General features: G+C 35.7%; 2 long non-coding RNA genes across 2 annotated transcripts; one reads left to right on the top strand and one right to left on the bottom strand.

Moving 5' to 3' along the window:
* Nucleotides 1-31,832: 31,832 nt before the first annotated feature.
* On the bottom strand, nucleotides 31,833-43,832 carry LOC101927358 (uncharacterized). The gene is made up of 3 exons (NR_121182.1): nucleotides 43,609-43,832; nucleotides 42,876-43,191; nucleotides 31,833-31,940 (listed from the first exon to the last, which is right to left on the bottom strand). It is a non-coding gene; the product is annotated as an uncharacterized LOC101927358 (long non-coding RNA).
* A 113-nt stretch (nucleotides 43,833-43,945) lies between these two features.
* LOC105376087 (uncharacterized) lies at nucleotides 43,946-71,698 on the top strand. The gene is made up of 4 exons (XR_929947.2): nucleotides 43,946-44,029; nucleotides 55,622-55,718; nucleotides 69,668-69,836; nucleotides 71,679-71,698. It is a non-coding gene; the product is annotated as an uncharacterized LOC105376087 (long non-coding RNA).
* Nucleotides 71,699-72,089: the final 391 nt, after the last annotated feature.

The raw sequence follows: 72,089 nt of genomic DNA, 5'->3' as shown, positions 1-72,089 counted from the left end.
GAATGGCTTCAGTCAGAAGCCAGAGTTTATTCTTTTTTGTTTTTGTTGTTGTTTCCTTCCACTCTTGTTATAATTCTTCATGATTTTTATACTGACATAAGGAACTGGCCTCTCTATCCTTCACCTTTTCTCCACATGCTTTGGTTCTTTGCCATCACCATCTGCATCCACTACATTAATCTCATGCTCAATGAATTCTTGTGTTCTGAACAGGGAAAGGAGCTGTTCTATTATTATTCGTACATATTATCAGAATGGCTATAACTTAGAGCCATTAGATTCTCCAGAAAAGAAAGCCAACCGAATGTTTTGTTTTAAGATGCTGTAACTCTCACTCCTGTTCTCTGATCACAACCACTTATCTTTCTATGCAGTTAGTCACCCAATTTAAGTCCCACCTCCCCAATTCTGCCACTCCACAATTTTCTATTCCACCACCTTTTCACTGTCTCTCACCCCCATTTGTATTCTCATTTCCTTGTGTATCAAGTTTATGCCCAATGGATTATCATCATGTTTCTTTTTTTGCTTATCTTCTCACCCACCTGGCCCCTCTTTTTCTTCATCACTCTCCTAGCAAAATTGCAACCCTACATAAACCCTACTGAGATTTCCCAGATACTCTGCTTGGATTTTGTGCAGCCAGACATAGCTGGAAGAAGCACACACCTGTGCAGGCTGGTCCCACTTGAAATTCATTACTTCAAAACAAAATTGGGTCTTATGCAGCTTGGTAAGCCTACCCTACTTCCCTCCTCAACTCATTTTTTCCATTGACCATTCCATTTCCTTTCTGTTCTCAAACTACCTTCATGGCTTTACTATTCTCACACTTAGTCAGTGGCCTTGTTTTCTTTTTGAGTCAGAAAATAAGTTTCAACCAGGCAGGCTGGCATTCTTCTGTGGTGCCAGCTACTGGAGAGGCTAAGGTTAGGGGAATGGCTTGAGCCCTGGAGGTCAAGGGCAGGGAGCCGTGTTTGCACCACTGCACTCCAGCCTGGTTGACAGAATGAGACTCTGTTATAATGATAAAAAAAAAAGAAAGAAAAAGAAAAGAAAAGAACTTTCACAGGCCACCTCACTTAGAATTTTGTAAGGGAACTAAAACTCTTTTCTTAGAGCATTCCAAAATCATTAAGTCCAGTCAAAGCTAGCTTATTTCTTTATTTGATGTTTTCAAAGTTCAAAAGTCCTACATGCTTGTCACTACAAGCAATTAAGTTCCTGGGACTTTCCAGGCTTTTGCATTCAAAATCCTGTATCCCAAGAAAGCTCTCAATCCTAGGCAAACTGGATTGGTTTATCACCTTGCCAGGAAACAACACACCGTACAGGCAGACACAGCAAAGATGAAAAAAAAATAGTGATCTCACCTGGCTACCTTCCTGTTATTTTATAGCCTTATGCTTATACCAACACATAGAAGCATACATACAACAAATTTACAGGGTGTGTTTTCTATTGTTTTTACTAAAATAGAATCCTGCTATACACATTTTTCTGCAAGTTGTTTTCTTTTTTCTTGATTAAAGAAATCCCTTTACAGGGCACTTGAAATGAGAAACTGAATGTTGTATTTCTGCAAAACTGGATGTAACCAGCTGAAGTTGATAAATAACCATGAACTTTGAGTGATCCCAGGACACTAGACCCTTGGTTGACCTAAGTGAAGACTCTTCCCTGAATAAGGAACAATAGGAATTGTTTAATCAACTGTGTACAATTCTATGGATTCACTCCATTTTATTCAGAATTTAGTTTTCAATCTTGATTGGCATAACCACCCTGAACTATACATTTCTAACACTTAGAAAGTTTTGAATTTTCAGTGAACCACTCAGTAAATTTTATTCACTGGTGAGTGTTCTGTTGGCTGACAAGATAACTTCAGCTTTTTTTTAAGATAGTCTGTTTTAAAAATTTATACCTAATAGTATATAGTGGATACACACACACACACACACACACACACACACACACACACAAACACATATGATTTTATATACATAAATCATTATACATGTGTTTTTGTTGTTGTTGTTTTAGAGACATCTTTATTTTTTTAAATTTCTTATTTTTTCCTAACAGGTTGTTATTCAGATTCCCTCTGTTCACCTGTTTAACATCTTTCCGTAATTTTCTGCAAGTTCATAAGATGTGTATGAGACTTGTATAATCATGCATAATAAAAGGTGGATTTTGGTCTTGTTTGCTTAATACAAATTATATCGCATTAAACACACGTGAGGAAACTTTCAAAAATGGCTCCCAATAACCGCACTTTCTGGTATGCACATCCTTGGCTAGTCCTTAGGCCTTGAATGTGAATGGGATCTAGTCACTTGTTTCTAATGAATACGGCAAATGTGATGGCTTGTAATTCCAAGCTTAGGTCATACTGTTGGTGGTGGGCTGGTTCAAGTTCTTGACTTCACTGCACAAAAGAATTTGAGAGTGAGTCCAAAGTAAGGGTAGGCAAAGAAGTTAATTGCAAAGCAAAGTACACTCTAAGAGGCAGAGTGGACTCTAAGAGGGAGAGACAGCAGCTAGCACCTTAAGAGGAATTCCTTTTATGGGAGCTGTATATACATAGTCGTAAAATACTGGTGAGGTCAAGTATGCAAAAGATGAGCTGGTGCATGTGCTCAGTATCTACATGCTCCAACATGCATTGCATGTATCATTAGCATATAAAATCTCCACGTAGGGTTTTTTTTTTACTATTAAAATGAGGAAAAGGTTACTATAAGATAAAATTTGAGCCTAGCTGCACATGCAGGACCCTGGTGAAGTCCCTGCCCCCTCCCTCAACACAGGAATTTGTAGTTAATAGCTTCTTGGGCTTTCAGTGCTGATTGGTTGGGAACTGGGGAAGTTATGTCAGGAATAAGAGGCTCTTATTTTTTTTCTCTTTCCTGGACTGTACTAGGTATCAGGAACGTGTAACCATCTGGCAGTCTGCTGGTGTCCTGCAGGAGTGCTTACCTTTCAAAAGAGTTAGGTGCTGACTCATTAGGGTGCTAGCAAAAGAAACCCACTGTAAAAGAAGCCCACAGGGCTTCACACAAGGGGACAAGTCAGTATGGCTTCCTAACCTTACCTAATCTGCCTCAATACAAGACTGATTTCTATCTTTTTGCCACTTTCTTTGCTTGCTTGTTTTGAATAAGCCAGGTGCCATGTTGTGAGCTGCCTTTCGAAGAGGTTCAAGTGGTAAGGAACTGAGAGTGGCCTTGGTAACAGTGAAGAATTGAGGCCTTCAGTCCAACATCCTTGAGACACTGAATCTTGCATAAAACTATTGAGTGAGTTTAGAAGCAGATCCTGTCCTCCTTGACCCTGCAGATGACTCAGCCTTAGCCAATATCTCCCTTGCTGAGACCCTGAACAGAGGACCCTGTTAAGCCATGTCTAGATTCTGGGCCCATGGAAACGCTGAGATAATAACTGCTATTGTTAAATCACTAAGTTATGAATTTAACATAATTTGTTATGCAGCAATAGAAAATATAACACATTTCACTAAATTTCACTTTCCTCATTTAACAATACAATATGGAAATCTGTCCAAATTAGTTGATGTACGTTTGATTGATTCTTTGTTACAGCACCATATTACCTCGTGGGGATTTGCCTTAATTTGTTCAAATATTTCTTTACGGATTGATATGATTTGGCTGTGTCCCCACCCAAATCTCATCTTAAACTGTAGTTCCCATAATCCTCATGTGTAGTGGGAGGTAATTGAATCATGGGGGCCGTTACCCCCATGCTGCTGTTCTCATAATAGTGAGTGAGTTCTCACGAGATCTATGATTTATAAGGGGCATTTCCCCCCTTTTGCTTGGCACTTCATGTGAAGAAGGCTGCCATGTAAAGAAGGCTGTGTTTGCTTCCCCTTCTGCCATGATTGTAAGTTTCCTGATGCCTCCCCAAGCCTATGGCACTGTGAGTCAATTAAGCTTCTTTTCTTTATATATTGCCCAGTCTCTGATTTGTCTTTATTAGCAGCATGAGAACTGACTACTACATGGATTGTCATTAATTTGCCACTATATTTCTCGTGGCAAAAAACTCTAAACCAAGTACATATTTTAAAATTACAATTAGAAACTGATTTTCAGTCTTACTTTCTATATTTGAGATGTTGATTTAGAAATCGGGAAAAATACACACATACAAAAAATACTAAGGAAGCCACATTTTCATGTTCTATAAAAAACTTTAGATGAAAATTATGACAATAATTTTAGAGTAAGATACCATTAAGACAGAGGTATATTTTGTTTGTTCTGGAGAAAACAGCTTTAAAAATGATTAAAATAAATATTTTGTTGACTTTTTAAACTATATGAATTCTCTTTAAATTCCCTTCAGAAGTATAAAAATTAATAAAATCATTTAACATTAAGTTAGAACAGATGTTAAAAATTACCTAGTATAATCACTCATTTTGTGTGTTAACTCCCTTTAAAACTTTGGCATTGAAAGATATTGTAAACAATAATTTCCAATTTTATAAATAGTACAAATACATATTCTTTGTAAAGATGTAAACATTGAAGATAACATTGAAGTTCCCTACCCTGGTTCCTTTTCTCTCTCCCAGAGGGAACCACAACTATTGTTTTGGGTATTGGTATGTGGTATTGTAAATCTTTTGTATATTTTCAAGGCCTTTAATCCCTATAAATATGTGTATATAACTGTAGACACTGTAAATTATATTATGTTTTATATATCATTCTACAAGTTGCTTTATCAATTGGCATTTGAGAATATAATTTTAACATCTTCTTCTGCAGTGCTTTATGACTGATGATTAAGTTTTAGGAATGAGGAATAAGTTTCTTTGATTTTTTGTTATTTTTATCTTTATATTGATTTTTTTTGTTCTGTTGTCATGTGTAATCAATATCATTTTTACTTTCCAACAATGCGCTGGCTTCCATGTTAATGAAATGATGTTAGTAGCTAAGCTGGCAAACAAAATTCCTTCAATTTGAAGTGTCTCTAAGAACATTTCACCCAAGGAAACATTTTGAAACCATGCGAAGCTGAAACCTTGCCTGCAAGCATTTCTACTGACAATCACTTTTCTAGTTTAAGTAAGGGCTAGATATGTTTTTAACATTCGATGTCCTAATACCTTTAAAATAAATTTTTTCAGCCTCAACAGCAAAAACACATTTTAGAAATGCCTGTTAGTAGAGCAAACATTTCAACCAAAAACACATTTGAACTGTTAAATTCCCTTGCTGAACCAAATGTTTTGCTTCACAAATAGTTTTTAGATTTGCTTTGGTTCAACTCTATTCCTTCTTAAACATTACTGTGAGGATTTTATAAATTAAGAGCTCTTACTTCTTAGAATATTTGCGCAATTTAGATTCAGTTTGGCAGATATTTGTGGAGCATCCTCTTTGGGCTGACTGTAATGCCAGGTACTGACTGATTCAGTGATAAATACTATACAGCCCCTGCTTTTAAGGAACATGTTATCAAATTAGAGAGAGAAAAAAAATCAAGCAATAAATCTGATATAATGTAACAAATGATAGTCAATTAATTAATCAACCAGTGAATTCTTAAGTTTTAGAAATTCTCCTCTGGGCCAGGCATTATCCTAGGACTACAACCTATCTTTAAGAAGGGACATGCAAAAGGGCATAGGAGTAGTTACCCAATCTCTCCTTAGTAAAAGGAGATCAGGACACGCGTTCTGAGAGATAATGCAAGATCCAGGATGTGAAGGAAAAAAAGTTGACATTGTGCAGGCAAAGAAAACCATTATCAGCAAATATGTGAACATTCCAGACACAGAAACAGAGAAGCATTGTGTGTTGGAGAAATACTGAAGCACATTTTGGCTATGGGCATGGTGGAGACAGAGGGTCAGCTGGGAGAAACAGACCAAGACCAGGTCGTGGTAGACCTTGTAGCCTGTTTTAGGAAGCTAGTAAGTCAAGAGCTTATACTATATCTTTATATTCATGCTGAAACTCAGCTGCTGACTAATTCAGTGATAATAAATTTAAGCTTTTTACTACCTTAATAATCGTTGAAAAAGAAAATCTGATAAATTTTCAATGGACTGGAAAAAGAATGTTCAGCAAATTATACTTTGTAATATATTGATGCTTAGGGGCAGTTTGACTCTGACATAAAAAAGTTCAGACTAAAGTGGATTAAACTCACACCCATACCACATTCTGGCTTCCCCTATAACATGGTGGGTGTTTGGCAAAGGCCTTACTTTATTCGTGTGAGTTTTCCAGAATGCCTTTGATTTTGATTGACCAGCAAGGAGTTCTGGCAATTGCATATAGGATAGGCTGACGATTCTCAAATGCCTTACATAATGGTTAAAGTGATACTGACTTTTGAAAACTTCTATAGAGTTGTCAAGATTTAAAAACATTGTTAAGGTGAGTCAAAATAATACACTACAGCTTAAGGGTCATCAGTGTGATGTAAATACTCCATATTTTGGTCAAATTTTCACTATTGAAGAACAAATAGTATAAATTTGGAAAAATTATTTAAGCTTCTGGGCCTTACTTTCTATAAAACTGAAGAAATTAGATAAAAACCTCTTTTAGTTGTAAAATTATGCAAATCAAAGTCATCTACTTTGCAGTAAAATTATCCCTATTTTAAGTGACAAAAATGTGTAGCAGCTTGGCTACTGGTAGAGCTGTCCAGTACCAGAATATCTTAAGTAATTTGCTATTTAGTAAGCACCTACTGTGTTGAAATGCTATTACAGGAGATGAGAATATGATGGCTGTGGTCATTTGAACTACTAATCAAATCTTTCTGCCTCTCTGCACAATATTAGAATATAGAAGGATTGCACTTCCTGGCCGCTTTGTAGCTGGATAGGGCTATGTAACTTCCTCTGGTCAATGTGGTTGTCAATGAAACTGGCATAGGTCAGTTTCTGGGTCACAGCAATTAAATGTCTGGTTTGAGACCCTCAAGTGTTCTTTTATCAGTGTTCCAGATAGTAGCTGTTCCATCAGCTTGAGTCCTGAAGTGAAACTCCAGCTGACTGCAGTGAATATAAAGCATAAGTGAGAAGTAAACTTTAATTGTTAAAGCTAGTGAGGTTGTAGGCTTGTATGTCACTAACGCTGAACTTAGCCTATCCTGGACTAACAGAATGGGGAGCAAGACAGACAAAGCTACTGTTCTCATGGTGCTTACAGTCCATTGGGAGATAAAAGAAATATAAGTAGGAACCAATTAACAGGGTCATTTCAGTTAGAGATTTAGGATGGGTGGTCATTGAAGGGCATACTATAGATATTTAAATTGAGGCAAATTGACAAAAATACGTCAATCATCAGAAGGTCTTTGGAAAGAGTATTTCAGACAGAGAAACAGCAAGCACAAAGGTCTTCAAATGGAACAAGTTTAGTATGTTTAAATAGAGAGAGGCAATGTGACTGGAGCCCAGATATTGCATGTGAGTTGTAGAGTGTAAGGTTGAAAAGATGGGCAATAAACTTTCTCAACCTTGGGGGCACATTAGATTCTCCTACAGTACTTAACAAAATACCATTACTAGCCCTAGTCCCAGATATTCTAGAGTTGTAAGAGGCCTCAGTATTTTTTTAAATTCCCTAGATGATTCTAATATGTAACTTGGGTAAAAATACCTGATGTAGAGTCTTTTTAGATTATGGTTACTTCTTGATGACTAGAATTTTATTCTGAGTTGTTGAAAATTTTTAGGAGAGGGGTGACATGACCTAACTTGTTTTATTAAATCACTCTGACTGCAATGTGGAAAATGTATTATGGGTGAATCAGAAAGAATACTAAAAAGGCTATATCAGAAATGATGTAGATGGGACAAGGTATTAACAGTGATGATGAGAAACATTGTTGGATTCAGAATATATTAAGAAACTAGTGCTAAATTAACATGCTGATGGATTGGATACACTTATGGTGGTGGTTGGCATGATGAACGAAGTGAGAAAAAATTGCTGACACATAGATTTTTGGGTGAAAAACAGTTAAAAGGAAAGCCACTAGCTTAAATGGGTAAGACTAGAACGATAATTGGTTTGCAAAGTGGAGAGGACCAAGAGTTGTTTTTAGGATTTGTTATATTAACGTTGCAACTAGTAAACATTCAGAGGAGGCATAAAGTAGACAGATATTAGAATTTGGAGAACAGATGATAAAGGAAGATATAAATTTGGTGGTTATTAGCAAATAGTTTTAAAAGCCAGGAGATTCATGTAGTAATAGAAGAGAGCAAAGAATTGCATCTTTGTACACTCTGATGTTTAGAGGCTGAAAATATGTGGACAAATGAGAAAATACTGAGAAGAAACAGTCTCCAAGGTAGAAAGAACATCAGAAGCATAAGCACTCATACTATTGCCAAGAAGAGTGTTTTAATGTAGCAGTAATCAACTAGTTAACTGCTGCTGCAAGGTGCAGTAAAAGGAGGACATTAATAGCACCCAACTCTAATTCTCTTTTGTATTTATACCTGATAATTCAGTTGATATACATTTAAGGAAATGGCATAGAATAGAGCAGTGCTCTTCAAATATTGGCACAAATACTTCTTAAATGAGTTTTGACAAAGTAAGCACCCTTTGCAAATTTGTAAGTTGACCTCCAAAATATTTTTATTATAAATTAAAGTAATAGTTGCAAATAATGTAATTTTCAAAACATTGTAAATACTTATGTTTAAGATAAAATTATTACTTCTCTTTTTAAATGTACCCAGTAGCATATAAATACCATAGTCTAATTATTCTTCAAATTTATGTTTTAATTATACTTCTTCCATTCAGTTGTATCTTAATATATTTTTATATGTGAAAGTCTTTTACTGACCACTCTATCATATATAATGCAATAACAATATATAAAAAAATTAAGTCTAAATTTAAAAATCCCAGTGCTTCCAGCTTGGGCGTTAGGGCCATTATGGACAAGTTACAGTGCTGCAGAGATTTTATTTTTGGCCAGTTTTGGGGCCAGTTTATGGCCAGATTTTGGGGGGCTTACTCCCAACACTGAGGAGTTAAGATTATTGTTCTTCTTCTGGAGTGATGTCAGCAAAAGAGAAGGGAAGGTCCAAGGTCTCCTTCCCCATCCTCTATCTTTAAGAAAAATGAAAAGCAGGCACTGTTATTACCAACTTTGTAAGAACTCTGAAAAATGCTCAAGTTTTTCAGCAACCAAGCAAATGCTGAATTTCAAAGCAGTAGGAAAACTTTGCGGTGTTTTTACTTGCACTTGTTTCACCCTTCCTTGTGTGGCTGCAGTCTTGAAGAAGAAAGCCTATGTTCTCAGTGTAGGACTCTGGTCCCTGGGGGGAGCAGAGCTGACCTGATTTGCACATTGTTCTGTATGTTGGTTCTGACTTATTTAGGGGCTGCCTGAAGGACTGGCTTATGGTACTTGTCTCTTTTACCTAACTCACACCTTGCACCAGAAAGGTGGTAGGTATTACTCAAAAGTCCTGCAAGGTGAAGTGACAACTGCAGACACTTCACATAAAAGATTATGGTTAAAAGGCACAATAGACCACATAATATCTGTGAGCAAAAGCTGGGGAGAATTTCTTTTGAAAATTGGGTTATTCAGTGCACTATGAATATGGGGAAATTTAGAAACTCATGTACATGACCAGGGCAAGGTGCATGCTCAGAAAAGGACAGAGAAGACCCTAAGCTTACACCTCAGGCTGAGCCTTAGGCTCAGTGCAAGCCTGGCTAAGCTTTGAAAGATTGCTCTTGCACACCACCAATATACAAAGACTAGAAGAGAGTTTTATTCTTTTATTTGTTTGTTTGTTTGATTTTAGTTTCTGGTCTTCAGGGAAATTTCTGTCAAAACTCTAGCTGAACACAAGCTGAAGAACAGCAATTTCAGTGACTACACATGATAAATAACTGTGTCTTTGCATAAATAGTTTGAGAAAGCCACTAAGCCAATGGACTGCTATAGCCTTTAATACCAGAAAGAAAAAAAATAAAGGAAAGAAAAAAGAAAGAACAAAGAAAGAGAGAAAGAATGAAAAAAGAAAGAGAAAGAAAGAAAAAGAAAGGAAGGAAGGAAAGAAGGAAGGAAGGAGGGAGGGAAGGGAGGAAAGGAAAACACTGGGGAAGGGGAAAAATCTGATTTCCAGAGTTACCACATTATAGTGTTTAAATGTCCGTTACTAAAAGAAAAAGGCATATAAAGAAATAAGAAAAAATGGTCCATTCAGAAGAACAAAATAAATAGGAAGAAATAATCTCTGAAGAAGCCTAGAAATCAGACTTAGTAGCAAAGACTCTAAAACAACTGTCTTAAATATGTTCAACAAGCTAAAGAAAATCATGGACAAAGAAGTAAAAAAAATCAGGAAAATGATGAATGAACACAATAAGAATATCAATAAAGAGACAGAAATTATTAAAAGGAGCCAAATAGAAATTCTGGAGCTGAAAAGTAGAGTAACTGAAATAAAAAGTTCACTAGAGGGTTGTAAAAGCATATTCAAACGGGGGAAGAATCAGTGAACTTGACAATAGTACCTTAAAATCATTGTCAGAGTTTCAGACTGAAAAACAAATAAGGAAAAGTTCATCAGAGTCTAAGGAACCTGTGTGATATCACCAAACAATCCAACATATGCGTTATGGGAGTCCCAGAAGAAGAATGGAAATAAATGACCAAAAAGAATGTTTGAAGAAATAATGACTGACACCTTCCCAAATTTGATGACATACATGAATCTATATATCCAAGAAATTCAATGAACTGTAATAAGATAAAGCCAAAGAAACCCACACCAAGACACATTATAATCAAATTGTCAAAAGATTAAAAAACAAAAATGTATATACATACAATGGAATAGTGTTCAGCTATAAAAAGAAAGTTCTGATACACAAAAAACATGGATGAAACTTAAAGCATTATGCTAAGTAAAATAAACCAGGCACAAAAAAACAAATATTATGATTCCACTTACATAACTTATCTAGACTATGCAAATTCATAGAGCGAGGTTATCAGGCACTGGGGTAGGGGAAATGTGGAATTATTGCTCAGTGGTTATACGATTTCTGCTTGGGTGATGAAAAAGTTTTGGAAACAGAGGTAATCGTTGCACAACATTGTGAATGTAATTAATGTCACTGTATTGTACACTTAACAATGGTTAAAATGGCAAATTTATACGTATTTTACAACAATAAAATAAATTTACAAAACAGATTATTCTGCATTGAGTTATCATTACAGCTATTATTAGTATACAGTTGATTATATATATACATACACACACATATCTGCATATATTATACATTTTGATAATAATGATTAAATATAAAAAGTATACTTAATTGGGAGTGTATCTTTTAATGAAATGTATGGAAATTTATTCTTCTGAAAAAAAATCATGCATCCATGGATAAAGCTTATTTATTGCTAGAATGAGATAAAACTCAGAATCAATTTTTGCTCTACATCATGAGCTGTGTTCTAAGAAAATTTGTTGGCATAAATAAAAAATGAGAATGGAGGAAGTTTTGCAACAGCAATGTTGCACAATCCCTTGATTGATGTTGCTGTTGAAAAAAGTGAATGGAAGTCATTTGGGCCATCTTTTCTCAACCTAAAGTCAATGTTTTGAATGGCCTCTGTGATATTTTCCCCCAATAACAACATACCAAAGTAAAACTAGCTATGATTGAGCATGATTCTTTCATTTGTATAGGCAGAAATAGGTAATTTTGAAAAAGGAGGTGTGAAAGGAGAAATCAACACAATACCTTCAACTGAGTCCCTTGGAAAGACTTTGTGTACCTCCATGGTCATAGGCATATTCAGACTTCTGGTTTATTGGAAAGAACATTAGACAAAGATCCAGGAGATTTGCCTTCCAGGCTAAACTTGGTGACTGAGAAGCAGAGAAGATAAAGAATTGAATGTGTTTCAATATAATTAACTGCTTAGAAGCTATCTTTATTGGTATCTATAAGTTAAATTTTATTGATGTTCTAATACAAAGTTTTAAGAGAAAGAACATTTAGCAAAGAAAATAAAGAACAGGGAAACCATAGTTAGAGGTTATCCAGGAAACCTTCTGTGTAATTTCACGTTCTTTCCCATCATATCTTCTATGCAATTTAATGCTCTTTCCTGTACTGTTTAGTTTAGTTTAGTGAGTTGGTCCCCACAAGTCAATTACAAGAAGACATTTATTGAGTTAGTTCACCTTAAATTCAAGCTTTAATAATGAAAAGTATATCAAATAAGAAATGCTGAGGTCAATGTGGAAAGGAAAGGCAGTTTTAAAAAAGAAATTGATAAAATCTCCAAAATAAGCTCTTTCAAAACCTCACAGAAGAAATGCCACTTTGTTTATAGTAGAAAAAGAACAGAGATGCCTCTATGCTAGAAACTCTTTTTTGAACAGCAGAAACCCACAAACTTACTAAATGATTTTCACTGGTCAATGAGGATGCCTTGTAAATTTTTAAAAAAATTAATTGAATGTGCTTGTATTATAGAGTTTAGCCAGTACTAGAGCCATTTGGGCTTTGTCTACATTAGACAATGACCTGAAGAAAGTTATCCATAAGATTTTAATACACTGTGGAAGTCTCATGCTTATGGTCTTTTGGTTTCCAGTATAGTCTTTTATAATTTATGGTCCCTGGAAGTCAGAAAGACCTTGGGAAAAATATTAAGACCTCTGATTTACTTTATTTTGAAAAATCTTCCAATTGCTTTCCTTTGTGCTAGAATAGATTACAAACTCCTCACAATGAACTAGAGGGCCTCTGGCTACCATGTTAACGTCTTCTCAGAGCTCTGCATTATGATCTGTACTCCAGCTGCTTCCCATCTTTCTGTGTCTGTTCTTGACACATACTGAGTTTATGCCTGCTTAGGGCCTTTGCACATACTGTTCCCACTTCCTGAAATTTTCTTTTCCAGATCTTTGCTTGGCTTGTGCCTTTTCATGCTTCAGGTCTCAGTTCAAAGGTAGCCTCTTCAGAAAGGCCTTTCCAAATCACTCCTTGCTATTCTCTCACTACTGTCTACCTTATTGCATGTTAGAAAGGAATGGTCTTCATAACACTCATCATTCTTAAAAATTTTCTTGTGTAATTATTTCCTTATTTATTATTTGTATCTTTCCTTGTGTTGCAACTTCATCAAATGAAATCAATCCTGTTAGCTATTGTATTCTTGTCTTCTAAAACAGTATAGAGTAGGTGCTTAATAAATCTTTGTTGATGATTGACTAACTAGATGAGTTTTCTGACCTTCTTTTTTTCGAGACTATTTCCTGCCAAAGTCACACATGGGCTTTTTTCTTATGCACAGTTCAGTTTATTTTAATTCTTAAAAATTGATTGACTTGCACACAACAAAATTGACTCAATTGAAATATTTGGCTAATTGATCTGTCACTGTAGGAAATATAATCTGGCTAATAGATAGCTGCAGAAAACCTGAGATATGTAAGTTCATTTCCATTTTTGGAACTAGAGTAGGAAATTAAGCTGAATTGCAAAACTCAGGTCTTTTATGATTTGGACTTCCATTCTTTGTATCTGAATCTCTCAGTTGATCTGAAAGTTCTAGTAAATCATTAAGTTACCCTTTTTCCCAGCAGAACATCCTTCTTATATTATGCCGGGTTCCCACTGTCCCAGAATTTCCACTGGGGAATGGGTCAGATTGGAAGCAATGACCTGAACTGAGGGGCAGATAGTAGCATTTTCTTCCCTTTCTACGCTGACAATTACATTAAATAAGTCGAGATTTCAGCTCTTGGTTAGGTTTGCTTATGCAGTCCTCTTTTGGCTGCAATTAATTTGTAGACTTTTCCTACTAAAAATGTTGATCTCTCAAGAAGCAAGTCATGGTGGACTGATGTTTATCATTTGTGCCTGTTAGCAAACATTTCTCAGTTATTGGCTATAATCAGGCTGTAGCTAAATTTTGGTTGATACCAAGAGTTATGAAGCCTAAAGTATTAGGGAAACTGTTGAACAAAATCAATTAAATAGTTGTCTATTTTAAAACTGCTATTATTTAAGTTGTAAATCTCTGCCTCATGCTTCAGCCAGTTTGTAGATATTACTATTTCAGTCATCAGCAGCCCAGCTTATTAAAATAATTAAATGTCAGTATTTCCTTTTTTCTCTGTTATATTACTTTCAGTTCTAAGTTTCAAATGAGTGTTTACTTTTTAAAATGATGAACATAAAAGCAAACAACATTAGTACCCAAGGATGATGTTTTTATTTGCCATTATTTTATTTCAACTGTAATTAAATGAAAGTAATATTTTAAAATTTTACTCATAGATATTATTGGTTATGCTGGGAGCACAACAGAGTAAGTATTTAAAATTTTCATTCAAATGTTAAGTCTAGGCCTTGGAAAAGAGATATTAAAATATTACTATAATTTTATTTTCTTTTTCTTAAATGTTAATCTCTCTGATTTCAAGGAATATTCTCCTACACCATTTCATAGGATAGATGATGAATGAATAGATTTTAGTAAATTAAAAACAAACTGATTTAACAATCAACTTATCTTAAAAACCACAATGTATGTGAAAACTTTCAATATTATTCACATTTAAGAGAATGCAAATACATGAAAGAAAAGACTTGGAGGGAGTATTGAGCAAGGTAAAATCTGATAGATGTAGGTAAGGGTTGTGTTGGGTTTTCACAGAGATTTTATTTTGGAAAGAAAAGAGAACAGAAGAAAAATAATTATCTGTTGATAAGATATTATTTTTAAAATCCACCTTCATGATTTTTGGTTTTTATATTCCCTATTGCTGGTTGCCTTAGAAATATTTTGCTCTCCGATGTCAATAGTGAAGGTTTAGAAATTATTAAAGGTTTTCTTTTCATACTCCAAAAAAAAAAAAAAAAAATTTTTCCTCCTTTGATCCAAAGTAACTGACCCCAAATCCTCTACCAACAAGACCTGTTTCATTAACCTTTACATTTCAGCTGAGAACAACAGTACACTTATATGTTAGAGTGCTAGCTCCTTAATAATCTCTAAACTAAAACAGCCACTATTTAATATTTTGTGTAGTTGGCCGGGCGTGGTGGCTCATGCCTGTAATCCCAGCATTTTGGGAGGCGGGCAGATCACCTGAGGTCGGGAGTTTGAGACCAGCCTGACAAACATGGAGAAACCCCATCTCTACTAAAAACACAAAAAATTAGCCGGGTGCGGTGGCGCATGTCTATAATCCCAGCTACTTGGGAAGCTGAGGCAGGAGAATTGCTTGAACCCAGGAGGCGGAAGTTTCGGTGAGCCGAGATAGTGCCATCGCACTCCAGCCTGGGCAACAAGAGCAAAACTCTGTCTCAAAAAAAAAAAAAAATTTAGTTTAGTTACAATTACAATTTTTAGTTGCTTTTGTTAGATTTAAAGAAAACTTTAGCCATAACTAATAGGTCTATAGTTCAATTTTGGGTGCACAGGTGGAAATATTCATATGAAACTTAGCGTTCTCATAGTTTCTTTTTCCTTTGGTTTCAGTGTTTTCAAAGTACACTTGATTCTGCAGTTTTGAGCTACAGCTATTGAGCCAACTATCTCCAAAGCTGTCCTAATCTCTTCCTCCTTTAATACTAAAATATGTGCTTGTTGAGCGATAAGATCATGTCTATGCCATTTTTGTTTGCCTGATGCTGGAGTAGCAAATAAGTTTCATCTCTGTGTCAACTGCAACTAGATTGTTAGTAAATGCCTGCAGTGATGTATTGAAAAGCAATCTGAGACTGTCTGACACAAGTGGAAAAGATAACCGTGTTTGATTAGCAATGTCTGCCATGGGCATAGGAAGAAAGAATAGCTCTAAGACTAAGTATTTGCTATCCCTGTGCTTGTGCTTAAGGAGGTGCCTGGAAGAGATTGGAACTTTATAAATGTTTGGTATATAGATGAATGAACTTCCGTTTTATTTGGACAACCATTTTATGCAGCAAGAAAACTCAGAAGTTCCTTTTAATCCTAACCTGGAAAGTTTCCCTGTCACTTAGTCCAGAAACTACTCCCTGGTTTTGCCAGATAAAATCAATGGTTCCTGGACCTCACCCAAACTAAACTTCCAAAATGTCGATCTATATAATTTACTTCTCACCCAAGTTACGTATTTGTCTTTGAGTGCTATTTGCATTTCCTATATATTTGAGTTAATAATATATGTGATCTAGCCACTTTAATTTTGTTGTTTCTGTGCTCATGGTTGACCCTGGACAAATTATGAAGTAGGCTAAGCATGTTCTCTGTGATCTGAAGCTTACCTCTACAATTTATTTTCTTCCTCTACATGGCCCTTTCCATAATACCGAAACCTGCTTTCAGGAAAAGGTCTGCTATAATATGACGCAATGCTTTTAAGCTAATATGTTAACCTTCATAGGAACATTTAAAAAATGCTTTTTCTATTTTTTTTTTTTTTATTTTTTTGATACAGTGTCTCACTCTGTTGCCCGACTGGAGTGCAATGGCCCAATCATGGCTCACTGAAGCCTTGACCTCCTGGGCTCATGGCGGTACTCATTCCTCAGCCTCCTGAGTAAATGAGACCACAGGTGTGCACCACCATACCCCACTAATTTCTTATTATTATCATTGTTATTTGTATAGACGAAGCTCCCGATGTCTCTCAGGCTAGTTTCCAACTCCTGGGCTCAAGGGATCTTCCCACCTCAGTCTCCTGAAACACTTAGATTACAGGTGTGAGCCATTGCACCTGGCTCTAATTCTTGAGCAAAAGTCTTTGTCTTCCTCCTTTGCATATGTTCTTTACAATTTTCTTAGATTCCATAATCTTTCATAATTAAGACAGTACTCATACATTCCTTTCCGTACAGTACCAATAAAACATTTATAAAACAAGCAAACAAATAGGACATCAAAAAATCTTGATCTAAATGCCTGATGATAATCTAAAAGGGATATTCTTTTCTTCAATTAATAACACATAAACACTTAGTTGAAAATACAATTAGTCATGTTATTTCTTCTTTCTAATGCTTGCCCAAAATGCAAATAATAAAATCTACTTTATAAGCTGCATTAGAATGAAACACATATACATATGGTTTAGCACAAATACAGCGCCTTGACTCTAATGGATACACAATCAATGATAGGTGCTATTATGACTTGTGCTAACTCTTGTCTGTATCTCAAACATGTTTTCCCTTCACTGCTATGCCTATGAAAGTGTCTCCTATTACTCCATCAAACCTTGAATATTTGTTGTGGTAAGGGCAGCGCGAACATGACTATTTGAGAGGTTCCAATAAATCAACATCTGTTTTTCTCAACCAAGTGTTTTATGAGGACTGAGGACAAATAACAAGTGATTGATTTGAATTTTACAGTTTTCCTGACTGCATGATTTTTTGTGTGTGTCTGTGTGTGTGTGAACATCGTATACTTTTCAAGCAGAAGAGAATGTTTTTAAAAATGTGGTTGAAAGGAAAAGAGACAAAACAACAAATCTATAAATCCAAAATGGTCCTCTAAGTTAACCTGGCTGTATAAATCCACAATGATCCTCTGAGTAACGAGAACTGGCTCTATAAATGCTTATAAGCATATGCCATTAATCTCTTTTGTTTCCCCGTTTATTTTATAAGCTACTTGAGGGGAAAATATATTTATAACTTCATAGTGCCTACTGTAATGGAATACACATCATGAAATTTAGTAACTATTTTCTGAAGAAATATAGCAAACTCTCTACCAAATTTTGTGTTGCTTTTTCATAATACAGTTTTATCACTGGCATGTGGCTACCTGCTGGGGACTACATTTCTCATCTTCCTTTGCAACTTGGTAAGGACACGTGACTATTTCTCATGATAGAATGTGAGTGGAAATGATGATGCCGCTTCAGGGTAAGAGTGGTAAAGAAGGGAGTGTGTTTGCTTCATGCTCTTTTTCTGAGGACTCCACTGAGGGATGTAGAGACAGTAGCACAAGTCCCTTACCACTACAATCACTTACACTGAACTGTAATGGAGAAACAAACTCTTACCGAGTTAAGATACTAAAAATTTGGGGCTTGTTACCATGGCAAGCAATTGCCTAGTAGTAAGCTCATTTTTCATGTGTATGCCCTAGCATTCCCTAAGCTCGCAGCAAATTTGAGTTGCTTTCAACATCAAGCCTAATTCATAACTACACCGCTAACTTTGATTTTTTACTTTTATCTCAAATTTCATCCAAACTATCTAAATTCTGACATCTTAATTACCTAAAGTTTTGACATGCCACATGTGAACAAATTTGTGGAATATTAGTTATGCTGACGGTTTAAGATCTTCCTTTTGGCAGATCAAGACGGGCTGAAGCAAGACCATCACAATATTGCTATACTTATTCTTGTTAAGCCTTTCTTCAGATTGTTGCTTGGAGTCATTGTATTTGTGATATTTTGGTATACAACTACTTTGTGGCCGATCATGACAGACAATAGCCTGCTGTTTGAATTAGAAAAATTACTGTCTTCTGTTTTTCTACAGATACTCTCTGTAATAATAAAGCCACGATATTTATCAAACATGCCTGAATGAAAAACAAAACAAAATCAAACACCCAAAACAAGTTTTTGTTTGGATGGTGAAAAGAACTAAAAGAAATTAAAGAGTAAATGACTTCAAATTGATATCTTTCAACTATAATTTCACTAAGTTGCTGTTTGGAGCATTTGTATGTCATATTTTTCAGACATATTTTTTCTTTATAATGATAAAATAACAGTTATTTAGTCTTTCTCAAATCTAAGTTGTTCTGTGCACAAATACAATTGTCCATCACTGGACATGTTATGGGAAAGGCCCAGAACAACAAGTTTACTTTATTTTTAAACACGCTGCACCTTTGTGATATCACAAATAAAAATCATCTTCCAAACCTGTTCTGACAACTTTCATAATATCTTGAAATTTTAAATTTAAAAATGTCTAATATGCTATGTGCATAATTAAAATGTTTTAAATCTTTTCATCCTTTTATATTAAGGTAGTTTTAACCATTTGCTATCCATCAAATATCAATCATAAGCAGAAACTATCTGAAAACAACATTAATTCTAGGGACTGAAATAATTATTATGATGACTGTCACTTTAATTTAGAGCATAATGATAATATACAGTGTGAGAGGGAAGAAGATCCAACATTCTGGATTCAGGCAGACCTAGTTTGAGTACTTGCCACTAACATGTAACATGACCTTGAGAAAGTTATCTAAACTTTCTGAATCAATTTTCTTACCAGTAAAAGAATGGATTAAAAATAATACATATAAATAATCCCTGGCATATATTAGGTGCTCAATCATAACCACAATCAGCTCTTTTATAGCCTTTAATTACATCTGCATGTCTTGTCATGTGAGAGAAATATAAATATAAGAATTTTTTTAAAATACTTTAGAGTCAGAAACCTGTGGTGTTAGAAAGAACTTTGTATCAGTCAGCTCTTTACACAATAATGCTATGTAACAAACCACCTCAAAATGCAGTGATTGGCAACAATGGGAATTTATTGTCATGTTCTGAGGTCTGCAGGTCCATCAGTATATCTGATTTAGAGTAGGCTCATCTGCTTTAGATGGCAAAGTAAGTTGGGCTCAGCTCCAGGCTGTACATTGAGTCTGTTCAATGTGTCTTTGATTTGGTGCCCTGTTGGAAGGACCGGCATCTACCTGGGATGAACTCTTCTTGTGTGAATCGGCAGGCACAAGAAGCCTGCCAAACCATGCAAGCACATCTGCTAATTCTTCACTCTAAAGTGAGTGATAAGCTCAAGTGAAATGGGAAAGTATACTCATGATGGGTTCAGAGGAAAGTGGATATTTGTAGCACACTCAAAGTATCACCATTATTTCAGAGTATAGGGGGTAAAGGCAAGAATGAAAGCAGCTCAGGTCACGAGAATAAAAGAATCAAAAAGAGGGTGTTGCTAGAGTTTAGTCATATTGCAGAAGAAACTGAATGAGATGAGGAATAGAAGGAAGGAGAAAGAGGAAAGAAAAGGACAAGGCAGTTCTGAGTTTTGAAATAGAACAATGCTAAAGAGACAGGCACTCGAAAGGGAAATGCTTTTAAAAGTAGCAGTTAGTTCTGAAAAATGGCATGCGTATTTACCTGTCATGACAAATAGAGACAGGTAGAGTACACTTATTCAAATGGACTATGTGGGTTCAATATTCAGACTTATTCAAGCGTACACTAGTTATTCTTGCACCATCTCTGGAAAAGATATATTGTTCATGCAATAAAATATATAATAAATTGAAAGCCAAGAAAATGATTAGTTTACATGAAATAAACTATTTCCACAAAATGTTAAACCCGTTTTGGCAATATCTATTAACACGAAACAGATGTGCTTATATCTAATGACTCTATTAATTAAAACAGATATATTAGAGTACTCATTCTTTAATTAATTATGAGCCTTAGTTTCATTACTGTGAATACTGAGAAGTGTTTTCCTAAAAACATTACTTTGAAAATATTTATTAATTTAGGCTTTTTATAAGCTCAGATTGTTTCTCCTAAGGAGACTAGATTAATGTAATTTCATAATAAAAAACTACAATTAATTTTCATTTAAGTATTTAATCAAAAATTGTCTAGTCACTGAAAATGAAAAGATGAATTTAAAATGAGAATGCCTGCCCTGAAGAAGCACAGAGAAAAAAATATAATTGATACTTTTATACAATATGTTAGAAGCTGTAATTGGAGAATGTACAAAATATACAAACCATTTGTAGTACATGGGACGTGAAAGTATCATCAGTGTGGTAGTGTTTGGGTTGAGTTGGAAGGACAGGAAGAATTTGGCTCTGTGAATGGTTTGTAAGATTTCTGATGGAAGGAGCAGTGTGTGCAAGGGCAAAGAGACATACAGATGGGATAGCGATTGAGGAAAATGAGTAATCCAGGAAGGCTAATGTATCTATTTTGCAGGGAAGTGGTAGGAGACAAAGTTGGAAGCATAGTTTGGAGTAAGAATTAATAGACACATTCATTAGTCAGGCCATCTGCCTTTCCTACAGCTCTTCTCTGTCAGTTCCACCAAGATGACCAACCATTTTCAGTCACACAAAAATGTTGAAAACTGTTTCCACTGGGAGCTTGAATTGAGCACACAGGTAGGGAATCTTGGGACAGCAATTTGCTGCCCTAAACCTGAAAAGTCAGCTATTAGTTTCAAATGGTTGTCCCAGTCCTGACTCCCTGTAATCAAAAAATGCTTCTTCTTTCTTTTCCCCTAGCATCCAACTAGGGTTACCAACCATCCTGATTTGCTTAGGACTGTCCTGGCTTAAGCACTGAGCATCCTACACCCCTGGCTTCTCAGTCTCAGGCAAACTGGGATGGCTGGTCCCCTACATCCCCACATAATCTTACCTATCCCTCATCTTCCCCTTTCATGATCACGAAGCCTAGTTAAGGTACTGACTTTTCCCCCTCACTCTGACTTCTCACTGATTTTCAATCATTCCATATTAAAATCTAAACTGCCTTTGAACACCAGATTAATTTTCCTACAAGTCTTGTTTGGTAATATCACTATTTTGTTCAAATACTTCCAATGCCTCCCTTTTGCCCATTGAATAAAGCTTAAATGCCTTAGGCTGATATTTCATGCCCCCACTCCTCACCCCCCACGCATAACCTTTCACCAGCTAACCTTTCTCATTTTGCTTTGGTGACTCAGGAGTCACTTAATATCTTTTAGAACTTTGTAGGCATTATATTAAACAACTGTACTGTTTTTGTTAACTGTGACTTGGATTACTAAAGTGACTCAGTACAGATTTTTAGATAATAAAATCTGGATAAAGCAATATTTTTTGTATATCAATTCACATTTCTCTCCTTCCTATTGCTTGGCTGAATTACAGAGTAGTTCTTAAAAACAAATTGATTTCTTTATATGACAAGTTCAACTTAGCACAAACGTTAATGCACATCCACTAGGAAAATAAACCATAAAATAATCTAGAATTTAACAATTTTTAAAATAAGCCATAATTATTTTTCTAGTCATTCTCACTGACAAAAACTAATCCTGCTTTAAAAATTATTATATTGTTATTTTAAAGTGGGTTCAGTTACTAATTACAACTTCTGTAATTTTGTGTTATTATTCCTTTGATAGTGAAAAAAAGGCTCGTTTTATTTATGTGGCTTCATAGACATTTTTTAATGTCCTAAAGAAAATACCAGCAGGCCATGAAAACAATGTCCTCTACACCTCCCTTTTCTATGACTGAAAAAGAAGTCTTTTGATGACTTTCTTCATGGGGAAGAATAACTTAGAGTTTTCTTCATTTATTCTAGGCTTCTGTTTTTTTCCCCCTGGGATTTTCAGACTGTTTCTTCTCCTCATTTTTAGTTTTATTGATGGGTGTACTTTTGCCTGCTGAGGGGCCTGGGGCATCTCTATTTATAACCCTCCTAGCCCAGTCTAAACCCCGAGGGTTCTGCTTGCTCCTGCACTGCTGCTCTCCTCCTTGTCAAGACTTTGGTGTAAGTCCAGTGTCGTCCTTCAAAGCAGGCAAGTGGCTATTAACGATGTTTTGTGCTTGCTAATATACATATGGCCATCCATCATCTTTTCGTCCTTTTGTTACTCAGATGCCAACAATACAGCGCCAGTCTCTGCTGTGGATTTCCCTCTATTTTAAGTGCATTTATCATTAAGAACAAAATTATGTAAACATTTTTTGCTTTAGTATGAATTCACTGTTTTAAAATATTCTTAGGTTGGCATTGTGGTTCAAGTGAAAATGTCTTTGAGTTATATATGATTTCACTTTTAAACTCTGCTTTGTTAGAGTAAAAGTATGTGTCAACTACCCATTCTTTCTCACTTCCTCCACTGATAACAACCTATGAAGCCCTAGGACTAAACATCACACGCTGTCCTGTAATAAGGGCTTTGGAGTCTGTGATGATTTTACAACATGACCACAAACATTTTGATTCCACTTATGCCATCAAGACATAGGTTCTAGGTCTTCTGTCAGTGAATCTAGGTAGGCTTGTGAATTTTGGCCAATAAAGAATGGCAAAAATGACATTATGTGACTGCAAAGGCTAGGTCATAAAAGATTAGACAGCTTTTGTCTTATTTGCTGGAATACTTACTCTTGGAGTCCTTAGCTACTATGCTGTAAGTCTGACTATCCTGAGGAAGCCATGATTTGAGGAAGGTCAAGCTATGTGAAAAGGCTACATGTGGTCATTCCAATTGTCGGTCCCTGCTGAGCCCAGTCTTTGAGTGCCTCTCTCCGTATCAGATACCAAACATGTGAGTGAAGAAGTCTCTAGATGATTATAGCTTTAGTCATTTAAGTATTTCTAGGTTAATTACTAGACATACTGATGCAGAGATAAGCCATCCCTCTAAAGCCTATTCAATTTTCTGACCTATAGATTCATGTTACTCCACTAAGTTTTAGGGTATTTTTCTTTTTTTAACTGCAATGTCTCTCAGAGTCAGACGTGACGAGATTATTTAATTTCTAATTTTCAGTTTCCTCATCTGTAAACAGAGAACAGTAATGATGCTTCTGCTATTGGCCTTTTTTTTTTTTTTTTTTTTTTTTTTTTTTTTTGAGAATTCAGTGAGAGAATGCATGTAATTGAGCCTGAGGAATGAGGGCTCAATTCATGGTAACTATCATTACCGTTAACAGGCAATAATAATAAACATTTTTTCTGCCTTTAGTGAACCTAATAATTGCTTTTTAAAAAATTGTGGTAAAATACACACAGTATAAAATTTATCATCTTAACTATTTTTGTGTGCAGTTCAATAGTATTAAGTATATTCACATTGTTGTGCAACCAATCTCCAGAACTCTTTTCATTTTGCAAAACTGAAACTTTATAGGCATTAAACAACAATTCTCATTATCCCTTCCCTCTGACCCCTGGCAATAACACTTCTATTTTCTGTCTCTATACATTTGACTACTCTAAGTATCTCATATAAGTGGAATCATACAATTTTTATCTTTTGGTGACTGGTTTCAGTTAGCATGATGTCCTCAAGGTTTATCCACATTGTAGCATGTGTCAGAATTTCCTTCCTTTTTAAGGCTGGATAACATTTCATTGTATTTATATGCCACGTTTTGTTTATCCATTCATCCGTTAATGAACATGTGCATTGCTTGTACCTTTTGGTATTGTGAATAATGCTGCCATGAACATGGGTATATAAACATCTCTTTGACAACCTGATTTCAAATTCTTTGGGTATATATTAAGAAACGGAATTGCTGGATCATATGGTGATTATGTTTTTAATTTTTTGAGGAATCAACATATTTTTTCCATAGTGGCTGTAATATTTTTACTTTCCCACCAACAGTATGTAAGGTTCTAGTTTTGCCACATCTTTACCAACACTTGCTACTTTCTGTTTTTTCTTTTTAACAGTAGCCCTCCTAATGGGTATGAAGTATATCTTGTGGTTTCGACTTGCAAGTCTCTAGTGCTTAGTGATGTTCAGCATATTTTCATGTGCTTATTGTCCATTTGTTTATCTTCTTTGGAGAAATTTCTATTCAAGTTCTTTGCCCATTTTAAAATCTGATTGTTTTGTATTAAATTGTAGACATTCTTTATATATTCTGGATATGAACTCCTTATAAGATATATAATTTGCAGATATTTTCTCCCATTCTTTGGGCTGCATTTTTACTCTGTTGATTGTGCAATGGTTGCTTTTAAGCAAATATCTTGATATATTATTAATTCAGTCTAAATCAAGATTTGAAAATGTATCATCAAAAATGTAAATATGACAGTGGAATTAACCTTGAATCAAGAATGATTCTCACTTTAAATCAGGCTTCATTTCAAGATTAGCAGGATGGATAGTTTTGATGAGAAAATCAGGTAAGCAAAGTAATATTCCTACCAACATAATTTATATTTTTAGGAGCAAAGAAATATTCTTCAGATTTTGGGATTTTGTTAGTCAGTGCCAGCTCCTGGTGAAATGTCCAGTGTCTATCAAATGCTGTACTGGTATCCTTATTGTAACTCACAGAGGCCATTGCACTGACTTCTACCCATCATGCCTTTCAACTTGTTGATGGAAAACCTCTGTAGTCTCTGTTGTAGCCCTTAAGCTATATGCAGTAATTTAGTGTAGTAGTGATTGATCTTATTTTGACTTCAGGTGCTGATATATAGCTGAAAGATCAGTTTTTTTAAGGAATTCAGTTTACTTTTCCTTGGTGTTGCCTTGTAATTGTATACCTCAAAGTATATTTTAATTGATCACTTGAAGTTTTCTTCATCCAGGTATCTATAAGTCTCCATCATGTTCCACTTTAGCACAGATGCTTTAAATAAAGATTTATGTTCATTTCAGATGCACCAGTTGGACAATGACTTCCTTAGTTAGGTAGAAGTTAGGCAATTCTATGTAGGATTTTAAAAAAAAACAGAAAATTTCAAAAGAAGTTAAAACTCACTAATCTGTAGGCAAAGTCTTGACCTTCTGACACATGAGATACAGTGAATTAAGCTTAATATACACATATTGGGGCAGTAGTCAACAAAAATTATTACCGTAAATTTAAAATTTCACCCATACCTCAACTCTCTAACAGCAAAGTGGCATCTACTTTCTTGAGCTTTTGAACATTGGATGGATGAGGATGATTTTTTAGATTTTGATTTAAATCCTTACAGGTATGCAGCTAATTCTTCAGAGGTTCAATTTAATTTCTTTCAGATTTTAAGTCTCTGAACCTGTAAAATGCTGAAAGGTGCATTCAATATATGTTTACCTTGAGAAACTACTAGAAGGATATTAGAAACAAATATTTGTAGGTTGGAAAGAGGCAACAGGAGCCAAGAAACCTGGATTCTAGGTCTGCTTCTGTCAGTAATTACCTCTGTGACCATGGGAAGGTCACTCATACTTTCAAGCTGTCATTTTCCTAATTCATCTAAGCTCATGTAAAGCTCTAACATTTAATTTTTCTATATGTCTATAAAAATTACAGGAAAAGGTAGGTAAAGATGCTTTTCCACTTACACACAAACACACACACATGTATGCATGCACACACAATCCTCCTTATGTTATCTTAATTTACTCGTGTCAATTGTTAGCTCTGTCAACTTAACCCATTTCAAATAAGAGTATACAAATAGTGCTTACTTACTTAATTATTTATATATTACACTCAGCACATTATGATGAATCCATTATGGATGCAGAATGAACAGAATGGATATAATATGCTTCTGTCCCTGACAGTCATAATTTTTGAGGCATATCTACATTACTCTGGCAGGGCATCAAGTAATAGTCAAATGTATCAAAATAATAAAAGAAGTATATTAATATAAAAAGAGAAAGTGATGACTTTTCAATATAGTTTAATATGAATATTAATTTCATAATGACAAAGAAGATGGTGGCAATTCTTTTTTGTTATTAATGTCTAGATAATATCCAGAGGAAAGTGATCAGAAAGGAGAAAAGGTTAAGAACCACTGGCATGAGTGGAAAGGTTAAAATAATTAGGATGTTTAGCCTGGATTGGAGAAGTCTTGGGGGAACTGATGACTATCTGTTAGTAATTAAAGCAATGCCATTTAGATTCGGGAGGTAAATCCAAGACCAGAAGGTGGACATTTGGTAAATTCAATTTAAGTTTCATGGAAATAGAGTTTTATTCAGTACGAGGATAAACTTTCTAACAATTGAACACTCTGGTAATAGTTTTGGCTGCCTTTTGAGATACACCATTTTCCATAATGAGAATTGTTTGAACAGACATCGGCTCAGTGCACAAAACTCAAATGGCTTGCCGGGCAGGTAACATAAAGACGCAAGGTGGGTCAGTTGAGGCAAACGAGCAGTGTATGCTCCATTGAAAGTTTGCCAGATCTGATCTTTCTAAAGAAACAGGAAATCAGAATTTTTACATTAGTCTTTTGATATATACATGTTGGCTTATTTGTTTTTTACAAACTCTGTGGGCTGACTAAACAAGATCCACCTGGTTTGAGCATAGACAGATAATCTAGTTTGATCTTTGAACTCTATTTTTGATATTAAGTAGACATGCCATCCATAGGCCAATCACAGAACTGGGTATATGGGAGGTGGAAACATTAAAAGGTTGGAGGATTAGGTCAAACTTAATGAACGAGTAGGATTTACAATTAATTTATGCTGCAAATTCACCTGATACACTAACCTTTGCATATGCATAACTGCATAGGAACAAGAATGACCTGTCCCAACAAGATCTGCAAGAAGAAATAACACAAGGCTTTGGATGTTTCCCCAGTCAAAGCTTCCAAGTAAACTATGTAAAGATAGAATGGGAACAAGAAAGTTCAAATAGATTCTCTAAATCTGCACAGTGCTTCAGGAATGAAGACTGAAGATTCAAGGGCAACCAATTAGAATTAGTACAACTCAAGGATCAGCTGCCCATGTTTTCCCGATTTCTTCGTTCTTGTGGGACCCTTTACTACTATTTCCCTTTCCGCTGGGAATACAGTGCCTTCCCCTGAATCCCCACCAATCATCAGGGCTTATTTCCTCAGTACCCTTTTTTGCTCTGTGACTCAAGTATTGTACCCAGTGGCTGTTGCTCCTATTAGCCCTGTGCCAATCCACATAGAGATGGGGCAGTGGAAACTATCAGGATAGGTACCATCTAAAGGCAGGATGGGGTTGGCTTAGTTGCTACTAAGTGCTAGTCAGTTGCTGCCATGTGGTAAGGCAGAACTTTTCTTTTTCCATTGTATCATAAACGAAGCAGTTGCATCAAATTTTTTCATGAGGCTTGGAAGAAATACAGGGAGGTTATATCCCAGAAGAACCAGTAGCTTCATATTGAATATTAGACCTCCCTCTACCAAAAAGGTCCCCAGTCCCCCAATGGACTGCTCTGTGTTCCAGGTTTCTAAGATCCTCTCCTCTCATTTTCTCCTCTTCCTTCTTACCTATTCATAGCTCTTCTTTCTTAACCTCCATGTTTAAGTTTTCATGCCTCTTCATGAAGTTCAACTCCTTCCTCCCTTTCCTTACATTTCACCCAGTTCTATGTTTGCTTATTTAAAACCTCATAACATTACTTGACTAAACAAAGGTTCTGCACTTCAAATGTAGGTGTTTTAATCACATGTAACACTTGCCCGATCTTTGTAATGACTGTCTCTTTTCTTTCATGAGATCCTAGTCTTAGGTGTGACCTCCTCCTACACCACCTATGTAAGAGAAAAGTGGTCACAATAACTTTGTCTTTTTCCCTGCTATGAATTTAAGTGTTCCTCCTGGAAAGCTGGAATATAAAAAGTCAGCTGTTTTTGCTCTAAATTGTGTTTTTTTTTCAATTACACATAGCAGATGTAAATTTATTTTACAAATACTTTGAAGCAAATAGGGACTTCTGCTGCCTAAAGTCTGATGAAAGTGGTTAGATCACAGTAGGCCTTGAAAAGACTGGATACTGGGGAGGTGTTTGAGGTGTAGGAGAAGATCCAAAGGGGAAGTTTGAGAAGCAGACGTCATGGGGAGAGGGAAATGTGGAAAGGGAATGTAGACTTTCAGGTCCAGGAGAATAACAGGGACTAAAATTGTTGAAAGATTGAAGAAACCCTTCTCTTTTTCTTCCCATGTTTCAACTTTAGCCAAAAGAAAGTAGACTCTTTCATGCTTTTTCTCTTCTAACTTCCTTTCCTCTCTGACTCACTTGTATTTCATGCATAATCCAAATTACTTTTAGGTTTTGGAGGGAAGGCAAAATGTAACCTCTACCTGTTTTAGAGGTTTTAGCAGGGGCTTTTTAACAAAAAGAGTAACACGAGAAAAAGAGTTTATTAATGCACGTAGAACACATCACACAGGAGAATGCTCAGGGAAAAGTAACTCAAAGTGGTGGCTTAGAACTCTGGTTTTTGTAGCAACTACAACAAAGAACAACACATTTGCAGAAAAATGACAAAACAAAGGAAAATGGTTTTTAGGTTTCCAAGAGTGGGGAGCTGTGGGTAAGTAAATATATGGGAGGAAAGCATGGAGGAAGGTTTGTTTTGGAACTCCTCTGGCGCTGTCCCTGGGTAAAGAGTCTAGTGTCATCCCCACTAAAGAAGAAGTTATATCCCTCCTTTAGGCAGAAAATAGGGTGGTAGAGAGAGCTTTTCTTGAATTTTTTGCTTCTTAATTGCTTCAGCCCCAAATAATTTTTGTGTCAAAGAGGCATGTTTTGGGGTAACATATCCTGGTTTCCCTCAGTGTCCCCAAATCATAGCACATTCCTTTTTGGCTTGACTCTAACTTATTTTTGGAACTTTCTGCACTCAATTCAGTGAGCTTTCTTCTTTGCTCCCTGTAAGTACGCTGTAAACCACATAGCTCATTACCTCTCAAAGCGGGGTTCTTAGAAGCAACAGCTGCATCACCTGGGAACTTTTACAAATGTGAATGCTTGGGCCCTACCCCAGAGGGAGTGAATCAGACACTGTGTGGGTAGGTCCCAGAAATCTGTGTTTTAATAAGTCCTTCAGGAGATTCTAATGCATGCTCAAGTTTAAGAGATCAAGCCTAGCCTTCTGTTAATCCTGCTAGGCCTTTGGTTAAGCTGTTCAGTTTGAGATTTGCTCTATGAACTTGGCCAGCCTCCATTCATGTGGAAGCTAGTATTTAGCCTCAGATCTGTGCCTGGTTTTCCAGTCCAGTTTACCAGAGAGTTCTGCACTTTGAGCAATAAAATAAATGCTGCGCTTCATCTTTCTAAGCTTTTTATGTATAGTCGCAGATTTTTGAAGAGAAAGAGTGCTAAGATTTGGGTATCAATTTCCATCCCAAACCTCCTCTAACCTAGTATGTTGGCTAATAGTTTTAATTCCCTAGAAGAGATTTGGCTGTGGAATGGGAATAGGGAATAAAGGACATAAGGATAAGAATAAGGTTAAAAGATATTAAGAATAATGAAAAAAGGTAACAAGCTGATATTTTTAACTTAAAGTAGTGGAGGATGTTCAGTCCTAGAAGATCAATCTTGATTTCCTCAGCAGTTGCTGGTGCAAGAAATCATGGGTAGGACATAAGCACTACAAAATGTAATGGCAGGTAATTGTATAGACATTTTTGTGTTAGAGCATTTATTTATGTCTAAGACAATATGAATTGTGGTGTGTTTGTGAGGGGTATCTCTGGTTAGGATGTTGGACACAGAAATTTATTTTGGAGCTGTTTGATGTCAACACAGTGGCTCAGAATATGATGAGAACCACAGAAGTTGTTGGTACACAAGACCACTCTAAGTTCACATTTCTCTCACCTCCCTCCAGTAGAGAAAAGGAGTAAGATTGAGGATGAGATTACATTTATATGGTTTCAGTGGCAGCCACCATGTTAATACAACACAACCTTTTTACTTGAACATTGATTGATCTTGGGTTGAGCACCTGACCCATTTGGGAAAACTGTGCTATTGTTCAAGGGGTCAGGACTAATTCCACAATGTCACATGGCATGAATTTAGTGGTTCTCAGATTTTAGCAAACATCAGAATCACACAGAGTGCTTGGTAAAGTAGATTTCCACGCTCCACTCCCAGAGTTTCTGATTTGAGTTGGTGTGGAGTCAGGTCCATGTATTTGCTAATCTAACAAATTCCCTGCTAGTGCTAATGCTTCTGGTCTAGGAATCACACCAGGGGATCAGAATCACTGGTTTAAGGAATAGGCTTTATAAAGCAAAAAAGAAAGTTACAAGGACAGGATTAGCTGAGACGGTCTAGACTTTTTCCACTCTTTTTCCCACAGAGAGACTTCCCAGGGCCAGGATACCCTACTGGACAGGCAATGTGGAGTTATCTGTGTCCCATTAGGGGAACTTCATGCTCCTGGGCGTGTTCCTCTTATAGAGAAATCATGAGGGCAACCATCAGTGGAGGATAACCAGTGTACTTTGGTACTAGACAATGTGGATTTGAGCGCCAGCCCTTCACATCAGGAATTTAGTAATTCCAACTATCCAACACTTGGGAACTTGAGAGATAATGGGAGTTACCTCCTATAGAGAGAAGGGAGTGCAGCAGCCCCTACTGAGAGAAGAAAGGGGGAATCTTCCTTTCACCTTTCTCCCCATTGTCCTGCCCTCCCCCAACTCTGGGCCTAGCCGGTTCATTGTTCAGGCAATTATAAAGGAGCTCTCAGGATCACTTTTGGTAATTCTGCTCATCACATGACACATGCTATCTACTCCATACCCAAAGCCTCTGATTCCACTAATTTTACTAGGTGTAGATACCTGATCCAACTTGGACTAATCAATGTCTTTCCTTGAAAGTTGATTTCAGAAAAAAAATATATATATTTTACCTGTCTCTTGAAACTCATGGAATATAAACCCAGGTGCTCTTGTCATTGGCTATTTTCAGCCATGTAGCCCAGGAAACCCAGCAACCTTGTCTGAAGAGGGAGAGAAGAAGTAAGTCCACTTTTAGAGGAGGGGAAAAAGATATGGGTGTGGGGAAAAGACTGGGAAGTATTTGAGTTTCTGCTTCCTGTAGTTTCTGAGGCCCAGAAACTTTGATTTCGATCCTGAGGATTCAAGAAAGAGCCACTGTCTTCTTTTGGCCTAACTTGTTGTGTGATGGATTCCTGTCCTTTGTAAGAAAGAATACTTCATTTAGAAGTTGTCATTTCCAAGCAAAAAGGTAAATTGAATCACAAGAGGTTACGCTTAAAATAAGTCTAGCAAAGGCCTTCAGAGTTTGTGTTCTATTTTAATTTAAGCTTTTCTTTGCAGAGGCTTCATTGTGTGTTGGGGGGTCACTTAGAATCACTTAGATCTCGAGTTCCATCACAGCTCTGTTATCTGCAGGGTTTGGAAGTTAAAAATGTCATGTAAATTTCCTAAGGCTCAATTTTCTCCTCTTTATTGAAGGACTATATCATTTATCATACAGTGTTGTTTAAGAATTGACGTGAAAAATAAAAGTACGTAGCAGAGTCTGTCTGATTTTAGTGTGTTTAAATTTCAAAACACATTTTCTAATTTTGAAAGACATCCCCCAAACATGATGTATTTACAATAAGATATATATAACAAGCATAAAAACAAACAAAAAATTAAGATTTTGCAAAAGAAGGAAAAGAAATTGTCAGGACCAGTATAATTGCTGAGTCTATTAGCCATGGTTCTCCAGAGAAACAGAACCAATAGTAGATATTTATATTTATATATATCTGCTGTATATATATTTATATATCTGCTAAATAGATATATTTGTACATATATGCTGTATACATATGTTTCTATATATATGTTGCTCTCTCGGTATATATATATATTTCTTAATACACATATCTGCAGGGTAGTTGGGAGGCTGGGGACCCAGACTCACAATTCAGATTCAAATGCAGCCTGCTGGCAGAATTCTCTTTTTCTTGAGAAAGATCAGTCTTTTTATATTAAGGTATTTCACTGATTGGATGAAGCCAACCCACATTGTGGAGAATAATTTGTTTCATTTGTTTTATTTATTCAAAGTTTACTGCTTTAAATGTTCACTGCACCTAAAAAAATCTTCACAGAAACGTCTAGAATAATGTTTGATCCAGTATCTGGCTACCATGGCCTAATCAAATTGACACATATAATTAACCATCTCATCAAGACTGATTTTATTATCTATTTATTTATTTAGAGACAGGGTCTTGCTCTGTTGCCTGGGCAGATTGTACAATGGCACAATCATAGCTCATTGCAACCTTGGCCCCTTGGCTCATGATCCTCCCACCTGAGCCTTCTGAATAGCCAGGACTACAGGTGCATACCACCAGGCCCAGCTAGTTTTTAAAATTTTTTTCAGAGACAGGGTCTCGCTATATTGCTAGGGCCGGTCTCAAACTCCTGGGCTCAAACGATCCTCCTGCTTTGGCCTGCCAAACTGCTGGGATTACGGGTGCGAGCCACCACACATGGCCCTAAGACTGATTTTAAATTTAATTTTGAGCTTCCTAGTAAGCCTAGGAAAAAAGAGAGATATATCTTTTATGCAGTCTTTTATTAAGACAATTTTCTTAGTAGAGACCGTTTTTCCATACATTAAATTCCAAAATATGGTATGGTTTCTCATATATAATTTTGTATTTTGGACCTTGACTGATATCATAGGCAAGGCTTTTAAGAATTATTGTTTTATAATTAATGGAGAAGCAATTTTGGTATGGCTGTTTCTGGGAAAGGTTCTCTGTAAAATCAATGAAGGTTATTCTCCCTAGGATCCTTAATTGGTGATTTGCTTTTGGGTACATTTCTAACTCCCACACCCCTCTCATGAGTTGGAGCAAATTTATAAATATGTAGCTGCTTTACTTCTTCATGGCTTGACTAAATCAACTTTTTAGATATCTTTGAATTTGGAAAAATGCCATCTCCTGCATCCAATCTGTCACCAAATTCTGTCATTTCTGACTCCAATATTCTTTAAAAACTGTACATTCCACTCCCTGCTGTTGCCAGTGTCTTAGTTTAATCTGTTATTGTTTCTCACATGAACCTAGGCAATAATTTCCAAACTTATCTCTGCTCCTTCTTTGGTCACTTCAAATGCTGTCTTTACACAGACATCAGACGGCCCCTTTTTGGGACACAGTTATCATGCTACTTTTCTGTTTAACAATTATCTTTGATGTCCCAATAAATAAAAAATAGAGTTTCAGCATCTCATGTACCTTAACCTTTGACCATATCAAATTATTTAGAATACTTAGAAAATGCCATCACTTAGAGAGTTCTGCCTCTGCAGATTGCTGTTTCCTCTGCTTGGAGTACTCTGTCCTCCCAACTAGCCTAGACAAATCCCAGTCATTCTTTAAGACTCAACTTAAAGGCCATCTCCTTTGTCAGACCTTCCCTGACACATGTAAGCAAGAAGTCACACTCCTTCCTCCTTCCCCCAGATCAACTTTAACATTTGAGTTACATCTCCTTGGGTGTCAGGGTCTGAAATTAAGGCATAAAGTGGAAATCACAAATAGTTATATCACCCTTGAAAATACCTTAAATAGCCCATCAAATAGAACATGTTAAGTCTACATTGATGCCACATTGAGACTGACATACTATTGCTCCGTGAGTCCTACATAGAGCATGCTTCCCTCAGATATTGGGACCAGTTTGCGCTTTCATGAATTAAGCACACGTAAAGCAGTTGGATTATGTGTAGTTTATGTTTCGTGGTTATATATAATAAAGACACATAGTGTCTTTAAAACTAGACACGTACTCAGTGCTCCACACTGAGAGGTACATGCATGAGGAGCTAAGGCTGAGAACCACTGACCGCCATCTTCTGTCACACGCATGCGGTAGGGTGTATGCTCACTGAAAGGAACAGTGTGGGGAATTAGCTGCACATTTAAACTGTTTCTTTCTGTTTTCTCTCCCTCTCTCTTGTGCCATACTCAGGAGTTTAGTACAAACACAACAAATGATTATACTCTATGGTGCATAACTTAATTCTAGTCTATTAACCTAGCTAGGACACTCACATTGTGATACAAATTTTCGTTTGATGCTCAGGAATCCCCAGGCCATCAGAGTAGAAAGCTCCATGAATACAGACCTATATTTTTATATCTATTTCCTTTCCTCATACATTATTAGGACTTTAGTGGTCATTTCATGAATCAGTTGATAGAAGGCAAAGGACAAGGCATTGAAATTTCCTTCAGCTTTCACTGGGAACTTTCAGTATGATGAGAGGGAAATTTAACATGTCTGGTCATTTGTGACAAGGTTCTGCATAGGAATAAAAATAGTCTATTTGATAGGCTTGTGAAAGATAATATAGGACAGATAAAATACCGCATAAATGCTAAATAATAAAGTGACAAGCACAGTATGTCAGGGGACGCATAGTAATGCAACTATGTCTGTAAAACATTTACTGTATTTTGTCTCTGAAATGTACAACAACAACAACCCACCAAATGGCGGCATCTGTGCTTATTTCCTCCCTGGTCCTCGATATTTGGAATCCTTTCAATGTTCAATGCCCAAAAATGCAATAAATATTTTTACTTTGGTACATCTATATTTTAACACTGGAGTTGGTACCAGCCAGGATTGTGGGGTTACTCACATCATGTGACTCTCCTCCCACCATTCAATGTGTTTACAAGTGAAAACTGATAAAATGAGCATCGAAGGCAGCCTGGGAGGGAGAATGAATGGGAGAAGGCATTGCAGAATGCATACTGAGGGCTAAGTGTGGAAGGCCCAAGAAGGGGGTGGGTACTGTTTATAGGCAATCTTATTAGAAGTGGTGGGAGGAGCAGAAAGTGGGAGAGTAGGTATGTACAAGCTCTGATCTCTTTGAGCACCAGGTGGCACTACTGCCTTCTCTCTTGGCTGCTGCCTACCTGTGTCAGGGGAATTCCAGAAACAGATTTTGTAGGAAAGGCTAGAAGATTAAGAACCTATATGGGTCAAGAGAGAAATGGGTAGACAATACAGAGATCAGAATGTTTCTTATTGATCAAATCCTAGGAATGACTGTAATCACGGCACTCTGCCAATTTTTAGCATTTCACCAGCCATCAAGGGACATGATTTGATATTGTTAAACAAATTTATGAATAAGAGACATTGTTTAGCTTAGGGTATTACTAGCTAGTAAATGTATTAGTAAGTTGCCAAGTTCCTAGAGGCAGAGAAATGTGTAGGAAACCAACCAACCAACCAGCCAAACTAAACCAAAACAAAATCAATCACTACAAGTTACTTAACACATATGTAACAGTAGATTGGAGGGTATGTATCTGCTTGTTGTATCAAGAAGATTCCTTCTCTTAGGCAGTAGGTGGTTTTTTGAGTAGTCAGTTTCTGTGAATGGGATAACTGATCTAATTCCCCTTTTCTTACTTGCTATTAGTAAGTTTAGAAGTAAATATGGGAGCCATTTGTAGCCGGTATAACATTTTGCAAGATTGTAAACACATTTTAGCCGCATCCCCAGGCTTTACCTTTCATCTTGCTTCTACATCTCACACAATATTTTACATTATATTTCACTTTCACTTTTAATTTGTTATATTGTATATGTTTATATGCTCTGGAAAGAGCATATCCTAAGTTTATATGCTTATATCCTAAGTTTACATGCTCCGGAAAGCTCCTCTAAATACTTTCTGAAATAAGGAAAGGAAGACATATAATTAATTATGTAATTATAACAAATTTCCATTGGATGTACATTGCTAAATACCAAGAATCAATAGAATTGCTCCTTCCCTCAAGAAGTTTACAACCAAATAATGGACTTACTAGAAAATGTGCACTAAATAAAAATTTTTTTCTTAAAAATATAAGTTTTTGGAGTAGAGATATCTAAGAGTAAACACAAGGGAAAAAGGGATACTTGATTCCATGATTAACTTCGTATTTCTACTGTTGGCTTTGCATGGCCTCAGGCAAGATGTGTAACTGTCTCCGGCATCAATTTTTCAATAGTAAAAGGCAGATTCACCTCGGGACAAACACTTGGATAGGCTACAGTGATGAAAGGCATGGTGTGCTGTAACATTTGACTATTGCTATGTAACATTTGATTATAATCTCACTCTCAGCAAAACTAGTAGGAGAAAAGATCAATTTAAGTCACATACTAAAAGGAAAAAAATGTGTTTTGACTGAAATTCAGCACATTTTCTATAGGAAAGTGCCACACTATAGAGGCTATGGGTATAGTAGATGCTGTTTTTATTTTTAAGCTTCTATTTACAACAGTTTGAGACAAATATTCAAAATTGTGTTCTTCATGTAAGAAAGTAAATGTTTTTGGAAAAAAATACAACATAAGCTTTTTTTTTGAGGATTTTAGGCTGGAAGAGAACGAAGCTAAAGAGAGTAAAATTGGGAATATTCTCCACAGGCTACTTTTCAGAAAATTTTAGAGCAACCAATAACAAAACTATTTGCTATTGCATTGAAATTAATATTTTCTTTTTTTGTTTATTAATTTTTTATTCTTTTAAAACAGATATGTAACTGATATGCCAGGGTGCATTACTTTGTAGAAATGGTAGTGTGATTATTTTGGGATAAATGAAGAAGAAAAGAGGTGGAAACTACAAAGGAAGGAATGGAGCTTGATTCTTACCTTTACTTAGGCTCAGTGACTTCATGGAAAACCATAGGCCATAGACAGTGGCACCTAATAGGCTTTGGTGTCAGATAGAGCTGAGTGGAACTCAGCTTAGTCTGTGGCACTGGGCAAGTTCCTTCAGTTGATTCTTGGATTCTTTGTAAAAAGTGGGCACAATAACATCAGCCTCATTGAAAGAATAAGAAAGATGCATGAAGTTTCTAGTTCAGGGCCAGACGAGGCTTATGGTAGATGCTCACTGGATGGCAACTAATAAGGTGGGACATTCATTCAAAAATCATCTCCTTTTATTTCTATTTAGGAGAGGACAGGAAATGGTAGCTTTGCATCACAGCTTTACTTCATAGTGGGTGGCAGATGACTTTAGGTAAAGTATGTTAGTGGTCCATCAACTGCTGCGCAAGGCCAGTCTCCTACTAGTCGTTCTCCAGTTTTGAAAAGTCACTTCTTCCAAGCTCTCATTTGCCTTTGAAATCTGTTTTGATCAATAGCTAGCTTCCATGAGGTCTAGACTTATCTGCCTTCCTTATTCATATTCAGAGGGCAGGGGCCATGTTTTATAAAATTTCATAGTAGGCAGCACACAATCATACATTTTACTTTTTCCTAATGACATAATTTATTTTAATGCAAGCTTGTCAGCCAGGGCATTGAAAGATCAGCCTGATACCGTAGTTCTTTTTTCACTTTTATTCCTTGACCTGCTTGCCCTAGGTCACTAGTGAGAAAGTCAGCACTTTTTGAACACATTACTCTGTGTAAAGCACATCCTGTTCAGCACATTACAAACAAAGGGGGAACAGCTCAGGTGTTCATCAGGTGGGTAATACATAAAACTTTGTTAAGTTTTCAGGAATTATAATTTCTCTCTACTTTGAATCCCCTATAGCTCACTGAGTTATACCCATGAAGAAATAAAAATAAAATTCTAAGACCCCAACCAACTGAATGGACCATTTCTTTGCCAAGGGGATGCCAAAGAAAACTTGGAAGCTGAGCCCCTGGCCATGACAGGATGTGAGGATGTACATGTCCCATTATATCCTTTCCCTTGCTAACCACTCTTAGGCTTTCTTCCCTAAGGGGTAAACAGAAACAAGCCCTTTGGAGAAATTTTACTGCTGATTTCACCCAACTGCCTAACTACTGCCACTCCCTTTTGCAGTTTCTGCACAACCAATCAGCATTCCTTCTCCATAAGAAACCACTGACCACGAAGTGGTTCTGGCCAGTCTTCGAAGAACGAGCAGTGAGGGTTTTTGTGTCCTCTGCTTCACCTTTTGATGTCAGAGGGCTGAAAACTTCACTCTCAGATCATGTTAATGCCGCCATTTTTGAAGATGGGGTCCCATGGAGAGGCATGAACTCAATTGCACCTGCCCATGTTTCTCCTTTCATAAATATTCATGACTCCTCCTATAGCTTATTGAATATGTATAGTCAGCCACCTCATTCCGCATACATCTCTGTCTTATTCTTCCCACCCTCGAAATGTCTGTTTCTGGCTTCTGGAAGGAGGCTATGTTTCCCAGCCTGTCAGAATGGCCACCCTGCAGGCTGCAATCCTTTATGAGAAATAAAGCTCCACTTTAAAAATGTATGAACCTTTTCATTCATCAGTTGACACCACTTAATCAAATTGGGGCTCTTTTTCTTCTTTAATTTCATGCTTTGCATTTTCATTCAGGGGTCTTAGAAAATGCTAGGATTTGAACCTAATTCCTGGTAACTTCATCTATCAGTGCTGATGTCCACTGAAATATTATTATACAGGTCTGATTCTGAGAGTTTGGTCAATGCAGCTCACCACCTAGACTGCCTTCATGGCTCCCTGCAAAACCTCTCAGTCTGAGTCCAAGTTCCTGACACTGCCAGGCTCTCAGGACATATTCAGCTGCTCCTTTACAACTCCAGAGACAGAGATCTGCTTCCATGTGCTTCTCAGCTTCCTGGGCTCTTTCCTTTACTGCCATTCAATCCTCCCAAACCTAGAAGCGAAGGTTTAATTAAATCCTTTCTCAAGGAAACTGAGGCTCAGAGAAGTTCAGGAACTTGTCCACTGTCATATAGTTCACAAAGGGAGGAGTACACTTTCAGAGCAAAGTCCAACTAAATTCATGATTCGAGTTTCTCCCATTATGCTGGACTGCCTCAACGATTTCAGCTAAGTCTCAGGTCTTTTTAATTCTCATGCTGAAACCTATCATCTATTACTAACTTTTAATAGTTTAACTCTTATTTTTAGTTACATGTCACCTTGGAAAGTAAAAACTGGAGCTTTAAAGGCATGTTTCTCAAAATGTGGTAGTCTACATCAGAATTACCTGGACTAATTGTTAAAATATTTATTCTTAGGCCCAATCATAGCCCTACAGAATCATTATTTCTACTGGGCCATGGAATCTGTATTATTACTAAGCTCACCTAATAACTACTATTCATGTCAGATTTAGTAGATTATTTCTTTAACATGTGTAAGCAAGTTTATTTTGATCTTAGTAAGGAGAGTGAGAAATAATTGAAATATGAGGTGCTAAGGCTTTGAATTGGTTTCTCACGCTAGCTAACTATTGAAAATTTTGGATATGGAGGAATGACCTTAATATTGGGAAAAGAAGAAGAAAACAGAAGAACAACAGATGGGTTCCTGAGACCTGAGACAAATTTCCTCTACTTCTTGATTTTGCCTGCAGGCAATTCCCTGTGAGAGTGGATGAACTGGTGAGAAAATGTATTTGAAATTTAAACCTACAGTAACTTTTGGGTTAAGAACTATATTCCCAAATGAAATAACTTTGTTATTATTTTTAACTCCCCCTGCCCAAATACCCTAAGGACTTAAGCTGCTTGATATAGCAGTCTAGGTGCTCACTTTCAGAACCAAGACAGCTTTTCTATTTTATTCTTCACATCACAGTAAAACTGTTAGATGGGCTGAATGCCTGGGTTCAAAATTTCAGAAATTTGCACCTAAATTGCACCTGTAAAATATGTCCTCACACATGCAAGTGAGTCATTTTACTTGCAAATTATTGTTTCGCATATGCAATTACTTGCTTGCATCTGGATATACATTTTGTGGGACAATTAAGTGTTTACGTTAGAAAATTAGATCACTAATTTTATGTTCATTTTTATAAGACTTAGAACTTAAACTACCAGAATGTTTTTAGACAGATCAGTATTGCATATGGTCTAAATTGTGAGGGAGAAGTACATTCTTTCATCCATTCATTTGTTAATTTACAAATATATTCTGAATGCCTACTGTGAGTCAGCTGATGTAGTAGATGCTAAACTTACAGTGATAAACAAATAGTCTTGCCTACGGACATGGAGATTAACACTATGTACAGTTGTGTTTAGAGAGACCAGAAATTTGTTAGTATCTTGTTTGATAACTTCAAAATATGCAGTTTTCATTTAAATCTCAGGCTATTGTCTAATATGTGCCATATCAAGTTGAAAACTGACAGTTTTCATTTCTCACTACTTTCACTGATGGAATGAATAATAAAATGGGGGAGTCATTTTTTATTTGATTTTGCTTTCCTCCTAATTTACAAATTAGTATGGTAAGTTTATATGTCTTTTGTGCAATCGTTGGGCTCTAGATCAGATAGTCTGTGGATGATTAATAGAAGTATAATTTGGTGAAAATTAAAGGCTGATGATGGTCTTTGAATGAATGCCCTTCCTGTGGGAAGATATTCAGGGGTTTTGCAACACTTGACACTTGTATACTTTTCTCTGGGTAAAATCTATATTTTAGAGTGCTTAGTTTGTTGGGATAATGACTTCAAGATTAGAGAGACATTGTATTACACACCTACACATTTCTTCATAAACAAAAATATATCAATACACCTGCACACATATGTACCTTGTGTCTATAAAGTCTGTGTAAAACACTGGTCTTTTAAATCTATCAATTTATCATTCAGGACCTAATTATAATAATACATTTATAGATATTTTGGGTTGAAAGAAACTTGAAAGTATTTTTTATTTAGTTCCCTTACTTTACAAATAAGTAAACTGGGGCCTGAGGAGGTTAAAAGAACTTTAAGGATTACACAGAAGCTAAGGCAGAGTAGAGACTAAAATCTGGTATATAGGCATTCATTATTTTTTGAAAAATATCTTTCATGAAGAAATGTAATGGAAACCAACTAACATTACCCTTGCAGATCCTATGGTGATGTTGAATGTGGCTCTTCTTTAAATAAATGTGGGAGGAAGAGAAAAATTATACAAAATCAGAGAAGAGTCAGAAAAGCATAAGTTTGTCTTCTCTGTTAGATGCTGCTTTTTCTAGTAACCACAAAGCTTGACATACATTAAGGGCAAATAAAGATGAGAGATGCAGTGATGGTAAAGGGAAGGAATAGGGAGGGAGATATCTGGAAATTTTATGTACTTACACAATGTTTTGTTTTGTTGCAATCAGGGTCCCAACAGAAAACAGATGTCAAGCATAAATTAAGAATATTCCAAGAAAATGTATTTACATAAGAACCAATTACAGAAGTGTGGGCTTGATAGAAACCACAAGAAATAGTACAGTAACACTGGATTAGTAACCATGGAGCTGGTACCACCTCTAGGCCCAGGGGAATGAGGAGAGAGAGAGTGATTACTAGGACCCAGAAGGAGCAAATTTTCTTGAGAGGGCTGTCTTGAGAGGAGCAGTGACCTTCATTGGAGAGACACAGCCAGGTTGAGGCAGGGGATCCCAGCAGAAAAAATCCTGTAATGTTGTTTTCTACTCATCTCTGATTTCTTGCTGATATCCCCATTGTTAATTCTAACGAAGCCAGAAAGCAAGGAAGAGCCCATTAATGTCATCTGCCAGTGGGGAAGAAGGCAGGTGGAAAGGTGTAGGTAGGGATTTGGAGTTGCAAACAAATGGCACAAAGTATATTCTTCCAAAAAGAAGTCAAGCACTTTTACAAGAATATATAGAATGTTAGAAAATGGCATACATTAAAATACTGTGAAAGAAAAAAAGAAAGAAAAAGAACTGATGCCATTGAAACTAAAAGACTGATTTATACAATTGCTCACACCAGATGGAAAATTATTTATCTCTAATGTAATCGTTCAGAGATAGGTGGGTAGTCTAGGGTCAGCTCTGCTCAGTGAGGCCATTGTTCTTTCTTTTTGCTTTGATCAGCACCACACCATGTTTAAATTTTAGTCTGTAGGAAGATCAAATTACGGTGTGGGGAGCGAGCAGCTTCCCCTTAAGGAAGTGGCTGAGACATTATACATCTCTCTTCTGTAGCTCCTCGGAGTCCCTGGGTGTTGGACCCTTCTGTGACCTCCAGCTATTTGATTCACTTTGCCTGTCTGTTAGGTCTGGCAGTTGGACACCTAGGGCAGATTCAGCCTTTTGCCCTCAGAAAGCTCTCTACTTGGCCTCTACTGATCAGCCAGGCTTCATACCTAAATTGTTTGGCTGTGTCATCCTATCTGAACTTAGGTGAATGCCAGAGCACATGGTGTTGGGGCTCTGAGTGCCTGCCAATGGGTCAAATACAATCTAGGTGTGCAGGTAATTCTCCAGGGGGTAAGTTTGGACCAACATAGAAGAATGGAGGAAACCCGGTTTCTCTCTTCTTTATCATACGTACCCTTTCATAGTCCTTATCAAATTCTTTGAAGCACAGTGTTTCTTGGTAGTCCATCTGGAGAAGTTCTATGCATGAAATAGATGCAACTGCCAAACAATCAGCTTTGTGTTGTTGAAACATCATTTTACATCTTGCATAGCTCACTTGCCTTTGTCCTCATCCTGGATCCTCTGAATTTATGCCTTGCCAAAAAGCATCTTCCTTTCATCCTTGATTCAGGCTTTGTGTTCTAGGGAAGCTGATATAGAACACATCTATTCGCATTTAGTTGATCAGTCCTGGTCCGTGATAAAACTTGAAGTAGAGAAGTGTTTTGCTGAATAAGAAAAATGAGAAAATTATGGAATTTTGGGAATAGTGAGAAATTTTTGCCAAAGAAGAAGAAAATAAAGTCAGGAATGAGACCAAAACAACAACAACAACAACAACAACAAATCTAAAACAAAATAAAATGTGTAACAAAACTCTTTATATCAAGTAGATAAAAAACTTGATTTAACTTTTACAGAAGCCACCACAAAAAAGAAAATATTATTTATTTTTGTGTTCATGATACAATGAGAAGGAAAAAAAACACACACAAACCCAAATCTTTAGGAAAATTCCAAATTCGTTGTATAAATTTCAATTAAATTTTCTTTCTGAATCCTGTATCACTTATGAATACTATCAGAAATAAATAACAATGTATGACTAATAGTGACTTCATAATGAAGATATTTGAGTATCTCACTCAATAGGAAGTATAGAGGTAAGCATCCAAAGGTTTATTTGGTGGCCCTTCAGGATCACTAACGATCCAAGTTATTTTCATCTTTTGCTCTCCTATCTTCAGTACGTTGCTTTTGATCCTTTAGTTTGTCTTCTCTTGGTGGTGAGATGCCTGCCAGTATTCCAACTATCAAAGGTAGGAAGTGGGGAAGGAAGTACAGGGCAGGAGAGAATTTCTGCTCTAATGGCTTTCATGGGATTGCGGAAGGTCTTTCCTGGAATTCCCCTACATCAACTTCTGTTTATGTCACACTGGCCAGAACTGGGTCATCATGGCCATTCAAACCTGCAAGAGAGGCTGGGAGTGTGAGCACCTGCCTTTTTGAGCCTGAGAAACTCATAAGGAGAAGAGGGTTGAGAAAAGGCAGAGGGAGACACAACTGGTAGTGTTTATTTTTCTTTATAGTTCTCATAATGAGAATTACCTGTGATATACTGAATAATATCCTAGGTAACACATCACAGTAGATATGTGACATTCCTTATAGCTATACATAAGTGTTTTCCATACATGCTGATGACATTATACCACCATATGATGCAGTAGAAATAATTCCTTATAGTGGGAACAGGTAGGATAGAAATGGTTGCAGTTTAGATGTGTAGGCAACTGACCTAGCTTGCATATTTTAGAACATGGGACAGTTTGGTCTGAGTGTTCTAAAAACCTGTCCCTGAATCGAGATTTGTAAGACTAAATGTACATGTTACACAGCTCCAGATTACACTTCATAGTGATGCTTGAGTATGACTTTGATTTTGCCATTTCTACATAGACCCAGTATTACTAGGAGATAATCAAGTTAGGAATAAAGTTGCCTGATATTGGGGGGATAACTAAGAAATCTAGTATGAATGCATGCATGCTGTCTCTGCTTGGATATAATTATGCCAGGGGGCCAGGATTCTGTTCAGAAGATTGTTTCAAATTGGCTTCAGTGCCTGCACAAATGGGCAATAAAACCCCCAAGATATACTCCATATTATATCACAGAAATAATTATACCTGAAGAATTTAAGGCAAGTAAAATCACACGCTTGCCTGGACAAAAGTAAAATATCCATAAACTATCCATAAAATGCTAAGCTTTCAGTAGTGCTATTTTCTGGTGTACCCTCCAGAATAAACTGTGAGTGAATATGCACCAAAATAACTAAACAAGGTAATTCATTGTATGCGGTTGTTATTTATATACCAATTAAAAGTAATAGAATGGCTTCCAAAAATAACTACTTTAGTTTTAGAATAATTTCTCTGCACTCCCTTTTGGCAATAATCAGCAAACAGAATTGATGATTCAGGCCACAGTAGTATGAAATAATAAAACTATGCTGTCTTTATATAATAAAATATTTGCCTTTTTTGTGCCAGTTTTGCCTTTTTTTCTTAAAAGTAAAATAAGCTAATATTTATTAAGCCCTGTACTTACTTAAATCTCTTGACACCAATGACATAGACACTATCTTCAAAATGTTAAGTGACTCAGAAAAGTTAAGGGGTTTGTCCAAGTTATGCAGTTGTAAGTGGTAGATCTGGGATAATGAGGAGGCCTGAATTTTGTGAATCTAAAAGTGGATTAGAATTATTAGGAAACAAAAAAGAGAACTGCCCAGAATTTCTGCTTAGCACGGACTCAGGATCTCTGAGTTCAAGGTCATATGTGAGGGAGGTACAAAGTGTCTGTTTACCTTTTTCTCAGGTTGTGTTTATTTCATGGGACAAAGCCTATCAATGTCATAAGGTGAAGACTTCACAATTTTTTTTCATAATCTATCTCCACCTGCTTCACAGTAAATGAAAATCCCACTCATATTCTAGCATTGGGCTGCTGGTGGTATTGTTGGCTTTCACCCTCAACTCTGTTTTCATCTGTGCCCCAATGATAACTTGGATAGAGAGTATGTCAAGTATTACTAATTAGAGGCAATTGTAAATGGAAAGTCTTGTTTCATGGATTTTTAAAATGTATACTTATATGATTATTTACTTTTTCTCATATTTCTCAATTCTTAATTCTATCTTTTAAGGCCGAAATTCTAGTTTTATGCATTATAACTTTCAGTACCCTGCTCCTCCCCTACCCATACACATTCCATGTATAGTACAAGCCTAGAACACACATACACATACACACACACTCATATACTGTGTATACCACACCATCACACACATTTACATATACCTGCTTTCTTTTTTTAATATGTTGCAGTAGTCACACACAACTGAGCAGGATGAGAGGGCACAAAACATGGTGCTTCGTATTCCTGGAGCTGCAGCCTTCTGATGTTGAATAACATAATGAAAAGAGAAACATGGAAAGCCATCTTAGCAGTGCCTATAGATATCTAAAGTTTTTCAAGTCATTCGTCAATTCAGAGTATCAGAGACACAGGCCTATCTGTCAATATATGCTCTCTCTTGGGCACACTATGGGCAATGTGGTCCAAGGGACAGTTGTGTTCCATGGTTAGGTTTTCCTGTTTTTTTAGTATTTTGCCCATAGCATCCTAGAAGTGCCTTGTATCTAACCTAGACTAACCAAACAAAGATTCATTCATTTCTACCCATATCAGATTTGTTTTTGTTCCAAATAGGTCATAAGCATCAACATTTACAATTTAGGAACTTTTGTGAAAGTACATCCTGAATTTTAGATGACAAGAATGGAAGACGTCAATACTATATGCGGGAAAAAAAGAACTGAAGAACAATAGAACCCAGGATAGAATGGATTAGAAATGATTAACGTTAAAAAGGCAAAGAATATCTCTGACATATATATATCTCAGATATGTATATCTATATTTTCCATCATATATATTCTCTCTCTCTCTATATATATATACTTATATATATTTGTGTATCTGTTATATATATATATATATATATATATATATATATATATATATATATATATATATATATAAAATGGAATAAGACATAGGTAATTTGATAACTTGGGGACAGACCAGGATCTCTTTATTGCCTTCAATTATTAGAAATATTTCAAGTTTTTTCTGCCCCGTCAGATTATGTCTCATGTATTTGAATTGAAGTTGTGTTTTCTCCTTATCTTGAAAGATTTACCTTTATATTCTCCAGAATTTACTGAATGAGTTTTCACTTTGTTGATGAAAGTTGTACTTCCAAGAATTTAGCAGACAGTGGTGATGGCCTTGAAGGTAAATTACAGCAGCATAATTCTTTCTATCCAATATAGAATACCACATGATACTTTTTGTATGGTATAAGTTTGATTTTGAAAACTGTTATTAGAAATGAGAATAACACCATTTTTCTCAATAATTTTCCATTTTAAATTATTTTATTTGGATTTTCAGGGCATGTTTGTTGAGAGTGCTAAAATAGTGCAAAGTCAGTGCAAAAGTGTTTCAATAGCTAAAAAATTAAGTACATTGTTCATTTTTTGGTTTCTTGACAAAGGTATCAAAAATATATCATCCCTTCTCATAAAGGGACACATAGATAACCATAATGACAGATAGAAGTTCTCTAATCTCTGGCTTAAAATGGCAGGTATGGGCACAGAGACGAAATAGGATTTAGTTCTGCCTAGAAGAAAGAGTGGCAGAAGGAGCTTTGTGGAGGAGATTAAATTTGAACTGGACCTTAGAAGATGGTTAGAATTAGGATTTCCATCTAATGATGGTGAACTAAGTAATTTGAACCAAACTTTCTTATAAGGACAATTTTAAAAACTGCTTAAATCTTTAAAAAGTATTTTATTTATTTATTAGAAATCATAGTTTTTATTTTATGTGATTATCTTTATATTTAGACCCAATTATTTAGATAGATTAAGAAATGGCCAAGGATATTGATTTCATCTCAGTAAATTTTAGTCTGACTAACCACAAAATCTCATTTTGTTTTATATACTCAAACAAATGTATCTCTCTATATATGTGTGTGATGTATTTGTTTTTGTTTTTTTTTTTTTGAGATGGAGTCTTGCTCTGTCGTCCAGGCTGGAGTGCAGTGGCACGATCTTGACTCACTGCAAGCTCCACCTCCTGGGTTCACGCCATTCTCCTGCCTCAGCCTCCCGAGTAGCTGGGCCTACAGGCGCCTGTCACCATGCCTGGCTAATTTTTTGTGTTTTTAGTAGAGACGGTGTTTCACCGTGTTAGCTAGGATGGTCTCTATCTCCTGACCTTGTGATCTGCCCGCCTCAGCCTCCCAAAGTGCTGGGATTACAGGTGTGAGCCACTGTGCCTGGCCGTATGTGTTTTTTTATCCAACTTTTATTTTAGTTTCAAGGAGTACATGTGGAGGCTTGTTACATGGGTAAATTGTGTGTTGCAGAGGTTTGGTGTACAGATAATTTTGTCACTCGGGTAATCAGCACAATACTTGATAGGTAGTTTTTTAATCTTCAGTGTCCTCACACTCTCCACACTTAAGTAGACCTAGTGTCTATTATTCCCTTCCTTGTATCCATGTGTATTCAACATTTAGCTCCCACTTATAAGTGCAAACATGCAGTATTTGGTTTTCTGTTCCTGCATTAATGTGCTTAGAAAAATGCCCACCAGCTCTATCCATGTTGCCGCAAAGGACATGATCTCATTCTTTTTTATGGCCGTGTAGTATTCCATAGCATATATGTACCATTTTTTTAAAATCAAATCTACCATTGATGGGCGTCTAGACTGATTCCATGTTATTGCTATTGTGAACGGTGCTGTAATGAACATATGCATTCATGTGTCTTTATGGTAGAACCATTTATATTCCTTTGGGTGTATATCCAGTAATGGGATTACAGGGTTGAATGGTAACACTCTGTTAAGTTCTTTGAGAAATTCGTGACTGCGTTTCACAGTGGCTGGACTAATTTACATTCCTACCAGCAGTGTATAAGTGTTCCCTATTCTCTGCAACCTTTCCAGCATCTGTTATTTTTTTGACATGTTAATAATAGCCATTCTGACTGGTATGAGATGGTATCTCATTGTAGTTTCAATTTGCATTTCCCTAAGGGTTAGTGATATTGAGGGTTTTTTCATACACTTGTTGATCGTGTGCTAAAAAAAAGTATTTTTAAAGGAATCAGACTGTTAACAAAACTATGAAGACTTATCAAGTAGAAGCCAGGAGAAGATAAAGATCCAAAGAAGCAGCCATGGCATTTGGGTTTGTATTCCTGTTGGAAAAGCAGGTTGACATAGGTACTTGTCAATTCCAAAAGGTGTGGCTGAGAGGATGAGGGGCTGAACAGCACTAAATGGGCAATTATTGAAGCCCAGGACCAACAGGCAGAAAAACTCATCTTAGCGTAGGAACCCAAATGGGCTGCATCGTAGGAGTAAAGATGAATTATTATGCTGCCAGTGAACTTGTGCAAAGATTTTCCCAGAGAGTTAATGCCCATTAGTACTTGTCAAAAGCAAAGATAAATCCTCTCTGGAGAAAGATAACGGTCCAAGTCTCAAACTATTTTTACAAATGATTCATAAATAAAATATTTGGTACAAAATAAAAATAATCAGGCATTTAAGAAGACAAATTCACATGAAGAAAAGCCAGAATATACAGCAGATGAAATAAATAATGGATGAAATCAAATTAAGATAAAGTCTAAATAATTCCTAAGAGTTACTTATACATAAACACTAAAATAACAGGGATTATTAAGTTAAAAAGTAAAGATTCAAAATTTTAGCAGAGAATCAAATGAAAATTCTTGAATGGAAAAAAAAATCAAAATTTAGACCCCAATGAATAGATTTAATAGCAAATTAGATACAGTTGAACAGAAGAATTAGTAATCTAAAAGATAGGTGAGAAAAAATATCCAAGTGGAAGCAATGAGGTCACCAAGAATTAAGATACAAAATAAAAGATGATATAAAGAGAAGGTATAACATTCTTTATTTGGAGTCAAAGAATAAGACAGAAAAAAATAAGCCAGATGCATTTTTGGAAGAGTTAATGAGCAAGAGTTTTTCAGGACTAATCACAGATATCTAGACATAGATTCAAGAAACTATATGAAACTGAGGTGGAGAGAGAAATTCATGATTAGGCTTGTTATAATAATAAAATTGCTGAAAATCAAAGGTAGAGAAGAAAAAAACCTTAAAAGCAACCAGAAACAGGGAAATGGACTTTAAAGGAGCAATTCGTAGACAGTAGCTGACTTTTCCACAGAAGAAAATTAAATGATGCTTTTATAAAACTGAAAGAAAATAATTTCCAATAGAGAATTCTACATTCACTAAAAATATTCTTCAAAATGAAGGTGAAATAACCATTGTGGAAGACAGTGTGGCAATTCATCAAAGACCTTGAACAAGAAATACCATTTGATCCCGCAATCCCATTACTGGGTATATATCCAAAGGAATATAAATCATTCTACTTTTAAGATACATGCACATGTATGTTCACTGGAGTACTATTCACAATAGCCAAGACATGAAATCAACCCAAATGCCCATCAGTGATAGACTGGGTAAAGGAAATGTGGTACGTATATAGCATGGAATACTATGCCGCCATAAAAAGAAATGAGATCATGTCCTTTGCAGAGACATGGATGGAACTGGAAGCCATTCTTCTCAGCAGATTAACACAGGAACAGAAAACCAAATACTGCACCTTCTCACTTATAAGTCGGAACTGAACCGTCTGAACACATAGACACAGGGAGAAGAACAACACACACTGGGGCCTGTCGGAGGTGGGAGGGGGGAGGGAGAGCATCAGGAAAAATAGCCAATGCATGCTGGTCTCATTCCTAGGCAATGGGTTGATAGGTGAAGCAAATCATCGTGACACATGTTTACCTATGTAACAAACCTGCACATCCTGCACATATACCCTGGAACTTAAAATAAATAAAATAAAATAAAATAAACAATGAAGGTGAAATAGACATTTTAAATATTACATTTGTTGAAGTAGATTGAAGTAGATTTATCACCTGCAGTCCTACACTGAAAATAATACTATAGGGTATTTTTAGGTAGGAGAAAAATTATTTCAGAAGGAAATAAAGTGATGGTAGAAATGCAGGGCAAGACAAATTGTACATCCATGGGTTAATCTAAATAAACATAGCCTATATAAATAATATTAATGTTATATTTATTGTATCATATATATATAAGTAAAATGTAAATACACATAAACAAATACATTTCATTCTGCAAAGGAATTAAAGAACGCAGAAATGCTTGTGCTGCCCACATAGAGGGTCACATAACTACCTGTTAGACTTGATTGAGTCTAGAATACAACAAAATGTAAATAGATGAGATGCTCCAATTGTAGAACTGGTTTTTTTTTTAAATTCAACTCTATGCAGTTTAAAGAAGACATATCTAATACAGAAGGAGTCAGATAGCTTGAAAGGACAACACTGGGCAAAATGATTCCTAATAATTCCACAGACAAGCCAGGGTGGTGAGTAGTATATTTATAGCATTGTCTTAAGACTACAATTCACATGAGAGACAGTAAGGGAAGAGCCCTTTGTTAGTAACATTGTCTTTAGTGGACATGGTTTATAGGAAGAAGGAAGACTGAGAACGTTAATATATTAAGAAACCTTGTTCCTGGTACATTTATGATTGAGACAAAAAAGAAAGAAGATCTTTTAGTCCCTTTCAAGTGACTTGGTTGATAGAATTATAAAATACTCTACAGGACCAGTGAGGATCTGGGTATCAGTGACATTGGTGTCTTTCATAGTTTGTGTACTAGAGGAAACACAAATTTATACTCACATAAGGAAATCACTATGTTCCTCTGAAAATAAGTAAAGGGAAATGTTTACTATTATATTCAGCATGGCTGTTGTAATTATAACCCATTTGGTCAAAATTCACTTAATTGAGTGCAAATAATAAATGAAATAGCTCAAGAGGGTGATTCATTTATATCTAATTAAATAGACACACAAAAGTTGTCATGCACAATGATTAACAGACTTCACCCTTTGTTGATGTAAAGAATGATTTTTAAAAACTTTATTATCCACCTACTTCTCCACCCACAGGCTTGAGCTATTTCACTAATATAAAATTGTTAAATCTATTTTGTGTAATACTTTTATGAACTGTTTTTAACCACAAGGGATACAATAGAGTGCTATATTCTGTTACTTTTTACACATTTCTTTTTAAAAAAATTTTTCTCCCTTTGGTCAAAATTTTAATTTACCCAGTATTGCACGCTTTTCTTTTATGGCAAAGTTCATATCCATGAAACATTTTATTTAGTTCCTGGAGTGGGTAGCATTTGTTGATACAGTACATTTAGTTAATGAGACAATGATACAGTTAATTATCTGTAAGAAAACTCAGGACCAATATAAGCATGACCCTCCATTTATAAGTAAACCACTGCATAAATATTTATATTAGTCTCTGCAGTGTGACTAACGTTGGAAATTCATTGTACTTCTGAAGAAAAACCACTTGGAGACCTTCGAGTAGGATTTACTTTCCTGATCAATTGTTGATGAGATTTTAATCCTTGATAGTAGGAAGTAGTAAGTACAGGAGGGAAGCAGAGGAGATGGGGAGCAATTTGCTCTCATAGAGAGGCTGGCAATCATGGGCTGGGATGGGGAGAAGGCAAGCCGAAAAAAGAAACACTCAATATAAAATTAGAAAATTATAGATGAGAGTGGGGAAATCCTTGTTTAAATAGAAGATACTTTGTGTTTGGTTAAATTTATTTAGAAGGATAATGTAAATTTAAGCCATGCTCAATGCATTTGGGGGAAAATATATGAGATAGATATTTTTTCAATGGGTAGGAACAAAGTAGCAAACTGAAAAACTTGTCTTGCTTCAGGGGTAGTACCATAATCTGTAACAAGCTTGTTGTTGTGGCAGTGTTTACACATTACTTAGGGGCCTCGAGGTCCTAGAAATTACCTGAAGGAGCATGGTGGCCTCCAGGCAGAGTTGCTGAGCTTCCTATGTTGTGTCAATCAAAAATCTATGAAAATATGGCCTCTCAAAGTCCCATGTGATAGGGCAGAAGCCTTGGAAGAGCAGTTTTATCTTCCACAACGATCAAATTTTACAGGGCAAAGTGGAAAGGAAACCAAGTTATGGACACGCTGATTTGACATCTGTGCTGGACAGCACCCCCAGCTCACTCTAGGCTAATGCTATTAATCTGGGGATTGTTGGAGAAAAGACCAGCTCCTCAAATCACTTTGGACTTTGAAGTGGAGAACTTGTTTATGAAGGAAAAGAGCCTAATTATTTAGGCAAATTCAACCAGGAACTCAGTAGTGATTTTGGGAAAGAAGCTTATCTCTTTATTCAAATGCCATTTGACCCATCCAGGGTGTCATTGTCTTATACTTAATGACTATATTAAGAATTTGAATAAAACGGTTATTGCCACATTATGTGGGTGTAAAATTACGAATGAAGGAAATTGAAAACACATTTTTAAGGTCAAGCCTTGATAAATTTTCTCTTTGCCTTTAATCTACGGACTCATGACCTAAAATTCCATTTTGCTCATGAGGTGTTTCATGTTACAGATCGTTCCTGCCTTCTGGAGCTTTTACTCCTACAAATATTACTAGCTTGTATATGATAGATACTTTTGTTTATAATTTTGGTTACTTCCGCAAATATAAATAGGTGACTCAGTCTCTTCAAAAGAAACATTTGGGAGTCCTGTGGAACACAAGCCACCGTTATGTCATCTCTTACTTCAGCATCCTTTGTGGAGGAACAATTAGGAAGAGAAGTAAATCTTGTGTGATTGTTTGCCCAACAGAGAAACGTAACTGGAGTAGTATAAGATATTTGACTGTATCCATGGAAACCTTCTAGACTACCATTCTTAGATTTTGCTTAGGCTAAAGCAGGTGACAAGGTTCACAAGTTTTAAAAATGTTTTTGAGGGGGGATGGGGAGCTATTACTCAGTGATGACAGAAATCTGATAGTTAAGGAAGGTTCTAGCCCTTAACAACCAGGAAGCAACATATAAATCCCAGGTGTGTGTCAAATGTGACTCAGGTAATGATACAGGCAAGTCACTCTCTTACTTCACTAGAGAAATGGCATAGTTTCAAGACCTGCCCATGCTACACTAATCAGTATCATCATCACCACCATTTTACAGTCAAAAAGTGCTATTAACTCTACAAAGCAGTTTCGTACTAATGATATCTTTGATTCTCACAGATAAGCAGACAGATAGTACTACTGTTCATTTTATAGATGAGGAAATCAAGGCACCTAGCCATTAAATAATTTGCTTAAAGTCATATAGCTAATTAGTATCAGATCAGAGCCTCTTCACCATCAGACTTGGGCTCTTAATAGCAAAAATTTTAAAATAAGAAATCAGCATCCTAATTTATATCCTATGCAACAGCAGTGAAAAATATTAATGACTTCAGCAGAGAGTGCAGTAAGAGCTGGATTATATAAATATTTAAGAATAAGCTTATCCTTCCTGATTAAGGTCTTTTGTAAAAACTTTTGAAAACAATATAGAATTGTTGTTTTATTGTTTTGAAAACAATATAGAATTCATATGCTCTAAATATAAGGTAAAATGCATCAATGCAGTGGCATAAGCTTTCAGAACTGCAGAATGGTGAACTCAGGCTAAAAAGATATGATCTACTAAGATTAAATGATAGGCACTTCACTGTTTCATTTTTATGTTTTAAAATACAGCTTTGAATGGTCTAAGTCCTTATCAGAGTAAGTCTTTTCTGTTCTAGGTGAGAAAGCAGAAAATACATTTGATAGGGAAGACAAGGTTCAGTTTACCTTGTGTTGGTCAATGCCACGCTTAAGTAATTGCCAATAAATGTGTTTTGATCATTAAGAACATGTCTTCTTGCTAAATAACTTAAATTATATTTGAAATACTTGCTCCAGACTATTGATTATGTCAATTGTGTGAGTCAAGAAAACTACTTAACTTTTGTAGGTCTCTCAGTTTCCTCACAAAAATCAGGCATTGTCCCAGTTTATTTCCAAATTCAATTTCTAGTACACAACTTGACTAAGGGCTAAAGAATGACCCATTTGCTTTTCCTGTAAAACTTGATTTTATTTTCATTATCTCTTACAGGTGAAGAGAGGGCATGAGGGGAACCTGCCACAAAACTACTTATTGAATAGTAATTTTTCTGTGTGTGTGTGTGTGTGTGTGTGTGTGTGTGTTTTGAGACAGAGTCTTTCTCTGTCACCCATGCTGGAGTGCAGTTCTTACCTAATCAATTGTCACAAAAGGATAATTGTATTTGTTTTGGTTTCATTTTGTTTTTTGTTCTATTTTTCTTGTTTTGTTTTTCTTTTTTTCTTTTTTGAGACAGAGTCTTGCTTTGTCACTCAGGCTGGAGTGCAGTGGCGCGATCTCGGCTGACTGCAACCTCCGCCTCCTGAGTTCTAGCGATTCTCCTGCCTCAGCCTCCTGTGTAGCTGGGATTACAGGTGCCTGCCCCCACACACGGCTACTTTTTGTATTTTTAGTAGAGATAGGGTTTCACCATGTTGGCCAGGCTAGTCTCGATTTCCTGACCTCAGGTGATCCACCCGCCTCAGCCTCCCAAAGTGCTGGGATTACAGGCGTGAGCCACTGCCCCCAGCTGAATTGTAATCTTTCATTTCCTCACTGTCATATTATAAAATAATACCTTTAAGAATTTTATTCTTCATTCCATTTGACCCCAGGCTGGTTTCCTATCCTCACTCTCATCCTAAGTGCAATCATTGCAATGGCTTTGCTGTTGTATTGGTTCTAGATGAGGTAAAACATTGCCAGAAATCTTCAGAGAGAGACCTTAAACTTCTAAGCCTGACAATTTGATTTTATCCTTATTTTATCCTTTTGGTGCATTTTAGGAAAGAGAGCGATGGAAAGAGAAAAAAAGAGTTTTTCCAAATATGCGACCCTTAATGAGACTATTCCATTTTTCCTCACATCGCATTAATTGTTTTTAATTTTTCTAGTTATCTTGACATTCATGTCATATGGAAAACTGAAGGAGCAGAGGGAGGCATTTATTTCCAGAAGAGGTCAGAGAGCATAATCAGGGGACAGAGACTAGTAAGTAATCAAGCATGCAGTACACACTTTCATTAAGGCCCATGTGTTACAAAACCACAATATTTTAATATTCTGGTTCCTGCTATTTATGCTGAAGAGGTTGTGTTAAGGTTTATTTTAGTTAAATTTTACAAAGGATAAAAGTGTAACATTTTCAATCTTATTAGAGATGCAATGTGTTATTCTAAGTTTCATCTTCATTTACACGAAAGGAAAAAACTCCTCTTGATTAAATAATAAAGAAGTCTGATTGTTTACAGAGCCAAGTAACAAGACTCGATTGTGTGCCATGAACCAATCTCTCCGTAAATCCAGAAATTCTTATCCAACTTAATGATGGCATCTGCTGGGAGGAGAAAATTTCCATAGCACATCTTTGAAACAACCCCAAATCTCATGGAAACAAGCCAGGAGACAAATTTAAATGAGTGTAATCCTCTAGGAAAGATACACTTAGAATTTTTCTCTTAATGGGAACTTTGTTTGCAGACAGTGAACAGTCTACCCAGATAACGCCAACAACATCTGCTGCTGTTGGTAAGAACTGACCTCTTAATCATGAGCTATTCACATCAAAATGACTGCAGGCTGTTGGAAGGAACAACATGAGTTTTCTTCGAGATGCCCCTTTCAACAGTATCACACAGACCGAATGCCAAAATTATCTTTTACCTCTTTGTTTTAAATGCAATTTGCTAAGACAAGGTAAAAGGAACACATGGAACAGGGAAGAGGACCAGATCAATCAAGCGAGATGAAGGCGATCTGATTTGTCTGGCATCCGCTCTGGAAGAGTAATGCTCTGGCATGCCTTTATTTCAGCTTAGATTTGTCAATTTGAGAGAATCGTCTCTTTCCTCTCTCCACTAAGTCCATCTTTACTGTGACTGTACCAGCTGTTTGTTTTGATTATAGGATGGTAGACACCAGCTTCCTGACCATAATGTCTGTGGGAAGAAGAAGGACATAGGGGCAGGGAATAGCCATCCTTTACAGGTTAAAGGTCCTTACATTTAAATCTCTGTCTCAGGACATTGAGCTGATAGCATATGACTTATATGTCATATAGTTGGAGACTTATGCTATTCTATTTGCTGTGATCCACAGTGGTTCGCTTTATTTTCAGTTTGTTGCCATTTAAGGTAAAGCAACAACATAAAAATACCTTTCTGTTGATACTTACGGCTAACTTGGGAACTATATCTCTTGATCCAATATTTTAGGTTATTTTATGTTATCAAAATCTAGTGTAGAATCAAAGAATTTGAAGGGACCTTAGAGCATTGAGTCCATCCTAATCTTTTTATAATATTCTTGACAGAAAATCGCCATTCTTGCTTGTATATTTCTAGGCATTGTGTATAAGCTTTTCTGTACTGACAGTAGTGAAAAACAAAAATTTGCCTCTAGGTAGTTTCTACAGTAATTTTTTTTTTGAATCTCTGTTCTACAGAACATCTCTTCAGATAAATGGAAAAAATAAAGCAAAACAAGAAAAAGCATTTAACTATTGCATCCTTCCCACACCGAGTCACCTTTTCAGGACTATAAAGTACAGATTTCTTCTGTGATGAGGTTTCCAGATCCCTCTCTGTCCTGGCTTTCTTTATGCGCACACAACCTAGGATAGCTAGGTGTATTTTAATGTGTATTACAAGGAGAGCAGAACATAGCAGAGCTGATAGATATAAAGAACTTTAGAAAGGAAAGGAACATCCACGTTTTACAAAATAGAAACGGGGCCCAGAGAAGCAATGCAAACTGTTCCATGTCATAAAAATAGTCTCCTCTCTCCCAGAACAATGTGCTTTTCACTTTTTTCTAGACTGAATTGCTGATTAACTAGATAAAATGCTTCAGATGTTATCTGATCAGCCCAGAGCTGGGGATCAAATGCATTTTGCTCTATTAACAACCATACTATTTGGCTGTTTGTTTTATAGTATTTATATAAACTGTAGTTAAACTAGGTCTTGTATTTACTCTTATGTTTTATCTTGTGTAGCTTAGCCAGGGTACAAACTTCTCAGGATATTTTTGAGTCCTAATTCTTTCATTTCATCAATACCTTGTCTACTACTTTTTGACTCATGCAACTGTTAATTCTCAGAATGCTTTCTATGTCCTTGTTCAGATTATTGTTAGAAGTATTCAGCAGGACAGGGACAGAACCAAAATGAAGCCAAAAAACAACAGAGAACAAACCTGTTTCATTCTATTGCATCTAGTTCTAGATTGAAAATTAATTAACCAAGATATGTTGGAACTGTTGTTAAATCATGCATGTTTATGCTTGATTGTGTATTCACACATATTATGTTTTCCTCCTTGCCCAAAAACATTTTATGAAGGCCCTTTTGCAGATGCCTTACTGGAATTAAGACATTGTTTAAAATCTGTTAACTCCACAGAAAAGGAAAAGGAGATTATTGTGAAATGATTTATCCTTAGTAAATTCGTTAGTAAAGGAAAGAGATCTTTCTTTCCTATGAACTCACTAATCTTCTGTTTAGTAACTTAGTCTAGAATTTTGCCCGGAATTGATAAAAATTCATAAATCGTTGATAATTTTTCTTTTTGAATGTTTTTGAAAATCAGGACATTTCCTGGACCTTACCTGTTCATGAATTCTCAAATATTGTAGTATTTTGGAGATTATATGTGCAAATGCTTAATAGCTTGTTATATAAATGTAATGGACTTAATTCTGAATGTATTTAAAGTTGTTTGTTCTCTGTTACAAACTAATTCTTGGTTTCCTTTTATTGATGTATTCCCTGACATTTAAAGAATTTTTAAAAAATTAAATACTAAGTAAATAAAAAAGAACCCTTATAAAATATGTGTTAGTTATAAAGACAATGACATAAAAATATCCATGTACATAAGTGCACTTTGAGCATGAGAACATTTCCATTAACCATGAAGTCCTTTGTGTACCCTTGCCAATTCCATCTCCTTCCCTGCCCCTCAGAAAAATACTGCCATATTGGGAGGCCGAGGCGGGCGGATCACAAGGTCAGGAGATTGAGACCATCCTGGCTAACACAGTGAAACCCCGTCTCTACTAAAAGTACAAAAAATTAGCCGGGCGTGGTAGCAGGCGCCTGTAGTCCCAGCTACTGGGGAGGCTGAGGCAGGGGAATGGCGTGAACCCGGGAGGCGGAGCTTGCAGTGAGCCGAGGTCGCGCCACTGCACTCCAGCCTGGGCGACAGAGCGAGACTCCGTCTCAAAAAAAAGAAAAAAGAAAAAAGAAAAGAAGAATACTGCCATACTAACTCCCCCTTCCTTGAAGATATTATTCTGTTTGTTCCACAGCTTCTCACTTATGGTGTGTCCCCTATTCCCCCCGGCATCAAGATAAGCAATTTTCTTTATATTCCCCTATTGAATGCAGTGCCAGCAGTCTTACTTTTTATTTACAATTATGCTGAGGGCTTTGAGCTTCGGGAAATTCGAATGTAAGTGTATGTCTGTTTCCTATTTGTCTTCCACCTTTACATACTTTTTCTGCATGCCTTGAGGACTGTGAAAAGTTCATTAGATCTCAGGAAATCCCCTCATTTTAGTCAGAAAGTGGACTTCTGTGGGCTTTGCTCATCTCTCTGGATTCCTGTTTGCTCTTAGTTTTTGACACAGATGTGTGTGTGTGTGTGTGTGTGTGTGTGTGTTTGTGGGTGAGTTTTCTATGTCTTATTCAACATAAGTCATTTTCAGCAGAAGCATTGGTCAGGAAATGAAATGTGCTCCACACTTTTCAGTTAGAAGGTAATTCTTGATGGGGAAGGCAGAATAAAAACAGGAGTTCAGTAATTCTATTATTCAATTAATATCACGTCTTTGTGGCCCTACCTTCTGCTTTCATCATAGCTGTTGCCTTAGAATTTTTTCCCAGGCCTTTGTTGATCCTCACATTCTACTCTTGCTCTTATACTTAGTTCGGATCTGTATTGATATGTATTGTTTTCAACCTCATAATTTCTCTCATCTCTTAGAAACTTTTATCCTTTAAACTCTTTAGAAATGAGGTCATAATTATCTTTACAGTGATACAGCAGAGTCTCAGAATCAGAAACAAAATTTCTAAGAACTTGCATAAAATTAGTTTTTTTATGGACCTTTTTATGGACCTTTTATGGACCTCCTTTATGAGAACATCTTGGTGCCATATATTGTGGGAGTCATAAAGCCTTCTCCGGCTCATTATATAGCTATACAGAACATAAGCTCTGTCCTCTGAAGCCAGTGATTGCTCATTGTCCTGGGGAATACTTCTCAATTGAAATGGGATATCAACAGGTTTAATGGGATTTTAGGACAATACAGTTAACCAAGCTGACTCAGCTTTTTAATGCACAGTTGGATTTCATTGAAATACTTAGAAATAGACTTAGATTTATTTAATCAGGCTCTTTCCTATAAAAATAAATGATGGGTAATTATTATTCTTAGTATCCTCCAAAGACAGGATGGGATCAGTGAAGATATAGTAAGTGTCTGAATACCTCTTCGATATGATGAAAATGATTTTTGGTGTATTCTGCCAGATTCAGATTCTGAATGTCACTGGAACTCCTATGAGGAATGAGAGAATGTGAAGAAATGCAAACAATCTAGTATTCATCATACAGGGATCTGTTATCATCACCTCGAGTTTGTAGGGTGTTGGTTGTGAGAAAAACGTTACACTTTGGCTGTAATTGATATGAGCATTGGAGTATAGTATTTAGACTGACCTAACATTTGAGCAAGTATCCCCGGTCCAAAACCAGTTATGATACATTATCCAATCGAGTGATATTACATAAGACTTAAAGAAGAATTGAATTATTGTTATTTGTAGATTTTTTCACAAACTAAATTAGAAGCAAAATTTGATTAACTTTAACATCTATAAAACTAGATGTAGTTAAAAAAACCCTTGACATGAATATATTTTATGTCTGTGAATACATGACTTTTATAGGATATTCAAATTAAACTATCCTTTCTTACTCTTTGTATTTGGAAATTTATATTTATTTTAATCTGAAATTTTGTTGGTTAGTTTTGCAAATCTTACTGTGACTTGAAATTTTACAAGTAAACTCGCATCTGGATTTTCCAGTGTGTATTATTTATAGATTAAAAATAATCTTGACTTGATGTAAATTTTATGAAATTTGTTTAAACATCATTGGCAGGCTAAGCTTGTTCACAGATTCCTATTTCTCATATATCATTTTAGAGGAGGTTATATACATTAGGAATATGAAAATCCCTAAGTTACCGTTTCCAGACTTAAAGAAACTTAGAGTGTAACAGGGGAAATAGAAATGCTTGCAGATGATGTAGGGAAGAAAAAGAAGGCTCAGGTGAGAACAAAGAGACCTGTTTATTGTCAAAGTCCCAGGTTGGAACAATTGCATTATGGATTGTATTGCTTTATAGTCCCAGTCTTAATTCCAATATGGCACTTTTTCTTGAGAGACTTGTTCAAGAGAGTAAGCCAGTGGATAAACCATGGTAAATCATGTTTCAGTAATATAAGTGATTTCAACCTATTTGTTGTCTGAAGGATAGAGGAGAAGAAAAGAAAGAAGTAACACTTGAAATCTGGTCTCTGTAGGGAAGGAGTTCAGTAGAACATAAAACATCCTTCAGAGGTTAAATGCTGAAGGAGACATGCTTTCTTATCCCTTCAGTCCTTAACTGTGTTTGTACTTGTGGTTTTCATGAATAAAGACAAAATCCAGATTAGTATGGCTACCCTAGTTTGAACGGTAATTCTGCATACTTGCTAACTTTCAATAATGATGGGAATACTAAATTAAAAGAAACAGACAATCTCAAAATATATTGCAATATTTTATTTTCACTGGAATCAAATTTTAATCTTTGCAAGTAGTAGAGAACAGCAATTTGAAAGAATTGTGTCTAGTGGCAAAATGACTTTCAAAGAGAACAGAAAAGTTTTTCTTATTGCAAACGAATAAGACTTTAAATACTTAGTTTTTGATGCTTGCAGAATAGTAGATATTACATTTAAACTCTTTGGTAATTTTATAAGTGGACAGATTATGTTGTGTATTATTTAATTTCCTAAATTACTAATGAGATAATAAATCTATTGACCATTTGCTTGTTTTGAGAAAAATCTATTGCTTATTCATCTACTTGGCTTCTTTTCTTTTTGAGACAGTTTAGACTTATTTTATTATATATTGTTATTTCCCCAAACATATATGGGGAAATAACAATAGACTCTTTTTATTGTTGATTCGTAGAAAAAAGACATCAGTTTCTGGCCATGGTAGAATAACAGGGTATCAATATATTCTGTCTATAAACAATTAGAAAATTGTACAAAGTATAAGAAATAACTATTTTCAGATATTGAATAGTTGTGATCCTTAGGAGAAGAGAAACAAGTGAGGCAAGCCTATGATCACCCCTTCTTTCAGTCTAGTGACACATTCTGTATCCTTTCTCCTAAAGAAGAGTTGCTCAACAGAGCATGGCAGGCTTGCTGAAGTGAAGAGGCAGAGTTTGTAACTAAGGATGGCTGGGACATTCGAAGTTGTTTTGGAAGGAAGAAGCTACTGAGAAAAGCTTTAGTAATCTGGATAGGGATTTCTTTTTCAGTCGTTGCTTAATACTAAGCTTTGTGAAGTTGAGCAAAGGATGACTGAGGAACTATAAGCTGTACAATTCCCAGAACTCACACAGAGTGGTGAAATGATTAATCACCAGTCACCCAGAGTAGAGAGTCCTCATTCCATACCGAGAGAAGTAGTGACCCTGGTAGAGTGACACAGTAGTAGTAGGTCTAAGTTATCCCTAAAATAAAGGCTACTTCAAAGCATGCTAACAAAGCTTAAAAATAAAGCTTGAAAAGAGCGAACTGAACCGTAAGTGATTTATCTGCCTTCCGAAATGAATTTCAACAACATTTACAGAAAGACAACAAAATCCAAACCCACAATAGCATATGACTGCAAATTTCAGCATCTGAGCAGAAATATGAGACATGCAAACACATGTCTATTAGATAGTAGAAAAATCAGTCAATAGAAAGAGACCTATAAATGACAAAAATGATGGAATTAGTAAAGACCCTAAAACACTAATTAAAAATATGCTCGTATGTTTAAGCATTTAAAGGAAAACATGAATATAATGGATACATCAAAAAGAACTCAATGAAACCTGTAGAAATTACAAAAAAAATTTGAAGTGACAATTTTACCATATGAGAATAACAACAGGTTAGAAACTACAGAACAAATATCAACATATCTGGGGAAATAACAATAGATTCTATGCTAACTAAAGTACATACAGAAAATGATTAAAAATACTTGACAGTTAATGAGTATTGGCAAATACTGATTAACCTGCTGCACAGTATGTGGAAGATACAGTTGCAATTGTAGACCTAGGGAAAAGAGAGAGAAAAAGGCAGAAAACAATGCTTGAGTAAATAATGGCTTAAAAACTTTTCAAATTTGATAAAAACAATAAATCTAAGAACCCTATAAATCCCAGGCATGATAAATAGAAAGAAAACACACACTAAGACACATCAAAATCAAATTGCCAAGAGCCAATGATGAAAAGAAAATCATCCAGGAAAAAACAAAAATGAAAACACTGTGTACAGAGGAACAAACATAAGATTGACCACATTTTTTTTTCAGAAACTCTGGATTCCAGAATATAAAATGACAATTTTAAAGTTGTTAAAGAAAAACTTGTCAATCTAGAATTCTATATCCAGGGAAATTATTTAAAATGATGGCACTAAAAAGGCTTTTCAGAAAATTGAGAGCTGGGCAGATTTATTGCTAGTAGCCAAGCTAGATTATATGTTAAATGACACCAGATTTTAATCTGAGTCTGTATAATGGAATGAAGAGTATCATACATCGAAATAAATGGGCAAACATAAAACAAAGATTTTTATTCTCATTTTAAAATATTTTTAAGTTATTTACTGCTTAATACATTATGACTAAGTAGGGTTTGTCCCAGGAATGTAGGATTGTTGTAACATTCAAAAATTAATTTAATTTATCATATTATAATAATTAAAAAAGGGATAAAAACCATGTACTTATCCAAGAGATGAAAGAAAAGCATCTGGCAAAACTGAACACCCAATAATGATAAAAACTCTCTGCAAACCAATATTAGAAGTGAGCTTCCTCAACTTTATTAAGGGCATCTATAAAAACAGTTAACATTGTACTTAAGGGTGAGATATTGAATACTTTCTCCCCAAGACTGGGAACAAGACAAGAATACCCACTCTTCTCCAAAACTTTCTACCAAAAACCTAATTCTAACCTAATTCTAAATTCTAAAATTTAAGTGTAAAGGCAAAGGATCTAGAAGAGCCCAATGATTCTAAGAAATCTTCCAAAAGTTGCTGAAACTAATAAGTGAATGCGCAAGTTCATAGACACAGGATCAATGCAGGCCAGGCGCGGTGCCTCATGCCTGTAATCCCAGCACTTTCGGAGGCCGAGGTGGGCAGATCACCTGAGGTCGGGAGTTGGAGACCAGCCTGACCAACATGGAGAAAACCTGCCTCTACTAAAAATACAAAATTAGCCGGGCGTGGTGACGTATGCCTGTAATCCCAGCTACTCGGGAGGCTGAGGCAGGAGAATCGCTTGAACCTGGGAGGCGGAGGTTGCAATCAGCTGAGATCGTGCCATTGCACTCCAGCCGGGGCAGCAAGAGCGAAACTCCGTCTCAAAAAAATAAAATAAAATAAAATAAAATAAAATAAAATAAAATAAAATAAAATAAATAAATTAAATTTAAAAAGTTGCATAGTAACAACAAACAATTGGAAAATGAAATTCAAACATGTAATTCATGATGTAAAAAATAAAATTCCTGAGAATAAATTTAACAAAGTATGTTCAATATCTATACACTGAAAACTACAAATCATTACTGAGTAAAATTAAAGAAGGCTTAAGTAAACGGAGGGATACGTTGTGCTAATGGATCAGAAAGCTCCATACTGTTAAATGCTGATGTGCCCTAATAGATCTATAGATTCAATCAGTCTTAAATAAAATCTCAACAGGCTTTTAAAACAAGTGTAAGATGAAAACCTAATTCTGAAATTTACGTGTAAAAGTAAAGAATCTAGAGGAGCCCAGTGAATTTTGAAAAATAGCAAATTTGGCTTTCAAGACTTACCGTAAAGCTGCAGTATCAATATAGTGTGGTAATGGCATATAAATAGTCATATATATCAATGGAACAGAATATAGTCCACAAATAGACCCATACATATATGGATAAGTGATATTCAACAAAATGCCAGGATAGTTCAATGGGAGATTGAAGAGTCTTTCAAAAATTATGCTGGAAAAACTGGTTATCCATGTGGGGGGAAACAAGAAACACAAACAAGAACTCAAAATGGACCATAGATCTAAACGTAAAAGCCCAAACTATACAAATTTTAGAGAATAACATAGGAGAGAACACGTTGAAACCCAGTGGTAGGTAAACTTTTATGTTACACAAATATCTTATGAGAACTCTAAAATTTAAAACAAATGTTGATTGAAACTCATCACAATTAAAAACTTCTGGGCCAGGTGCAGTGGCTCACGCCTGTAATCCCAGCACTTTGGGAGTCTGAGGCAGGCGGTTCAAACTGAGGTCAGGAGTTTGAGACCAGCCTGGCCAACATGGTGAAACCCTGTTTCTACTAAAAATACAAAAAGTAGCCAGGCATGGTGGCACGTGCCTGTAATCCCAGCTACTTGGGAGGCTGAGGCAGGGTAATTGCTTAAACCTGGAAGGTGGGGTTTGCAGTGAGCCCAGATCACACCACTGCACTCCAGCCTGGATGACAGAGCAAGACTTCGTCTCAAAAAAAAAAAAAAAAAATCTCATGCCCTTTGAAAGACATCGTTAAGAAAATGAAAAGGCAAGCCCCAGACTGTGAGAGCGTATTCACTATACATGTATTGACAAAGGAGTTACATCCAGAATATATAAAGAACCCTTGCCACTCAATAACAAGAAGACAAATCACTCAATAGAAAAATTATCAAATGTCTTAAAACAGGCACTTCACAAAAGAAATATATTGATGGTCAATAAGTACATGAAGTTATGTTCAACATCATTAGCTACCAAAATGATGCAAAATAAAATGACAATGAGATATTAGTACATACACATTAACATGACTAAAATTAGAAAGACTAACAATACCAAGTGTTAGCTAGTTTGTATAATAACTGGAACTCTCATATATTGGTGATGAAAATGTCCAGTTATAAAACAACTTAAATAGTTTAGATATTTCTCATAAAGTTGATCATATTCCTAATATATGACCTAGCCATTCTTCTCCCCAGATGTTTACCTAAAATAAATAAAAATATATGTCCACACAAAGACTTATACAAGAATGCTTCTAAGTTTTACTTGCAATATCTGAAAACTTCAAACAACCCTAATGTCCGTCATTAGGTAAATGGATAAACAAAATATAATAGTAAAATATTATCTGCAATAAAAAGAAATGAACTACTGATAAACACAACATGGATGAATCATAAAAATTCAGAAACCAGACATAAGAGAGTATATACTATGTGATTCCATATGTGAACATCTGAAAAAGATTAATCTGATTTATGGTATCAAAAAGCAGATTAGTAGTTGCTTGGGGCCGGGGTCGAGGAATGACACCAGGATGGGGAGATGATTAACTGGTAATGGGCATAAGGGAACAATTTGGAGGATGGAACTATGTCTAGAATATAATTGTGGTTGCAATATTCATAGCTTGACAAAACCCACTGGACTACACACACTTAAAATTGGAGCATTTGAAATTATGTAGCTTATACCTCACTAAAGCTGATTTTTTTTAAAAAAGGATAATCTTTTTCCTTTAATCATTTGTTTGCAGTAATTTTGACATACAGAAATTCAAATTTCTACACAGTCAAAATATATCAATCTTTCATTCACAGCTTTCGAGTTTTGTGTCATATCTAGAAAAGCTTTCCCTGCACGCTTCATACAAAGGCCATTTAAGGGAGTGTTTTATAATGCATCTTCTGGCATCGGATGCCATCACGAGACTGTTTACACTTGAGCAAGTTACTTAATCTATCTATTCTGTAATTTGTTCATGTTTAAATCTGTGCATGAGTACAGCTTCTACCTTAACGATAGAAAGTGACAAAATGCAGGCGAAGTAGTTAGAGTACTAATGGGTACATTGGAAAACTTAACACGAGCTATTTTTATTATCATATTTTCTTAGAGTGTTTTTTATTTGAACTATTACACATGTTAAGAGAAGTATAGAAATTATAATGAAGACCTGTGTAGCCACTACTCCATTTGGTCAAATCTTAATTTAATGTTCTACCAAATTCATTTAGGATGTCTTAACTTTAAGAACTATGGTTAGAATTGAATCCCTCTTGGCACTTTTTGATGCTCGTCTTTTATTATACATAGATTGATGCTCCCCACCCTAAGATCACCTCACTGAAATTTGTGTGTATTTTTCTTGTCCATGTAGTAAAGTGGTACTATATATTTTTAAGTATTTAAAATCTTATGTAAATGGAATACCGTATGCATTGTTATACAACTAGCAATTCTTAGTGACTATAATAATATGGTTGAAATTTATCTATGTTTGTATATTTTTAAGTAATTTTAGGCTTTTATTTTCCATGTTTATGTCTCTAACCTATCTGGATTGTAGTTTACTATACAGTATGATGTAGGAATGTAATTTACTGTACTGTTTAAAATGGTTAGCTGGTTGTTCCAAAATCATGTGTATAATACAATCTTCATTTTTCTTGTAGTTTTGAAATTGTGCCATTTTATATTCTGCTATACTTAAGCATATATATGTATTTAATTATATTTCAAATATGTTTAAAATATTGGGCATGTTTCTTGACTTTCTCTTCTGTTCCATTGATCTATATCTTGAGTTCCATTACATTGCCACATTATTTCAATTATTTTAGCTTTTATATAATTATAATACATTTATTATATTTATGTTTGTGTACATATACATTGAAAAATTCAGTCATAATATTAGTCAGTTTTTAATTTTAAGATTTATAATATACAAAATAGAAAGATAATTATTGTTATAGGAGAGAGTATAAACATGAATCCTGACAATTTAAAAATAATATTATAAGTAACACTTTTGGAGGAAAGGAAGACTGGTGGAAGGAAGTTTAAGGGTGTTACACAATACTTATTTTTCTAAGTAAGGGGCCAGTATGTTTTTCCTAAACTTACTTAATCAAGTAATGGAAGTCTAAATGTATTAGTTTAAGATGTAAACAAACAATTACAATTACAAGCAAACAATGGGGAATTAGAGGAAGAAGTGGAGGAGTGATGTATATGTACTACATGTTTTACCTTTTAAAGGACTGTCAACTTGCACACGCATGTTTATAGCAGCAGAATTCGCAATTGCAAATATATGGAGCCAGCCCAAATGCCCATCAATCAACAAGTGGTTGAATAAATTGTGATATATATATATATGATGGAATATATATATACACACGATGGAACATGTATATATGTGTGTGTATATATATATGATGGAACTATATATGTGTGTATATATACGACGGAACATATATGTGTGTATATATACGACGGAACATATATGTGTGTATATATACGACGGAACATATATGTGTGTATATATACGACGGAACATATATGTGTGTATATATACGACGGAACATATATGTGTGTATATATACGACGGAACATATATGTGTGTATATATACGACGGAACATATATGTGTGTATATAAACGACGGAACATATATGTGTGTATATATACGACGGAACATATATGTGTGTATATATGATGGAACACATATATGTGTATGTATATATGATGGAACACATATATGTGTATGTATATATGATGGAACACATATATGTGTGTATATATATGATGGAACACATATATGTGTGTATATATATGATGGAACACATATATGTGTGTATATATATGATGGAACACATATATGTGTGTATATATATGATGGAACACATATATGTGTGTGTATATATATGATGGAACACATATATGTGTGTGTATATATATGATGGAACACATATATGTGTGTGTATATATATGATGGAACACATATGTGTGTGTATATATATGATGGAACACATATATGTGTGTGTGTATATATGATGGAACACATATATGTGTGTGTGTATATATGATGGAACACATATATGTGTGTATATATGTATGATGGAACACATATATATGTGTGTATATATGTATGATGGAACATATATATATGTGTGTGTATATATATATATGATGGAATACTACTCAGCCATAAAAAGAAATGGATTAATGGCATTCACAGCAACCTGAATGGAACTGGAGACTATTATTCTAAGTGAAGTAACTCAGGAATGGAAAACCAAACATCGTATGTTCTCACTCATAAGTGGGAGCTAAGCTATGAGGATGCAAAGGCATAAGAATGATAAAATGGTCTTTGGGGACTGGAGGGAAAGAGTGGAAGGGGGGTGAGGGATAAAAGGCTACAAATTGGGTTCAGTGTATACTGCTCAGGTGATGGGTGCACCAAAATCTCAGAAATCACCACTAAAGAACTTACTCATGTAACCAAATACCACCTGTTCCCCAAAAACCTAAGGAAATAAAAAAAACTTTAAAAATGAAAGACTGTCAATTCATACTATTCGAAGTGGCTATGTCAAGATATAGTTACATTGGTAACTACCAGAACGTTTAGAAATAGAGTTTGTTAATAGTAATTATCTGTAGAAAATGAACTAGAGGTTCAAGAAGAGATTTCTCTAATAACTTTTTGTTTTTAAAGGGGCTAGTCTTAATTTTAATTTGTTATATTTTTTCCTTAGAATATTTGGCTTTCTTAGAAGACTGGGTTTTTATTAAAGAGGTGGTTCTCCTTTCAAATTAGTCTTATGTCTCCCAAGAAAGACATCATGGGAATGTCAAGATTGATCCATTAGTATCTTTTGTCTGTCATCTAAGTGCTGCTCTTAGGATGATTAGAGTGTCAGAAAGGTGAGTTGTTGAGCTTCAAGGCCACCTTGATAATTCTCTTGATATTATGCCAATTTCCTCTTGTTTGATCCTCTATCAGTTATTACTGAAAATAAATTACTTCTTTAGAAACACTGTTGCCTGATTGAGAAGTCTGGCTGCACACACACCTATTTTAAAAAGTCATTTCTTCTTTGGCCCTTTACTCACTGAAACTTAAGACCACAAAGTGACATTATCTCCCAATTCTTGATCTAGTCATTTGTTGACTCCTCTTTCCTTTACTAAAAATCCGTGAGAATTATACCTTTTCTCACTTAGAGTTCCACTGCTAATGCCTTGGTTTAGGAAGCCTTAAGAAGTTTAGGTAAACTCATCTTCTATTAGAACGAACTTGTTGGTTAAGTTCTATTTTGGCCCATTTGACCTGGAATATTGGGGTACACCACACAAGGGGAAAGAACAGCCCCAAGTGATGAGGAAAATAGTAAGAGCTATGGAAGCATATTTTAAAATCTGATAGAATCCTTAGATCATGCTCCACAGTGACCAAGTATTATTTTAGAAAAATGGCTCATCAAGATCAAAGAAAAAAAGTTCTATTACATATTTTTAGGGATTTTAGAATCTATGCTTGTAAACAAATATTAGTTTTTTGTTTTCAAGGTTTTGGACTTTCTGTTTCTGGCCATTGGGGTGTAAAAGGTTACATGTAGGAATAAGAAGGTATTTTGATGTATTGGCCAAATTTGCTTTTTAAGTTTTAGGGGGAACTGCTGTCAAGCTGCCCAACTAAAATGATAAGAGTTATTTTATTCTGATTTTTATATAATTTCCTGGCAAGCAGAAAATGATCTGTCTTAACACTTATATTCTTCCTGCCAACACGTATGCAGTATGTTTGGACATATGGTCTCATTTTTATGATCTTTTAACCTTTATTTCTTTTACATACCCTGTGGCAGAGCTAATCTCTCATGGGACTTGAATGCCAGGGAAAGGTCCCATCTGGAGCCTCTGAAAAAAAAAATAGGATTGCTTTTGTGAGGGAAAACTTTTAAAGATAGACACATTCATTTAAATGAAATAATTTTAGTTCAACCCTTGATTATCTTAACCTGGTGGCTTAATATTTAGGAAAAAATCTATGGGAAAAATTTCCTATCTCTTCTGTGGGGTTTAGCATTATTAAAAAAAAAAACCCGACAACAACAACAACAGCAACAACAAAAAACATGTAGTAAGCAACTTGTGCTGCCAACCAACCTTGGCTAGAGAACATTCTTTTAAAGCTTTGGTCCTAGGAGTTCAGAACTGTGTTTTCACAAACAGGTGATGCATCAGCTAGGAAAATGTGTTGCCACAAATGGTAGGAAACCCCAAGTACCAGTGGCTTAAACAAAATAGACATTTAATGTTTCTTATGGAAAACAAGTCCGGAGTTGTGCAGCTCGGGGACTTCAATGTGTTGGCTCTGCTATTGTTACAGTGTGGCCTTTGCCTAAAATAGCTTCCGGAACTCCAGCCATTACATCGGAATCTCAGATAGTAGAATGAAGGTTAAGGACCTTCTGCAGTAAAATCTTGATGAAAAGTAGTAATGGAGGCTGTCTTTGCCTCTTTCCTAATCTTGGGGAATATTTTAATATTCTTTTATGTATAATGTTTACATTAGACAAAAAACTTTCAAAATCAAATGTAAGACTCTTTGTATTTTTACTCTACTAAGTTTTAAATTATGAATGGGTATTGATTTTGTCACATACTATTTTTTGCATTTATTGTGATATCCAAAATTCATCTTGCATATTGATTTACGAAATACATTGGTTTCTTCTTCTTTTTTTTTTTTTTTTTTTTGAGACGGAGTTTCACTCTTGTTGCCCAGGCTGCAGTGCAATGGCACAATCTTGGCTCATCACAACCTCCGCCTACCAGGTTCAAGCGATTCTCCTGCCTTAGCCTTCCGAGTAGCTGGGATTATAGGTATGTGCCACCACACCAGGCTAATTTTGTATTTTCAGTAGAGACGGGGTTTCTCCATGTTGGTCAGGCTGGGCTTGAACTCCCGACCTAAGGTGATCTGCCCACCTCGGCCTCCGAAAGTGCTGGGATTACAGGCATAAGCCACCGCACCCTGCCAGTTCCTTCTTAAAGATTAAGTCAACTTCACATTTATGGAATAAATACAGCTTAATACAGCTTAGTCATTCTTTCAATATATCATTGGATTCAGCTAGCTGATATATTGTTTACTACTTCTGAGCTTGTATT

This window comes from Homo sapiens, chromosome 9 (assembly GCF_000001405.40).
Source record: "Homo sapiens chromosome 9, GRCh38.p14 Primary Assembly".
Taxonomy (NCBI): domain Eukaryota; kingdom Metazoa; phylum Chordata; class Mammalia; order Primates; family Hominidae; genus Homo; species Homo sapiens.
Note: the sequence above shows the minus strand (reverse complement) of the source record. Positions and strands in the feature narration are given on the sequence as shown.